The sequence below is a fragment of the Haemaphysalis longicornis genome, unplaced genomic scaffold (assembly GCF_048455015.1).
Source record: "Haemaphysalis longicornis isolate Haplotype H1 unplaced genomic scaffold, Haemaphysalis longicornis Haplotype H1 scaffold_9, whole genome shotgun sequence".
Lineage (NCBI taxonomy): Eukaryota > Metazoa > Arthropoda > Arachnida > Ixodida > Ixodidae > Haemaphysalis > Haemaphysalis longicornis.
Genome location: NW_027526460.1, coordinates 78,942,948 through 79,000,763, shown reverse-complemented (window position 1 = coordinate 79,000,763; position 57,816 = coordinate 78,942,948). Strand labels below are relative to the sequence as shown.

Below are 57,816 nucleotides of genomic sequence, written 5' to 3'. Positions count from 1 at the left end.
GCAAGATTGTGGGAATTTCCGTCAACGGCTTTATCGAGGACGATTTCACTAACCTACATTCTTCTACGACGCCTGCGTTTGCGTTGGTTAAAGCGCGTATACGATGATAAGCTTATTTTGGGCTTGAAGAGCCCCCACCTCCGCTAACAGCCGCTTGCTGATCGGCGTCATGCTCAAAAATGTGAAACGCAGTCCCCTACAGCCACCGGTGATTGGCCAGTCATAAAATTCGTATCTTTCAGCAGGGCTCAATCTGAACATAGTCGTTTGCTAGCTGCGTATACGGAAGTTCCAGCCGTTGCGTAGATTGCGACACATACGCCACTTACGGCGGATGTGACTGTAGTTCGAACGCGACATAACGTGCAAACAAGAACAACGTCTCCGCTCTTTTCTATGCGTTTGCCGGCCGCTTTATTTACTTGTGCTCACATGTTTTTTTATCTGGCAGCAATAAATCATTCGCGCTCCTGCAAAAGACTGTCAGTGAAGGTTTTTTTTTTTTTTTTTTTTGTGATGAGGAAATTTTTGGGAGGCTGAGGAATGGGGGCCACGCGTGCGGCCAGACATAGAACGCCCTTGGGTGCTGCACGACGACAAGGGTTCATGCCGCACGGCAACCCTCAGGAATACCTTTTTTACGACAGTGGAGGGTATATTGAAAAATTCTGCATGCCCCCACCCCCTCCACCCTAACCCGAGCTCATTTCATACTACTGCCTTTTAAGCTCTCAGCTGGAACATGAATTCAAAGAGCGTCATTTTGCAATTTTGGGTGATAGCCAGAACAGTGTAACCCCTGAGCTGAAAATCATTCTGGAAATGCATACCAAACACCAGGTCAATATTATAGAAATGACCCTTTCTCGTCGTAACTGTGGCGACAAGGTTAAAAAAACGGATTTGAATATTTGATTCCGCTGACCGGCTATTAAATGGGCATCAAAAATATAGTGATATTGCTGAGCGCTGTAGGTGCACCTAGTTTTATAGACATATTCATTTTTTTCAAAAAAAGTAATGCTACTTTCATGGTATTTGTTTTTATTTCCGTGTTTATTCATTGGTATTCTAATTAGATTACACTTACTCAGATGTGGTAGTGTTATGACTATTCAGTTCGAGCTTACAACAAAATTAATTCCAAGTTGTACTTGTCTGAAACACTGGGTTTTTCATAATTGTAAACAGGCAGTTCCATCTTCATGCGGTAAGTTTAATCCAAGGACAGAATGTGCTCGCTTTGAAACACGTATTTTAGACGGATGACAGAAAGTATATAGGCCACTGGAGGCATCACTTCGCAGAAGGTGCGCTCCAGTTTGCGGTCACCTTGGTGGACAACTTAAGAAGCAGTCTAACTAGACGTCTAAAGGAATAGAATTGGAACGGCGCCGCGGTCCCATACGCAACACCAACGCAGACGACAGCCTCGTAGCAGACAAGTTAAGGAACGCAAGCCGCATGTTTCGTAAATAATATATCGTTATTAATACAAACATTACGTGATTTAAAAATAAAACAAAGTCACATTTACTACTAGGAAATTATACTAAATATTTCAATAAAAGAACAAGTGCTTCTGTTTCAACATTAAAACGCAGAAAGGTGGCGGTGGCGTCACTTATCAGTTTATACAGGAAGGAAGCCTGCATCGTTGCTGACTTCGATGCCGCCTCCTCGAAACAGTCTTCGTTGACTGCGTCGTTCGAATTGGAACGGGGCTTAACGGGGTGGGCTATCCGCGAATAGGGTAACGAAGCCGTCTAGAAGGGAAATTCGACACACCCAGGGACACAGAGACGCAGTAAGTAATCGCGAATGTCTCGCGCTATGCAGTGAATAGAGTCACAAATTTTATGATGACTTTTTTATTCCACGTTTATTTCGTGCGTGAGTGTGTCGTTCGTTGACATCGCACCCTGACGAGCACAGAGCTCAGCACCACGGAAGAAAACATGCAAGCTACGGTCGATTAGGCATCGCGATACAGCGTAAGCTTCCTGTCTTCGTGATGTAGCTGTGATTTACTTGTAAGTCGTCTAGCCGAGCGTGTCGATTTTTAAAAACTGTTAACACAACTTAAAACGGCAGTGCTATGCCCTATAAAGCATTGTTCCCACGGTTCTACGGCGCGCATTGTAAAATGTTACAACAGAGAAAAGCACTTTGAAGACAGAACGCTGAACAACAGGGTTAGCATGGCTGGGTTTTAGGCACGCTACAGAACGCTTCGGCAAGTTTAAGAAGCAGTCTGGAAAGGTTTCCGAGTCTTCACTCTAACGAGTGTCGTTTATGAGCGTGTATCTGTGTGTGTGCTTGTGTGTGCAAGGGTGCACGGGTGTTACATGTGCCTCGTGTTGCCGAAGTTGATACCGCTAGCGTTGGCGCCCTTGTTGGTGCCGTACTGGAGGTTGATGATGCCTTCTCCCGCCCGAAGCTGCTGCTCTGTGAAGTTGCGCTTGTTCTCCTCCGCGGGCTTGGGTCCGAGGCAGGGTCCCTCGTACTCAGGGTGCAGATAACACTGCGCGCAAAGATTACGGTTGGCATCAGTCACTGCCGCAAAACAACAAGCACAAAAAACGAAGACACTGACTTCTTCGTGCCTGTGGGGGTAACCTTTGAAAAAGAAAACCAGAACTACTAACAAATATATGAACACTAATATTTTTACCAGAAACAAGAATCGAAATAACCTATTTATTGAAGCAAAGTATACCATATGAATAAGTTTCATACAAAATGACCAAACATTCACAAGCATCAACACAAAACGAGCGTTAAAGGGACCCTGCAACACTTTAGATAAGCGCTTTCACTCTTTCCTTCGCGCCTGTAACCATTGCGAAAGCTTTCATTATGGCCAGCGCGGAGCTGCAGTGTGTGATTTGCTCGTCGCACCAGATACGCCTTCCATTTCTGCTTTGTTTTTGCGGCTTTATTTTTAAAGTGTCTATCGAAAAGCGTTCATTGCTGCAACTGAAGGAAAACCGGAAAACAGCCGCTGCATGGCCTCAGTGACGTAATTCGAGCCGTCGAAGAACGTCAAGACCAAGAAAGAGAGGAAAATCTTTTGAGCGAGTTTACTAGTTATCTGATGGGCATATAGCAGTAATTTTTGGCTGAGGTACTTTGCGACCCCCTAATCTAAGTATTGGGTGTGTTGGGTGACTACGTTGAAGATTTCGAAAAAAAGTTGAAAAAAGTGTTGCACGGTCTTTTTAAATAAGCCAAGAATATTTCTTTTTTATTTGCGGAGCCCCTTAGGGGCCCGGCTTGTCGTCGCACCTCTTCCGGGGTCACGGGATCTAGCCACCGCAGTCCCGCACTCGAAGAGAGGCTTCGAGAAGATAACCGATTCCCCTGGTCGGGATCTAACCTGGGTCTCTCGCTTTATGAAGCCGATGTCAACCCCAGAGGCACATGCTGCTTATATGGAAAGGGTTGGGGGATTCTCGCGCTGCGCCCTTGCCATGGAGGCAGCCGATGCTAGGCCGCAAATAAGTACACAATTGTACAAGAAAAGGAGGAATATCCCGAAAGGACGTATTTATTACCCCAAAGAAATGAAATTTCAATCTATTGTCTATTTACAGGTCTTTTTAGGGGCTGCGGCGCCCTCTTGACTACTTTCGGTATCAACGCCAGGATGATACTGAAATTAGTGAGGGCGCCACCTCCACTCTGGCGAATCACTGCTTCGCACTTTGCAGCTTTCAGATTGAGTGAAACTGCTTTAATTTTGATGATAATCTTTGCGGATATTTTACATTTACGTAGACTAACAATAGAAATCTTGAGATTTAATTTCTTTTTACCCATTTGTTCCTTGGTGGAACGGGAAGTACTGCTTTTTCCACAGGCGGGTTTGTTTAAAGACCAATGTGCACAAGCGCAAGTGTTGCCAACCAGCTTATTACTGCATACTAAGGCGCAAGTTGAGATAGACGATGCGAAGAAATTATTTCGAGAATAAAGTCAACATTTTTGTTATTCTTAGCTGCACATTTGAGCCCTCCAACGTTTGAGCTCTGGGAGTGAAATGAATCTTGACTAAGATGGGTTTGCTTTCTCCTTTGAGGACACTTCAGATGGACGGCATAGTATTCTGTCATGAAGCTAGCCTTCAGCTGGGAAATCCTTATTGAAGATTTGCCACTGAAACTACGAAGTTGCGTGTTTCGAAAGAAGTCTGACCCGGATAATGGATTAACACGACTAATCACTCGAGCTGCGGTTTAACAATTATGTACTAAAAATATTTGTGACGGCAAAACACGAGGTGACTTGAAAATATTGCTGCGGTAAATACCCAAATAGTTAAGGGAGCTCCCGCAAAAAGATGGCGGGCCTGAAAATTTCTATTTAAGCGATACACCGTACCCTATTCAATTCAATCTTCACTTTCAACAAAAAGTTGCGGGTCCCGCAGGCGAAAAGTGACCGTAAAGAGCACTTGAAGGAAGGAGTGGGCAGCAGCAGTGTTCTGTTAATATTTTAGGGGCAAAGCCCCTTAGGGGCTGGGGCTGTTGGCGTCTCCTATCGTCGTGATCGCGTCTATGTAGTCACGGAACTAAAACACCTGGAAACTCGTTTACGCCTCGCGCTAGAACGTAACGCGTGCTAAAAACACCAGGACGCTCGTTTTACCAAGTCTCGCGCTAGAGAGCTTCGTGCTTCAAAGATAAGAAAACTTTACAGCAAAGCTGTATACGTCTACCCCAACGGTTTCATCTCCGTAGGCAAAAACGCCAAGGCGCCAAGAATACACTTATGCACTGCATGCTTCGCCCCTCCCCAGGTTTCACGTTAGTCAAGATGGTCCCAGATTTTATTATATAAAGTTGTTTGAATCGAACTGTGGTGGGGGACGAGGAGCACCGTATACGGAAGGGCTGACGATAAGTGAGCACGTACCGCTCTTCCCAGGGCCAGGATGCACTGGGAGACCTGTGGGATGTTCCTCCTCTCCCAGAGGTCGACCGTTTGGAAGACGTCGAGGTCCGGCACACCCCAGGCCTTGGCGGCGTTCTGGAACATGACGATGTTCTCCATCTTCTTGAACTGGCCGCCAGTCGTGTTGATCTTTGGAATGGATCCCGGGCTAAGGGCGTTCATCAACCTGCGAACACATGACCAACGTGCATGTGTAGATTAGGGCTATTGCATAGTTGCGCATTGTATAGTGAGGGTGTATAGTTTCATCCACTGGGGCATAGAAAACAAATAATATTGCCCTCCTGATGGGCTATAGGTTGTATTTACTAGCGAGGCACGCATGCGGGGAACGATGTGAGTGCGCCGTCACTTGTTACGTCGGGCTCCGCAGGATGGCGGCACTTGTCCGTGCTGAACACGTGATGTGTGTTGGACGTTCCAAACTCTACCCCACCGAACGCAAAGAAATGGTTCAACTCCATTGTGAGTAAGATTAATAACATTTCTGCTGACACCACCGTTGAGAATCGTGTTGAAAGGAGCAGACGACGCACGCCGGTGTTTCTTTTTTTGTTTGTGCGGCGTGCGGGCGCAGTGGCACAAGCCGCGCCATGTACGTGGTGCTTCGGCTATTTCGGTGGCCGTTTCCAGTGTGGCCAAGAGAAGAAATTGGCAGCTAAACTTTTCTGTGAATACCATCTACTCCGGGTATTCAAAATTAGGCTTTACGGTTTTTTAAACTTAGGCACTGGGAGGCACGCGAAGACGACCTGTGTAGATAAGTTATTTGACAAGGGGACACAAATAGCGGTGATAATTTTCGCTCTCCGATGCCCAATTAACTAAAACTGAATAAACCAATCCTTTTGTTGACTGCACTAAGTGGGTATGCTTGTATTGAAAAGTTACAGGCAGTTGTGTTTCGACACGGTGTCACTTGGAAAAATTCTTCTAGAATGTCTGTGCTCCGAGATAACCGTCTCCAAGTTTGAATTGTCCTTCCCATGATTGCGCATGCAAGAGAGATAGGATGGGCGAAAAGCTCCTCCCTGGTGTGACGCGGCTGTTGCGGCTGTTGCGCTGTCATATATTCATCTGGCCAGCCGAGAGGGGAAGTTGGACACTTATAATCTTTGCCAATGCCTCCGCTCCGTTGTCAGACCAAACTCTGCGACCAACAGCCGCGTCACATCAGGGAGGGGCTTTGCGCCCATCCTAACTCTCTTGCATGCGTAATCATGCGAATGGCAATTAAAATTTGGAGTCGGTTATCTCGGAACACAGACATTCTAGAAGAATTTTTCCAAGTGACACCGTGTCGAAACACAACTGCCTGTAACTTTTCAATACAAGCATACCCACTTAGTGCAGAAGTTTTTCTGCCAGTACAACCTGTTGCTGGACGCAGCAGAAATTTGGAGTTTTGCTCTGTGTTCCAGATTTGGGTTCTCAACTTCAGTTTTGTTCACGCATTTGTAATGCAGTGTCATTAAATAAAAATGGTTGTTTGACTTGTTCGGGAAGGAAGGAAACCGAACATGCACGTTCCATTAAACTAAACAAAGTACCCTACGTTCAATTTCAAACGGCCATCTGCAGACTCCCTTGGTTGCATTGCATTGCTGTAAATAATTACTAATGACAGTTTTACGACGACGGAGACAATGCCGTAGTCAGCGCAGGTTTTTGGACTCTGGGGTTCAAAAAGCGCGATTTCCCAAGCACGTTGAAACCTTTGTGCCTTTTCGGGGCCATTCTGTCCCCGAGGGAGCGCAGAAGGTTTTTTCACCGCTGCTGTCACCACAAAATTGAGTCTACATTTTCTGAGCCGACTACACTAGTCAAGGTTTAGCTCTAAGCAAAGGGCACAAGACGCACTGCATGATGTCATTCGCAAGCGTGGGTGACCTTAATACATTGCAAACGAAGCATACAGTGATCGACCGTCACGTGTCAGCAAGACGGTGCTAAAGAGAGCGAAGAAGGTGGAGCTGAAGTAATCTCTTTGCCAAAGTGCATTTTAGTTTTTTTTCTGAATGAGTACCATTTGAATGAACAGAGTGCTCTTTGTTCGTATTTTTCCTTCAAGACGATAATCAGCAAAGGGATAAAAAACAATGTTTCAACGTTATCTGGGTGTAAACAGTGCACACTGAAGCGCCACTTAAAAGCTAGCTGAAACATGGTTTCACAAGGGTAGTTATCAGTATTATGACGGCGTGACATGACTAATTCCTGTCATTAATTCAACAGGGCAGCAGGATACGCTGACGGTGAGTTCCTCATGTTCAAATCCAGCCATCCTTGCAAAACACTGCGCTCCGCTTTCCACTCTTAGCATGCCTCAGGGTCTGATCTGTCCGAGAATGCTTAGCTTGCTTCACTGAAAAAAAAAAAAAGGCAGCAAGAAAAAAGAAGGGCCTGGCAGTGGCGGTACTGCTCTTATTATTCATCCTGTCGCGCAGCAGCCAAGGCCTCTCCGCTGGCACAGGCGCCGGAAGGGTCTCAAAATGCGCATGACCCTCTTGGATTCCGACTCGGAGACTCCGAGATCTGTATCGCTCTTATTATTACGACGGCCTCTGGAGGTGCTCTTTCCCACGACGTCCCTCCTGTCCACCCACTTTCCCGCACCTGTTGTGACGAATGCACCCGCACGCCTCGCCCGCCTTCCTTGTCAGGACGCCAACACGGAACACGAAAGTTGGCTGAGAAGCCCGGTGCTGCTCATCCCGCAGATCTGGCCGCACATACGAAAGCCTCTGGGAAGGCCGTACAAAAATACGACACTTATTCTTCCTTGCTTGTGTCCTTCCTTGAGAAAGGAGGAACTGTAACCAAGCGTAGGGTTTATTGTGGCACGAATGAACCTTTAAAGCACGTAATGTTGTCACAGTGAAGCTCACCATCCCTTTACCTGTGGTCTTTTGTGTACGTCGCTCTCGTTGTTAACAACAAAGAAAAAAAATTGAGGAACGATCCTTTCCTGTAGAAGTCGACGGCCACGCAAGTTGTTGACAGTAACACCAGTCACAAAATATGGACTAAGCAAAGCTCAAAAATGTTAAACCACACGCAAACTTTTTTGCAACTAACGCTGTGAGCTCACGTTGAAAAGATCTGGGAAAGTTACCCGGCATGATAGATGACGGCCGTCGCGATATGACTACTCTTGATATGCTGAGGTGCTCTCTCTGAACCCACCGTACCTCGTTTCTTTTCGGGCTAAACTTGCTACGACTTGCTGGCCACCGGTGGCCACGGGATCGACGACTGGCTCTTCACGTGTTCGTCACCAGCCTTGAACGATCTGTGTTTTCAGGTTGTCCCATAGTCTTCTCCCGGCAGGTCAGTACATATGGGTACCATCTTAGGCCTTGAGCGGATGTCTCACGTTCACTCACTAAAATGGCTTTACTTTTTCTTGCACTCCGGCATTCGGCTCGTTTCCACGTATACTTCTTTCTTCCAGATCTTTTCAGCACACGTGCGCCACAAAATATAATGGCCGGAGACAGGTTAGCAGCTTCACTGACAACCTTCTTTGGAACACACCAGTGCGTCGTGTGCACGGTTATTCTGTCTGAAACAGCACAGCAAATGAAATGCCCCTTACCCGAAAATTCTGGCGTCCGGCGAGAAACAGCGATGGTTCTGAGAATGACCGAGGGCGCAAAGTGAGCGAAATTAAAAAGAAAGTGGATGAATTTTGGTCTGGCATTCGAACACCAGAACTACTGATGCGAATGGACCACGCATGCTCTAAAACACGGCCCATTCGCGGATTTTAACTGCAGGTAAATCTAGGGAATGCATTGCGGCCGTCGAGTCAAAAATGTGTCAGAGCCACGCAGTGATGCCTATTTGAACGTTCCAATTACAGAAGTAGCGAAGCATGTTCACGCTAATAGCGTTTATGTAGGGCTCACAAGGGCAATGAAAATGAATCTAGAGGGGAGAAAAAACGACGCAGAGGGAAAATTATAAAATGGTAATGAGACGAAATCAATGAGATCTCTGGAAACTTAACTTGTAATTTGAGCGCCCTTCTGCCAGATGTAGCTAAGACGTTTTCGGTAATAAACTATATGTAGGGCTTATACGGGGGTTGGGCCAAGCTTCTCAGATAGTAACAGGAGAAGAAAATGACGCAGTGCGAAAGTGATGATACCGATATGGTAACTTGGTACCAACCAACCAACCAAAGAGCGGACCAAATTGTCCCACTGGACACGCTTCTGCTGTGGGTGCCGTGTCTACTGGGATGAACGCTGACGGGGCTACCTTAGCGGCAGCTGTGGAGCGATGTTGCAGACGGGAGCACTCCTGAGAGGGAGATGCAAGGGAACGCGACAACGCCGAGAGGTGAGCAAAGAGGCGGGTGTTCGCTTTGGTTGGTACCATGACCAGCATATACACCTCCACCGTTACGACGCGAATACCACACGCAAGACATATATATTGCTGATGGCGAAGATATTCTCGCAACACTAGATGACGTAAACCCCACACATCTGTCATTGCTCACAGAATTTAAATGGTAACTTGAAATAAAATTCCATACTCTCGTATCCCTCACGTAAGTAGACTTAAAAAGGCCATGAAGACAAAACACAAGTTTTCTTACTTAAATAGACCATTTTGTCCCGATAACGACCACACCAATTTTATCGCGAACTTGGAACAAACAATGGATATACTAAGGAAAACATATCAACCAGTTCCTGCTTCCGGAGACTTGCCATGACGCCATAGAATATTGTTTGAACGATTGGCTGCCGCTGGTCTAAGCCACCTCCAAGAAGCATGACTGTGTGATTTTACTAGGGCATGTAGTTCCGTTTGATCGCATCACTTGAATACTAGTGGGCGATTAAGACAATGAAATCGACGTTTTCCGTCCTGACCCATATGACGTCATTACTACTCATAATATGTCACTCCACCGCGAAATGGGAGTTTTAATATTTCCTGCATGTTCTGATAAAAAGACGTTCTTCGAGCATGTAATGATATTGAGTTACTTACCAATGACTAGTACTTTCAAACTGAACAAACTCGCATTTTGTCTTTATGGCCCCTTTAAGTTCTCTGCTCTTTCTTTCGAACTTTTGTCTCTTTTTTCACGTATTGGTGAAAAAAGAGAAAGAAAACGTTTATTGAAACGTATTTGTTAATTTCGAGATTGCCCTCTGAACCGACCCATGATTTTCATTTCGCATATTAGTACTGAACGTAAATTTTGGTTACCAGAACAATATTTTACATCTTCAATGCACATCCCCTCAGTGAACATCTACTGTGTAAATGCCTAAAATTACTGTTCGCTTTTTTTGTAAAGCTGTGTTGTAAAAAGAAAGATGTAGGAATGCGGTTTGTTAGTGCTGCGCCACTAGCCTATGGCTCTATGAAGCCTTTCCTCAGCCAGTGAAAAAAAAAGAAGAAACCGCTGTTTGGGACGGTTGCGAAACCGACTTCTAGCACACAGTTCCACTCTCGTAGGACGTAATCCGTGGGGAACGTTCTGGATGAGATGCCTGCGCAGCGCGTGCTGCCGCGTGCGGTGCATGCTGGGGCGTTAGCGGTAAATTTCAAATCTGTTAAAACGAAAACCTTGACCTTGACTTTGGCAAAAACTTTCCTGCAGTAAAATGTGCTAACGCAGGATATTGTGTGGATGGCGCCACCAAGCCCCATGCCATGTTTTAATATTATTTTACTCCACCGTATAAGCCTGCTCCACATAAAGTGTGATGCATAACACATATGATTGGGTTGTGCAGATCCGTGTTCTCAAGAAAGGTGACCGATGTTTGGAGATATGAACATGCGCTCTTGAATCCATCGTATTGAGAACCAGAACACGTTTACTCTATCAATCCCAAAAATCAGAACAAAACATATAAAATTATTGCCCCAACTCAAGACAGCAACGTGACTGCCTATTTAGAAAGGAAACAAATTCTGTACATTGCTGCGGGCCAGATGCCTTTTATTTGTCGCACCCGATAACAAGCAGTGGTTGTGTTGTTTTTATTTTTACGAGTAGTCTATTATTACTTGTTTTATTTGTTTATCTAGTTTATTCTTTTCATTTCCCTCTTTCCTGCTGTTTTGTTTGTCTACTTTCCGTTTCCACCTCCCCGCCCTTGTCCCCAGGTATAGGGTGGCCAACAGATTGACATTCGTAAACCTTCCTTCCTTCCTTCCTTCCTTCCTTCCTTCCTTCCTTCCTTCCTTCCTTCCTTCCTTCCTTCCTTCCTTCTTCTCGCTTGCTGTACCAACTTAATCAAGGCTCCGAGCACTAAAAGATAACAAGACGATAACATTCTGCGTATACTTGTGGCAGTGGTCAGGAAGTCGATTTTTGGTTGTTTTATCTTCAACAGCAGGGCTGTTTAAGCTCTTCGTTGCGCCAGACGTCAACAGAAAAAATACCTAGAAAACGTTCAGCGCATGTGAGTGTACGTCTCGGGATGTTCCTTGCAACACGACATGCACCCACCTGGGGGATTGGCCAGGAATCGGGCGCAAGGAGGGCTAATGCGCCAGCTACACAAAACTGTCAATCAGAAACATAAGCATTTGAATGAAGAAAGAGTATACATTCATACATTCACAAGAGAGAATTGGTTTCGTCAATGAACAGAGACGTGCGCGCCACCTGTCGTCTGCTCCGGACGTCACATGCCACACTTTAACAACGCCGAGATCTCGCTAGTTCGTGCCACCGCCAAGCGGATCTTTCTTTAAATTGCGAGAGGCTCAGACTGCTTAGCTGTGTGGGCTTCGTCTTCTTCCTTCTGATCCTTCAACGTGCAGCTTCGCGTTTAAAGAAGGTCCTTCAACGCTTCTTGTGAAATTTGGAGGCAGCAGAACTCTCTCCGGTGCTGCGCCACGCACATGTGGAATGGGGCGACCAAAGAAGATCCGGACGCCCAAGGAAGAGGCAGCGTATCAGGAAGCGCACCGCGCTTCGAGGCGTGGATGTAATCGGCCACGAAGAACAGTAAGAAGTAGTGCAGTCTTCAACGGCGAGGGAGCACTCGACGAAGACTTTGAGGCGGCGGACGATGAAGTGTACGAGGACTGAAGAGGTCACTACGCAAATAAAGCTTTAATATACATTACTCCGCGTTTGAATTGGTCTTCTGCTGACGAGTGCCATACATATACACAAATTAAATGGTTCTCAGTGACTTATAAGGCGCTGGTCGAGTTTAGTTCAACTCGGCTGCAACATCAGGCATGCACGGTTGTGCTCGCTGGCTTACATTTTTGCGTACATTTACATCACTTTGGATGGTTTATCTTTTTGTTTGTTTGTTTGTACACGTCAAGAGCCTTTTATGCATTACTTACTTGCATAGAACGACGCCGTCACGAAGTACTTCTTCATACGGTGCCTGTGGTAGCCGTGCCTCGAGTACCTCCTCGATCCAGTCCAAGATCTGTGACTCAAGCTCAGGATCGCGCTTCGATGCGATCTGCGGGGATAAAAAAGCGGGAGTTGTGATGGTGCGTTGCTTCCTCTGCGTGTAATCATTCCGCGCACTTCGCCCCCAGCAAGCAATTTGCAGGCGTTCAGAGAAGAACACCAGCAACACAAACGCCCGGCATTCACGTACAAGTCACTACACGGGCGACATAAACTGTTTATATGATCTAATTCGCCCAGTTGAATTGTCGGGTACGCTTGTTGGCAACCACCTTGGTATCCCCGAACCAACCCCACACAAAGTTAACATAACTTACTTTGCTATGACCTGTCGAAAATGTGGAGCCAATGCCGCATTTCATGTCAGCTGGGTCCCCTATTACAGCAAGCAGTTTTGGTAATCCGTCATGACAGCTAATGGCACTTAGCTTTAAGGATTATAGGCAACGCTCTCCTTGACTACAATCTTCCCTAAAAGACTTTCTGCGAAATGCACGCACATGTCTCAGGTTCAAGATTAATCCGTCTACGTACCCCCAACCGTTCCCCATCCTATGAGCAGTGGGTGGCCTGCCTGAAAAGTCTGAAGACCCAGCGCATACTGCTCCAGAGGGCCTGGACTGCCAGCCAACGCAAGGGTATCTCGGATTAGGGACTCCTCCAGCAAGGCGGATGCCGTAACAGCCGCACCAACGCTCGTCAAATAAAAATTTATTCCTCCTCCTTACGTCATATTTATTCCCTGTAGGGTTGTCCTTGTACCCCACTCACATTGTATCTGGAGTGACCGCGGCTTTTCCACATAGCTTTAACGATAAAGAGGAACTCAATATAACCTTCCGACTCAATGAACGCGAATAGATTTGTTGCTGAGTCCAGGCTTACAAAAACGTCTGTGATAAAGTTGAAATTTGTGTTGACAGTCGACATTTTCTCAACTATATGTTCACCGTAATTTTCGCGCGCAAAAATAAATAGTTCTCATTTTTGTTTTCGGAGCGGCGCCAGGCCGTTTCCCGCAGATACAAAGTAACAGTTTCTTCTCATCCGCAGTCCTCAACCCTTAAATCCTCCTACGACGGTGCGCGACGAAGGAGCATCTTCCTTGACAGTGATGGATGCCCTTGGTCCTCCTAAAAGCCCGCGACGGGGCCTCTACGGAAGCCTGCCCTCCCAACGGAGCCGGAACTGATGCCCCGTGAGCTCTATTCGAGCAAACAGGCAGACGCATTGAACGAGGCCCGCGCTGACTCAGATCGGAGCGGAGGTGTATACAGAGCCACGAATCCCGGGCACAGCAGCAGTCCTTGAGACAAGCCAAGCCAGAGAAAAGAAAAGGGAAGGGGCAAGGCATCGCGCCTTGGCGGGACTCCAGCTCCGGTGCAGAGATGCCTGCGCTGACTCACTCATAAGCACGGAGAAAGAGCGCATGCCTCTTGGCTGCGTCGTCGGCGTATACGGCAACGAGGGACGCTGACAGCCAGGGGGAAGTGAGGAAGGAGAAAGCTCGCTTGGGATGTGTGTGGTCGCGACGTAAGCCAACAAGGCCACAAGGTGAGAACACCTGCCGCTATGGACTGAAATGGCTGTTAACAGGAGTTTCTTTCTGGTTCGCTTTGTCGAGCGCCGACAGTTTCATGTTGTCATCGTGTACAGGCGTTCACAGTCTTTCATCGACTTCTACTGGTCTTTATTTATGTTGCTGCGACACCTGCCAAGGCCTTGGGCTGTTCCCTGAGCAACCACTCGACTGCAACAACTCTCTGTTTTAAGAGTAACATCTAAGTGCTCACAACAGCCTTTGCCACCCATTCATTCCCAACGCTACCTACGAGCAGCGGGTGGACCGGCTAACCAGCTCGGATCTTGCGGAGCAAAAGGGAGTTGTCGCTACACTTCGGGCGGCCAACCAGGACCAGGGGATCCCGGACTAAGGACGCCCTCAACAGGGCTCTTGCCCTGCCATGTTAGACCAAATACTTGTTTTGAAGTTTGTTTACTCGTCCTTTTCGTCTTCGAAATTTTGTAAAAAAAATCTGGTTTCGAACGGTACCTTTACGTAGACGTGTAACCCTCTTATTACGCTGCAGAGCATGAAACATAAAAAGTGGCGAAGCTGATGTACCAAATGATGATTATTAATGGGAGATGAGCAAAGAAAGCTTTCGATGTGTCTGTGTGTTTGCTTATTCGGGAATTATAATAAAATAAAATATGCACAACACCAGCACAAAAAGAGGTGAGAGTCATGCCTTCTCACGTAAACTCATTCCTAAAACAAGGGATATGGCACTAAAACAGTCGCGCGTGGTAGCGTGCCTACATCACACAGAATATTTCAATTTATATCTCCACTGAAAATCTTCCCCAAAGAATTACAATTGTTTTGCGAGAAAATATAATGCGTGGGTAAAAGGCATGAAAAAATTTACCTCCCCTTCCTAAGAGAAGTTGAGAAAAGCGCGAGTGCTAAAAGTGCCTTCAACCTTTGCTGAAGGCGCGTCCAATAGATAGTCAAACCTCCAAAGGCCACAATCGCAAGCGAGGAATGATGCGACGATTTTTGGCGCACTAAGTGAACGCATATACGAACGATCTAAGTGCTTATTGATACGTAGTGTATAAAATAAAGGTATACTATTGTGTCTTTTCTTCATGATCGACGCAGGTATTAGTTGGGTCATTAATGGAACCGTTCCATTTTCGTGATTGTCAAGTAACCATGTTGACACAATGGAGGCCCGGTTTCACGCATGCGCTGTGTGTCCAGAGATCATATCAGAGCTTCTTGGTCGACCAAGATGTCTATAGGGAAATGCATGAGTGTTTCTGACAGGACGCCATCATCCCTCTAAGAAAGCGCCTTAAAAACGCACGAGAAAGGCATGAAGGGAGCTCATAGTAACCGCCAGTGCGAATATGTTCGTGATTGGAGTGTAGAACGGCGGATTCTAGCAGAAATGTGTGCATAAGTTAAGCACCACTGCGGGCAAGTCAAGAAAAAAAAGCCACATTTCGCCGTGGGGAGGAGCAGCAGGGGCTTCAAAATTTCAACAGCTTAAACGGCTGTTTGAGGTAAGTGGCGGATGCCTTTACTAAGTGCCTAGCACACAAATACTCTCAATCTATGACATTTCGGATTCCTATACATGCGTGGAGACTCATGTTGGCCGCAATTTCTGTTTTCCACCACCGAAAATACGGCGGCCGTAACCGGACATCAAACCCGGAACCTTGTAGACAGCACAGACATTCAACGTGGAGGCTTTAGCAACCATTCATACAGGTACGCAACAGCGTTAATAAAGCGTTACGGAAGCAGCCAGTTGCAACGGAAACAGCTGCCTTATTTTCCTCATGACCACTGCCGTTTGCGTGACGTCATTCGGACAATGCCTGTGCCTTACGAATTAACTGTCCACGCTAGCGAGACAAAACACCCCATCAGAACATTCCAAGATATTCACGGACCAAGATATGCACATACGCACATTAAGCAGAGGTTCGACGCACTTTTAGCGAAAGATTTCATGCGCTTTTGCGCAGTTCTGCTGTCAGAAAGCCTCCGCGCTTCTCACAGCTTTATTTAGAAACGGGTGGTAAAGTTTTTGTTCATCTGCCTCTTTAGAACATCGCCTGGCAACTCCACTTTCAGTGTCCCTGCTATAACGACGGAATAGTGTGTTGAGGCCGGCCATTGGACTCGTTTGTATCTCCAGTGTGTAAATCTAAACAAGCCCGGGCTCTGACTTTTTAAGGGTGCGTTCCAGTTTCCCTTTTAGACGGCTTCGTTGCCGTCATCGCGCACAGTCAGCCATGTTAAGCCCCGTTCCACTTAGAACGAAGCAGTCAACGAAAACTGCTTCGAAGAGACAGCATCGAAGCATCGAAGTCAGCAACGACACAGGCTACCTTCCTGTCTAAACTACTAAGTGACGCCAGCGCCACCTTTTTGTGTACTAATGTTGTGATAAATTCACTTATTATTTTTGAAATATTTAGTATAATGTACTAGTGGTGAAGATGTTTTTGTTTAGTTTTTAAATAACATAATGTTTGTAATAATAACGGTAATATTATTTACGAAACCTGGGCTTGCGTTTCTCAACATGTCTGCCACCAAGTTGTCGTCTGCGTTGGTGGCCGCTGCACTGTTCCAATTCTGCTTCCTTTAGACGTCCAATTAAACTGAATCGTAACCTGTCTACCAAGCTATCCGCCAATTAGAACGCAGCCAAGTAAACACACAGGACTGGTCTGAAGTCTTAACGCCACGTCGTGCATGAGAAATTAAACAGTGTCTCCGGCCATACTGTACACCAATTTGCACAGTAGAAAATGAGTCAGCCAGACCTCGTACAGCCATCGTGTAGTGCGCGCCAATTTCTACGCATGCTTACAGGAGGACGGCCTCCGGTAGTGACAGTCAGCTATCCAGCGGGCCTTGTGCCATGGTGGTAAAACAGACGCCAAACATCGACAGAGCAACGGAGCAATAAAGGGGCCCGCAGTGTGCACTAGGTCGCTGCACAGCTCCTGTCCCGCCAACTGGTAGGCAATTACTAGCCGTTCGCGCAGCTGTATTTCTAAAAAAATCCCTGGCCATCTTTACTAATGCGAAATCTGGGGAGAGGCGAAGCGTTCAGTGTATAAGTGTATTCTTGGCGCCTTCACGTTCATGCCAACGGAGACGGAAGCATTGTGGGATAGAGGTATACAGCTTTGCTGTGAAAGACCCTTGTCTTTGAAGCACGAAGCTCTCTAGCGCGAGGAGTAAACGAGTGCCCGGGCGTTTTTTCAGTACGGATTCCGAAGCGCTCCCGCGCGAGGCGTAAACGAGTGTCCCGGTGTTTTTTAGTACGCGTTAAGTTCTAGCGCGAGACGTAAACTAGTTTCCGGTGTTTTAGTGTCATGACTACATGAAATGACGATCATGACGATGACGACAGGAGACGCCAATAGCTCCAGCCCCTGAGGGGCTTCGTCTCTAAAACTCTTTTCTCGCTTGCCCCAGACACAAATCTCTGACGTGTGTGTGAAAAGCTGGGAACCTCGAGAAACAAAGAAACCGCCAAGACAACGCCAATACAGTCTATTTCCTTCCTGTCTGCTGAGGCTCCCAAAATAAAACCTCTTCTCAACGGAGGACTGACACCAGCCCCTGCCTAGTCCGTTGTGTTGGCCAACCGCAAGACGGACTGCCTTCGCAAATGAGTAGTCTGTGTGTGCACCTCTGTGTGTGTGAAAGAATGAAAGAAAGGAGGCGAGGAAAGTGGTGTGGACCACGAGGCGAGCGTTGTTTTTCCCTCGCCTTCTTTTGTGCCGGGGGCAATAAATAACTCCTCACTGACGGCAGCCTCAAAACGAAACCAAGCAATAACAAAAAAACACACACCCGTGCTGTGAACGGGGGGTGGAGTCGTTGACTGATGTGAGAGACTGCTGCGAAACCTGACACCTGAGCCGAGTCTAGACGCGAAGACAGCAAAACTGCAACAGAAGTAGCACTGAAAAAGAGACCAAATACCATATTTTCGAGCGTATAGTGCGCACCTGCATATACTCCGCACCTCGACTTTCAGCCCGCCGGAAAAGAAAATAATCTTGCGTATTGCCCGCACATTTGATACAGGAAAGGCTGCACCAAAGCTACTGCTCAAGCGACACATCACGTACTATGTAGACGGGAAAAGCGTATATTTTCAAGTAGAATACCCGGACTGCAAGGCGAAAGTCACAATTCACTAATAAATTTCAGTTGTTAGGGTGCGCTAGTCCTTGTTTTTTGTTTTTTTTTCCTTGTCCTTGTATGTTTTGCGCAATCGCTGCCGTGGAAGGCTTCGCCACTGTTCTTGCCTAAAGGCTTCACGGCACAAAGGGCATTGCCGTCACGCTGCACTAAAAAAACACCTCGCGTATTACCCGCAACTCACCTTTGCCACTGAAATTTCCTCATTTTTGTTGCGTGTCATTCGCGCTAGAATACGGAACAACAAAGAAAGAGTATTAAGCGTGTTTGATTGCCGACTAAACGAGTTTGTGTGATGAAGCTTTTTTGTCGACTGTCAGCATCAATGATGATAAACCGCGATTATAAGAAAGTAAACAGACGCTCCTTAAATCTATACGCCATCTGTTTGTTTTAATGCCGTGGTCGCGAAGGGGAATCGCATAATACCCTTCGTCAATGTTTCATAGAAACGCCGGACATAGCTGAGAAAAAAACACGTGTTAAAAGCCACCCACCTCAACAAATATTGATCATGTTGAGAACACAGGAACCGAATGAGCTTGATGCCTCTGTCTAGTTAGAGAACATCTTGAGTGTAGCGCCTCGGAATCATTTTTGGCTGTCCTTCGTAGGTGTAGGTAAAATACGGCATTTTTGATGAACAGACCCACAAAACTCGCGATAGTTCCATGAGCTCTTTTTGTATTGCCTTCACGTCCCGGCAATACCAAGTTTGATACCTCTACCTCCTAAACATTCCTGAATACCACCGTACTGTAGAACCCTCCAGAACGAATTAAATAACTTATGCGAGAGTCCCTGAAATGATTCGGATAAGATCATAGTAAAAGTAAAGGTCGTCATCGCAGTTCGTCGCATAGTGAACCTCCTACTCCAGGAGAAAATGCTACTCTTCCGAACCCCTGCGGCAGAGATATGGGTTGAATTTTTTTTTTACTTCTTACAACCTTCAGTTCCGGAATACACAAACCGCTGTGAGTTGTTTGTGCAATACCGCGGCCCTCCGCGTGTTTACACTTGCCCTCTCCTGGATCCGGCTTAAGCGTAAGCAGGCGTATACACCATAACAGCTGGTCTTCCGCATGCTGTGACCATGCCACAAAGGACGCTTTATAGAAACCACACAAAGACGAGATCGGAGACAACATTGCTGTACCGCATCCGAACGGGCTTAGCGAAGACCCCAGCTTGGCGATTCAAGGTGAGCCTCATGCGATCGCCTCTGTGTTCGACATGTGCAGTGACAGGGGATGTACACCATTATGTAATGTGTTGCCCAGAGCATGATGTCGAGCGGACTGCAATGCTGTCAGCAAATCGAAAGTTGGTAGCCCCACACACCACCCTGGACCACATCGTCTTCCCAAGGGGTCATTGGATGCTGCGCAGAGACGTGTCGCGCCTTCTACTAAGCTTTCTTCAGGAGACGGAACTCGCGCACTCGTGGTGAAAGAACCTCAACATAGAGTAATTAGGAGGAGCTTGGGCGGAGCACTTGCCGGCATATCCAGCCAGGCTAACCCCGCCTGATCCGACATAACAACCACCACCACCACCCCTCCGTCGCAACATGATGCGGTAGACATTGTTTCGACACTTAGGTAACAATCGCAAACAATGTGAACAGTGTTCTTCAGTTGTCTTGTATTCCTAAATCCGTAATGAGGTATGCCAGCTTTCTTACGTTGTGAGGTAGTTATTCCATTGGTTTTTTTATACTGACCCTCTAGTAGCTCGGTCGTTTGCCCACGAACACAAATGTTCAAGTGTGGCAAAACAATCGTCAACTACAGTGTTAATTTTCCCGGCCCTTCCTATTTTTCGTTGTATATTAACCCTTTTTAAAATAGTGCACGCGCTTTCATGCATTTGCGTTATTCATAAAACCACTGCCAAGCCCGAAGCTGCAGTCGAAACCACCGCAAACACATTACTCAGTAGTGTGGAGCATTCAGCAAGTATACCGTCGTATTTCAACCACACGCATGGATCTGTGATCACTGTTGAAGTTCAGGTTAAAGCTTTGAGGGAGCTTTCGCGATTCTGCCTGTCGCATCTGCAAAAAAAAAAAAACCCTCCTTTCATCCTCCAGGACTTACTTGAGTCTGTGCCAACACACCTTCGGTGACCCTCTTTGAGACGGGACCCAAAAATTAACATGAATCATTCTACCTCAAAGACAAAACCAATTTGACAGACATTTATGAATGAAACACAGTTGCACCATAACTTTTTAATCAAGAAAGCCAGCAATTCAGAGGGAGAAAAAGAGTGTGGACCTTGGATTAACAAAATAAAATAAAACGCGCCCTTTAATCAGAAATTTTCCTTCTGAATCCGAAGTTTCAAATCTTGAGCGATCTACGCACCTACCAATGCCCATCGTCGGTGGGATGATGATTTTTCTCGTAATTAGTCAACAAAGACCCCCAAGGTTCTTCTTTGATGTTATATATAAGCATACGTATATATACACACAAACCCCCAAGGCAGGCCTATGCTGCCGATGTAGCGCTTAGACCCTGGCAAGAACCTCTGCCAAGACTCCGAGAGGAACAACAGGGGGGACTAGCACGCTCATGAACTCCTGAATAAGCTTACAACAAACGTATTCGCTGAGTTAGCATTCACGATTATTGTTCAGTTGAACCTTCGATGACTCACTAATGCATTCTCACTTTAGGTGCATTTCGACGTCTATAGGTATCCCAGGAGTTGGGGTATGGTCACGTAGTAGGACTCTAGAACCCCAAAGTTTCTTGAACCCACAGGAGATCATAAGTTTTGTAACTGGCCGCTTCAAGCAAACAAGGAATTACGGGAGTAAGTTCTACTTCACGAAGAACTGCGGAAAGAAGTTCGTCGATGCCCTACGAGAAGTTTGCTTCCTTCAGGAGTGGTCACCTCACCTTGCTGGCTATCTGCGCGCTGAGACCGTATGCGGGACCCCTGTAAGCCATGGCGACACTGGACAGCACTGGCCGAAGTGGCGGTGGCGGAAGCAGCGGCGAGAGAGGGGCAGCCGACCAGCAGGGCGAGCGGCGGAACGGCGGGGCAACGGCGAGCCCTGGAAGACCACGACTGAGAGCCGCCGCGAGTCCGGGGCCTGGACCCCTCCTTCCCGCCGGGGCAGGGAGGGGGGCGAGGTGCTAAAGATAGCGCCACGCCGCAGCCGGAGCTGCCTGCAGGCACGGCTGCCTGCCTCTGAGCCACCCCTTCGCGAAAAAAAAGACTACCACAGGGAGGCGAGACCCGTCTCGGGTTCCCATAACGGGCCGCACGTCCTGGGTCCGTCAGGCTTTTCGAGCACCTTTGCTCGAGCCTCCCGCCGGTGCGCCTGCTAAGCAGGTATCCGGTGGGGGCAAAGTTCCCGCAACGGATGTTGACGAACAGCAGTGTGCCTTATCGGCTGCGTGTCTGCAGTTATATTGATACCTCTTATAGCTTCCCCCCTTTATTTTATTTTCACCCTCGGGTAGCCAAAACCTTATTTTCCGTTTGAGCAATTCATTTATATTAAAATGGGTTAAGCATGTGATACTCTGGTTAAATTTGATGCTTGGGCGAGTTGGTGTTCCATAATCTTGAATTCACAGCGCAAGCAAAAAACCAAAACGATAGGGAGAGCACGACACACAGGCGCTGCCTGTGTGTCGTGCTCTCCCTATCGTCTTCGTTTCTTGTTTGCGCTGTGAATTCAAGACTGTGATACTCAGTGGTGCAGGCCGAGGCAATTTCATTTATATGTCTTCAAAGAGCCTCAGACTGACTTCTGCGATGAGTTTGTGATTAGCCTTGATGGGCGGAAACAACATGCTGGTGATTCTGAAAATGGTCGTGGATATAGATGTTTAACTTTGCAAGAAGTCGCCCGCACATTGAAGGTCATCAGAAATAGAAACACCTTCGGGGCTGTCCGTAATGTTCAGGACGCATGCAAAATTTATGCACTGCGGCCATGTCGTGGCTCTTGTGGAGAGTAGGCATGCCTCGTGTAGTGATTTCGAACTTCCTCGCACAGGTTTCAAAACGGATAGAGCATCGTGTTTTTTTTTTTTTTTTTCGCAAAAGTTCCTTATTACGGCAATGGTAGTGTTAACAAAATACTTTACCGTTTTCTCTGAGGATTCAGAAACTTTGTCGGTATACGTAAATCTGTCCGGAGTAAAAAGAATTTAATTTGTCTAAGACATGGTCACGAAGTGTTCAGAACGGTCTGTGTATTGGCGACGCCCCCCCCCCCCCCCCCCCCCCCTCCGAGCTCTCGACGTGCTGGAATGTGTTGAGGATGATTGTCCAAGGGCGGCATTCTGTACGTCACATTTTAAAATTGTAGCTTTAAAACAAACAAACAATGCATGTGTGATGCGTGCATATGTGCGTATACGGACATGGGAAAGATAACCCTAAAAGTGAATATGGAGCTCAATTCCCCGTTTGAAGGCTTTGTCAATTCCTCTGGACAAACGAGTCGCATCTGTGTGGCTATGGTTTTCGAGCCACGGTAGTCTGTTTTTTGGCATGAATATATCAAATTAGGTTGAAATGCACACGCCATGACTGTTTTTTATTCTTCCGCCATACTAATTATAAAGCCAACTATTAAACTTCAAGAGTTAATGCTCAGTTTCCACCAAATATATTATCGTGCTGTGTGTATTTACTGGAAACTCGCACCAAGCGCGTTTTTTTTCGAAAGATAGCGTAACTTCAACGTAAATATTGTTATCATGTGAGTTATGTCAATGTGCATCGTGCATGTCAGTGTGTGTGTACGTGAGTGTGAGTGTGTGTGAGAGTACGTTTGTGTGTAGTCTGTCTGTGTGTCTTTGTGCGTGCGTGCATGAGTGCGTGTGCGGGCCTGCGTAAGTTCTTGAGTGTGCATGCTCCCCCATTAGGCGTACAAAGTCGGGCAACTAGTTTCAAAGACATTGGTAGTTTCTAAATGAGTTATCTATCCATTTGCCTCATCCTTGCAAATTTGGGAGCAACTGTGAGAGTACGTTCTTCAGGAGATATAATTTTATTTCCGCGTTGTACACCTCGCACCTCTTACCCTTCCCAAGCTTCGGGTGAATATTACGACCAGCGCTTGTCTGGACGACCAACAACTACTCATCTACAGGGCAGAGATAGCCCAATTGCCACTAGGGCCCCTGAACTGAGAGACCATACCCATTTCTCTACGAGATAAAGTTTTTTACTACTACAACTCCACAACACCAAAAAAAAAAAAGGCTCGAGAATGTGTGGTGTTTGATTGTTGTTTTTGGAGACAAAAATATAAATAGAACAACTATGCCAAGAAAGAACTGTTCATGTCACGCGAAGTGCATTGACCTTCAGAGGACCGACGTTCCTTGCGAAGCTACGACGAAGCGAAATTCCAGTGAGGACGAGCAGAGCAGTGAAGCTTGCGGGGTTTCGTTCGTACACCGAATTGGAACGTCGTGAGCGGTCGGGGTGACAGCGTCAAGTTGCCGTCTCCGAGGTTGCCAAGCGAGCTCCCGACAGTTGTCACTGTCTCGTTAGCGAGGCTTCTGCTGTGTTCCACCGGTTAGCTGTGATGGTTTCACAGTGGCTAAAGCTATCCGGAAAACAAACCAGCAAAACAAGGGGTAGACGGAGGCATTTTAACTAGGCTTTTGTATAGCGGAAGGAAAAAGACACAATCACAAGCTCGTTCTAAAGACAAACACTTGCACTTTTTCTGGGCTTTGTTTGGGCGCTCCACGCCAGCGGGTATTTCTAGGCGCCAGCTCTTCTTGACTGAAGAGCAAACGGTGGGCGCCAGCTTTTTTCTCCTTATGCTTCACAGTGAAGGAGAAGAGAAGATGGCGCGATTTCTTCACATCCGTAACAGAGCTCATCCGAGTTTGCGCCAGCGGTGACACAGATGAACTCAAGCGGCTGTCCTACTTTCCGAAGGCTGCTTGAAGCTTAAAGACGCCATGCAGACAAAATACAGGCTGGGTTCGTTAAGAAGACTGCAATAACACTAACACGCGGGCCAGTTGGTGTACAGTCATGGACAATTGAAATAGGAACAGCGAAATGCACGCCCGCAGATACCGGTGCCGTCACCTGGCAGCGGCCGGGGAAAAGACACGGACATGCGCGGTTAAGATGTCGGGAGCGAGGATGCCTGTCTCACTGCGATATGCTGCGCTCTCCTCGCAGATACAGTTATAACAGATTCGCAACAGGCATGCCGAAATTACCTCCATGGAAGAATATCCAAAAATGCCTTAAACATTCTTCTTCAACGTCCCCTTCACGAAAGAGTCAACATACTCTGGACTCCAGCCCACTCGATTCTCCAGGGCAATAACACCGCCCATAATACTACCCGAAAGCCAACCCACCGGGCACCACGAGGGATAGAGGCTGCGAGCCCACTGCTCACCTACCACGAGATCAGTCAGCATTACAAGCTCGAGCGCAGGGTTTGCCCCCCGGCCCACGAATCATTAACCAAAGCACAGGAGAGATTAGTTAGAGTGGTTCAAACGAATACATTTCCCCACATGACGAAATTGCGCTTAGTGTATCCGACACAGTACTCCGTTCTCTGTCAGTTTTGTAGCGAACCTGGCACGCTCTATACCACATGGTGTGGAGATGTCAGAAAAACCCCAAGTTGGCCAGAATTCCTTGTCCGTCCTATGAGCTGTATGAGAGCGTGCTGTCCAGTTGCAGTCAGGAAGTCCAGCTTCGGTTGGTTGAAAGGGCCATCGCAGCTGGCACCACGAATAGGGTCCTGAAATGAGGACACGACTCCACAATTTCTTTTTCTTGCTTTTGCTAATAAAGAGGTTAGTTTATTCTCTCTCTCTCTCTCTCCTCGTTCACATGCTTGCCTTGTCGCCATGCCGCAAGAGCGCTGCAAGCACTGTAAGTACTACCGCCGGCGCAGCTGGGGTTGCTTGTCATGCTGAGAGCAATGTGGCGCGTAATTGCTTGCAGATGCGGCCAGGGCATGCGCGGGAAGGGCTAGCGCACGCTCTCGGAAGGCATGCTGTTGAGTTCATCATACGTTCTTGAAGACAGCCCAGCGCCCAGAAATGGAGACAAAAAAGCATGCCGGCTAACTTTTGATGGCACTGAAATAATTTTCGTTCATGTTGCAGTGGCTCGGGAATTGAACAATGAACAAGCTGCCAAGGACATGCCTTTGTTTGAGGCAGTCACGGCTGAGTCACTCCACGCATTCGGTGCTTGTAGAAAACAATAAATATACCATCAGAATTTGTCAACAATTATATATATTTACTGTAAGCCCTGTGTGCGTTGCGACAGTTACTAACAGAATACTAATATTCGTAAAAATTTAAAAGTTTGGCCGCTCCAACTAAAAAATCGGGCCGCCAACATTCTTGGGCAAGGGCAGCTGGCCTTTATAATAAGGATAGGTAATGGGGGAGGACATAGGAAAAAGAAGTGAAAGTATTGGATAAATGAATAGATTCGGCTGGAGTTGATTCTTGTTCAAGTCAGGAGAAGTAGGCCGGGTGTGAATTTTTGAGAACCGTCGGCAGGTGTGCTATCTGGGTAGCAACGACGGGACTGGGCGTATCCAAGATAATAATTAAATCGAGGATAAAATGAAAAACCTTCGTTGCAAAATGAGGTCGCACGACACAGGTGATGAAAGGTTGAGCTGTACTGCTAATGGAGCGCTGCAGTAGAGCTCAAACTGAGCGGTATGGTACGTCAACACGGTAGACTACTCTGGTGAACGTACGGTAGTGACCGTGGAGGTAGATGAGCGGGGAAATGCAACCTCATCCGGCTCAATCTAGAAGTCCAACCCAGAAACGGGGAAGAGGTGGCCATTGCGATTATGGACACGTAGGCTACTACCATCATCCCGGACTCCAAGGCCTCCCTGCGCCACTATACGCGCTAAAATCCTTACGAACAGCGCAAAGCTTCGACGCACATCCGCCTGGTATGGACGCCAGCTCACTCGTTTCTTCCTATAGGGTGAGCCGAATGAAATATCCTGCTGCCAAACTGGACTAAACAAATGGCGAACAGCTGCGTGGCGCCGATTGCAATCAAATACGTTCCATTACCCCGCCCTGTGTCAGCGCAGATATCCTGATGAATACACAGACAGATAGATGCAACTGGTGCAACATTGCAGCGGCCACACTGTAACCCACTTTGTGGCAATGCTCTAATAACCCGCAGGCCTTTGTACAGGGAATACATATAAGAAGTAATGAGCAGTTGGAGGCCAAGTTGTTCAGCTGTCTTCCACAGATACAAGATACTTACGCCCAACTGGCAGGGGACGCCGCCATGGACCCCGCGTTCCTGACCGCCTTATGATGGGATGAAAACCCCGGAGCTTTCGGCGTGGTGGATTCGTCTGTAAAAGGGATGACAATAAAGTCTGCTCTCTCTCTCTCTCTCTCTCTCTCTCTCTCTCTCTCTCTCTCTCTCTCTCTCTCTCGGGAGGAGATTAGTTATCTAGTATCTTCGCAGATGAAAGTGCACCTTGAAACATAAGACTTTTGATAATCTTCAGCAGGCCTAGGGGTTCTCCAATGGGGGTCTGCGGACCTCGAGAGGTCCGTCAAAACTCTTCAGGGCATCCACGAGTCCCTCCAAGACATTATACGTTTCCTCCTTTTATTTTGCCAAAAATTACCACAAAAGTAAGATAATGGCTCTGCTGATTTGCATGTACAGGGCCGTCTACTTTAGGTGCATAGGGGCTTGGAGGCGGGGCTTCGTGTCGTCTACTAGCGCGGGAGCACGCCGTGCTTGCTGTGCTTTCAAGCACGACTAACTTTCGGTATGCTTGTGGCGCGTCATCGCGCCGCGGCCGCGTTGCGGGAAAGCCCACGTCTCTCACTGCGCCACGTAGTGTAGTTTCTGAGTACAACTGAGCGCTTCCTCTTTTCAGGTCCACGGTTCCAGTTAAATGTATCAATTGTTGCAAACATTTCAGAACGGGCTTGGTTTGGTCTAATTAGGGACTCTGTGGAGGAGGGCTACGTGCAATTTCGGACACCAGGATTTATTTAATATGCACTGGTGTTACACGGCACATGGGTGTCTGCATTTTGCCTCCGCGGAATTTTGGTCACAGCGGCGAGGTTGCGATCGCGCATTTCGCTCTGGATGTGTATCAGCCTTTTTCATATATATGTATATCGCGCATCGTCGACATGGTTCAAGCAGTCGCCCAGCCAGCGGTTCACGCAGCCAACACAATCGTCCTACTCTCGGGCCGAGTCCTGGACTGGTCCCCCTCTAGTCTGCTGCATTATAATGCATATGCCGTTGGCTGCGGTGCCTACCTGGCTAGTTATTGGGAGAGAGCGGCCCTTCCCTTTGTTGCCAACTGCTACGTATCCTCCTTTCTGGTACGACCCGCACTTCCTCGCAATGGGTCTACGTGAATAATGAAGGTATGGTCGCCAGTTCCATGCTACACAATTGTGGAACAGCTTCTCCGTTCGTGAGGTCTACAACTTCTCCATTCTCTTCTTTACCATCCCCACACATATGGCCTAGCCAAACACCACGAACTGAAAAATCACCGTTACGCTGAGTACGTTTTCAATGTGCCGTTATTAATAATACAAGCAATGCTTTGCATTGCGTACTGAACATATTCTGGTTTCTTTTCATGTATACGGTATTTGTTGTCGATTTCGATGAGCTCTATGATCACATTCGAAGTCGCATTGAGCGTTCCGCGAGCGTCTTCGAGCTAGGCTTAGCATGTGACACCCCGATCAAAAATATTTTTGGAAGCTTGCACTTACGCACAAGACTTGAATGGCGAAGCTTTTTTGTAGATGAGCATTGCCAGACGCAGTTACGTTTGAATACATTTGCTTATTTGCATAGTTGCGATGCTAGTAATCGTCATATGCATCAAAGAGGTCGTCGTCTTCTTCGCGGCGGGCGCTGGATGCAAAGTCATCTTCAGCATTGTATCCTTCCACCATCTCTTCGTCACCGACTCGGGGCAGCGATGGCGGGATCTGCAAGTCGTCTCGGGAAGGATTGGCACATTCGTAGCCATGCCTCCAAGTATCCATAATGGCTTCCAGAGAATGTGGCGGTCGCGGTGACCTCTCCCAAACAGGGTTTCTTTTCATCTTTAGCGATAGATCTTTAGCATTAGCGCTGGAGTTTTTTTACATGCGCGGTAGCGGTTGACGACAGCACTGGATGTTATTTTGTTCTTTTTTTGTTAAAGCCACTGCACCAGCCTGGAACTCGGTGGTCTCCGCGAGGGACACGCTCATGAGCGCTCGGCATTTTTTTTGCTCCTTGAGGTTTTTGCCAGTTTTTATTTTTACTAAATCTACTGCGCGTGCCGGGGACGCTTGGCAGTCACCGCGAGGTGCGCGCAAACGAGCGCTCGGAATTATATTGGCATGTTTTCCTGCAACGGCGAACTTTTTGCCAATAACAACAGCGCCGTTGTTAAAAAAGCGGGCCGGATGGTGTATCCGGTCACATGGTCATCTACTTTAGAAAGCACGCGCCGAAAATAAAGATTTGTTCCTTGACTTTTTTTGCTTCTAGGGTGCAGTGAAGTCCTGAGAAACTCGCCAGGAATTGACATGGCCCGCCACGGTGGCTCAGTGTTTAGGGTGCTTGGGTATACTGAGCCGGGAGACCCATTTTTGATCCCAGTAGTGGGCGCCGCTTTTCAAGAGAGTTGATATGGAAGAACGCGTGTTTGCTATGCGATATTAGTGCACGGAAAAGAGCCTCAGGTGGTTATCCGGAGCTCTTCTCTACGGAGTCTTCGTGGCAAGAGTCGTTTTGCGGCGTTAAACCCTAGGGAGAGAGAGAGAGAGAGAGAGAGAGAGAGAGAGAGAGAGAGAGAGAGAGAGAGAGAGAGAGAGAGAGAGAGAGAGAGAGAGAGAGAGAGAGAGAGAGAGAGAGAGAGAGAGAGAGAGAGAGAGAGAGAGAGAGAGAGAGAGAGAGAGAGAAAGACTTTATTTATGGCCAGCAGGGAGTGGGAGGTCGGGATGCGAAGAGCCTCCACATCCCACCCACGTTCACGACGTCTTCGGGACTAGGCCCCGCCGGCGTCGGCGTGAGCGGTGCGCGAAAGGTACTCGGGAGTTCGTCCCTTTCCCCCCCGTCTGCGACTCGCTCCGCTTCTGCCTGGCGAGAGCAGCCTCGAGCTGCTGGACGGCTAGAGTTTGTGCGGCCAGGTCCGTCGAATATACGGCACTCGTTATGGTGTCCGGCAGCCGGCCGTAGAGGTCGGCAGCTTCCACGGGGTGCACTGCACAGTCCCACAGGATGTGGGCCAGAGTTGCGCGATGTTGCCCGCACACACTACACACGTCACTGGCGTACACGTCCGGGCACACGTGACACGCGAAACCCTATAACCACTGCCAAACCAGTTCTGAAATGCCATCAACAATACATGCATTTAACTAGGAACGTGGACTTGAAAAGAGGAAGCGCTCAGTTGTACGCAGAAACTGCACAACGTGGCGCAGTGAGAAAAGGGGTCTTTCCCGCAACGCGGTCGCGGTGCGCTAGGGCGCTACAAACATGCCGAGTTAGGCATGCTTCACAGCAAAGGAAGCACAGCACGCTCCCGCGCTAGCAGATGACACGAAGCCCCGCCTCCAAGCTCCTATGCTCCTGCTCCGCTTAGCTTGGATGCGCGGCCGCGGCTTGTGCGCTGGCGCTCCGCGGAGCACGGCCACGCTGCGCCGTGTTCTCACCTAAAGTGGATGGCCCTGTACGTTTGACTTGTACGCGTAGCTGATATTTCGAAGTTCACTTATTGCGCAACATTGTTACGCGAGCGAGGCGGACAGAATGAGTGGGTCTACAAAAGGATTTATAGCGATTACACCTGCAAAAGTAAACCACATTTCGTCGACGGGACTCCATGAATTTTCGCAAGACTAAAAGGAATCCCTGGCATGCTCACAGTTCAGAACTATTGATCAATCGAACGAGATTATTGTCTTCTTCTGATAATCCAAAATTCTTTACGTCTTCGAGACCATGTCTTGAAAGGCCTACATTTATATGCATTCCTGAATGTAGGTTGAAAAAAAAATCAATCGGCAATGAATTTAAACTCAACTTTAGGAGTGTTCATCCCAGACATAAGTCTGAAGACTGACTACCCAAGGCGCTTAGCCATAGTAACCCAGGGAAGTACAGGACAATGATCATGACGCTTTCCCGCCCTCTGAAACTCCACAGCTGTGCATCTACTCCCTTCAGTTCTTCGTGAAGTCGCACAACGTATCCGCGCTTTTCCGAAGGGTCCGCCAGAACCACGTCTTGGGCATACTTTTTTTGCGAGAGATAATCCTACGGCATCAGAAAAAATTAAAGCCGTTCCACTCAATGAGAAGGCTGTCGGAAGTGCAGAGCAATGAATCTCCATAATGGGCTGTAGCGCCATTATCCGCTCACCACTACCACACAACGTATGTCAAATTGCCCGCCTTCGCAGTGCTCGTGCGCCCCCTGCCTGAAACTGCGCCAGCGGGAGTTCTATTCTTTGTCGTAAAATCCAACGCTACGAGTGTTCCGAGCAAAATTAACGTGGGCGCTTCCGGTTAATTGCGTATATTTTGCCTCCAATGTACCTATATTTTTCTTCGCGCAAAACAACGGGGAGATGTATGACAAGCGCCAGCGCTTTGCGAGTTTCGAACGCTTATGACTATATAAACCGCTTTGCGTTCAAAGCCACTGGGTTACTCCACGATGACGGAACGCTGTGTGGCTCTACTTGGGTCCAGCGAGCCAGCTACGACTACAAGGCGAGCCCCTAACGTTCTCTGCACGTAAACGTTTTCGTAGGTGTAGCACTGCACCCATCCATGCGGAAATCAACGAACTCGAAGTTGCCACAGACCACGAACACCCTTTACCCCTCCTCCCCAACAGTCTTCTCGCTGCAATACTAAAAGCTTCCTCTCCAGCTAACCGAGAGTGACATACGACCGCCGAGGTGTATCGGACAACACTTCGTAAAACGGCTGAACAATTCACACATATCAGCCAGTCTAAATGTTCGGTGACTATTTATGGTCAATCAGAAGGAATTCGAAACCATACTCTGAAGCCCAGCAAAGTGTAGACTCCCACAAGGTAGCACATGCGCGAGATAGGGTCGTGGATAACGATTGGTAAGCACGCTACCTCAGTGCAGTGTGTGGATGGCGCAGCCAGACCGTCCTTTTTACCATGCCACGTACGCAGCTCCCTCTTCGTCAATTTAGCCACCGCGTTGGTGCACTTCGTGCGTGGGGCAAAGCTGTGAACTGATGTACCGTTCTTATCTCGAGCAGCGCTAACGAAGCTGAGACCAGTGCACCAGAAAGGGTGGTGCCACTTCGGTAAGCTATGTATTTAATAATCACCCTGGAGCTCGCCTGGGAAGCCGGCAGTTATTCCTGCAGCTTTAATCTAGGCGTCCATGCGCTGTTCACGACGACGTTGGGGTGGGGAGATTTCTCAGTAGACGAAAGAATAGGGCACGATGTCATAAACAAAATGCTAATGAGCAGCAAAACGTTGAGAGTGAGAGGGCCAAGTATTTATGTTCAAGCCGGACAATCAAAAATACGCATGAGTCTAACTATCACCGTACAGATGCAGTTCCCGCAGAATCATCGTAGCCTTCATTCCACTGGACACAAAGAAACAAGTGATTCATAAAGCACATTTGTTCTCGTACACCATCGTCCGATGCAGTATTCGCCTCAGATTGTAGCTTAACGAATCTGCTTCCCGTCTTATTCCCATGAAAGCCCTTTAAACAATACCACTATAGTAGGCCACCAACTGAATTACACCTTCAATAAAATAGACACGCAAAAATTAGTCGCCAGAAAAAGTTTCGAGTAGCCCCAACAAGCCTAGAAGTGAGCATGCCGAGTTGCGCATTTGAAGGCTCCGTTATTCCCATGAAAGCCCTTTAAACAATACCACTATAGTAGGCCACCAACTGAATTACACCTTCAATAAAATAGACACGCAAAAATTAGTCGCCAGAAAAAGTTTCGAGTAGCCCCAACAAGCCTAGAAGTGAGCATGCCGAGTTGCGCATTTGAAGGCTCCGCCAAATTCGGGCAGCCTGTTCACAGGGGTGTTGCATCGGCTGCTTGCGTCTCCGTACAACGGGTCCACAAAATGCTGGCTCGAGCACAGCGCGTAGCATGAGGCCACGAAAAACAGCCTCTCCTGTGCTGGGGTCGGCAGCGTAGAGTTACTGGAAGTACGCAGCAAGCTCATTCGGTAAGCAGCCAGAGCGGCCAGAAGAGCATTCGTGTCTACGCTCTGTGGGTGGAAGTCCTCAGACGAGTCCGCCGCGGAGCTGTCATTGACGTTTGCATTGAATTCGTTATGTCCTGCGTGGTTGCGGTGGTACCTGCAGGCGGGCTCGAGGGAAAGTACCCGAAGGACTTCGTCGGCGATAAGGCGCCCGGCACCTCCATAGTTGACGGCTGGTGGCAAGTCAGGGTGGTAAAAGGGGAAGACGAAGTATTCTTCCGTGACCGTCAAGGTGCTGTGCAAGTTCACACGGTGGTTCAGCGAGGATCCAGGCTTGAGTACATTCGATAGGTCCTGCTCTTGCAGCCGCCAGCGCGCGTTCATATGTCCATCCAGTCGATGAAGAAGTGCGCTTCGGGCGTCGGCTCCGGCAGTGCGTTCGCGAGCAAACTCTCGCTGTCCCACTCGGCTGGCGTCTTGCGCACCTGTAGCCTCAGCGGAGGCTTGCCGCAACGCAGCACGGAGTCTTCCAGAATGTCTTGGACCTCCTGAACTAAAGCCTCTGCGGCTGGCTGCTCTGGGAAAAGGCTTAGCCAACCGACCCCTACTGCGCTCTCGATTACGGTCAAGCAGCGGCGGTAGTATGCCGACGGAGGTAGACCCATTATTTCCAGCGTGACGTCCGCGATTCCTCTGTGGGCCATCCAGCCTAGCTCGTGGGCGACGCGAAGACCCAGGCTGAGGGTGAGCGCCTCCCTCGTCTCGGACTTGAGACCTAGTAAGTAGACGACGGATCGCAGCAAGTCCGGATTCACCACTTCCACGATGTCCCCGGCCGAGAAGCGGTGAGCCATATGAAGTACTCGTTGAAAAGGAGGAGCAGACGACCCGCAGCAATGCCGGGGGTCACGCTCTCTGTGAGGTTGCGGATCGGCATCCGCAGAGTCCTCAGATTGGGCTCTGCCATGGCGGGACCTAGCGCTTCAAGCGTGAGCCGGTTCGCATCCTCGATCTTGGTAACGATTTCGTCAGAGCTTGACCCATGAACGCCAAAAAACCTCAACATATCCTTGACATAACGACGGTACCGGAGAGCCGACGTAGATGCCACCGGCTGGCCAGCAAAGGAACGCATGAAAGCAATCCAGGTGCCAAAGGCGGTGCTCTGGGTGATCCTGAGCACGGGCTCTCCGGTACCGCCATGGAAGGGAGTCATTTCAAATGCCAGCTGGAATCACAAGTGCAAGTTCCAGTTCCCGGTCAAGTGGAGGAGGATTTCGAGCAGGTCCCAGCGCGATGCCTTGGGCCAGGGCAGATGGTGCTCGGCCATGAACTTTTTGATGTCTCCCAGGCTGCTCTCGAAGTGCATGCATGATCTGGCAAACCGGGCCACTTTCTGTTCGACGCTCGATGCCACCGACGCAGTAAACTCCTTGCTGTTGGAGTCGAGGGACATCCAATGGATGCTGTTGAGTACACGGCTGTACATCAGCTGTTCGGCGGCATCCACGACGGAAAGCGAATGGTGCTGACCCATCCAACCATCACACACAAATCGATAGAAGTCTTTGCATGGGTCCTGAGAACGGTTGAGGGTAGACTCAAGTGCAGCTACGTACACCTGGCAGGCCTTTTCTTCACAGCCGGGTAAAAATGGTAGCGCTGCGTGGTCCGCGGGTGAGCTCTCGGTGTTGGAGCGAAGAAGATGGACGCGGATCCAGAGAGATGACCCCAAGTAGAGGAGCAGGGCGATGGAGCAGAGAATGGCAAACATGAGTAGCACGGCCTTGAAGTTTTGATTCATGTGCCAGTTAGCCTGCAGGACCACTACATCCACTCTGTTGGTGGGCTGCACCTGCAAAATAACGAACACTGCTGTCTAAGGTGGTTCATTATTGCGTTTCACGTAATACATTCCAATTTAATAACTTTCCTCGAGGACAACAAATTCTTTGATAACCGCCAGCATGGTTTTAGAAAGTATTTTTTATGTGAAACGCAACTTTTAGTTTTCAGTAATGATTTATTTTCCATACAGACCGGGGTGCCATTGTCGATTACATTTTTCTAGATTTTCAAAAAGCGTTTGATTCAGTTTCCCATCAACTTCTTTTGTTAAAACTTAGTGCTCTTAACATAGAAAGCAGCTTACTCAAGTGGATAGAGTGTTTTTTGTCTAACCGAACACAATATGTAAGTGCTAACAATTGTAACTCACCGTTGCAACACGTAACATCTGGGGTGCCGCGATGTTCTGTGTTTGGTCCCTTACTCTTCCTAATTTATATTAATTACCTTCTTAACATTATTTCTTCTACAATTAGACTTTTTGCTGATGATTGTGTGATTTATCGTGAACTAACTAACCCGGAAGATTCCGTCTTTATCCAACGTGACATTAATACCGTGTCTTCTTGGTGCAATAATTGGCTGATGCAGCTTAACGTTAACAAATGTAAAATAATGAGAATTTCTTATGGCGTTAAGCAGTATAACCCGTCTGAGCTATTTCCGTACGAACTTAACAATGTACATACATCTTCTGTCTCTTCTTATAAGTACCTTGGCGTCCACATTAGCACTAATCTGCAATGGCATTAACATATTAATTATGTTACCAATAATGCAAACCGCATGCTTGGCTTCTTGCGCCGTAACTTTGCTCTTGCTAGAGTGTCTTTAAAACTCTTACTATATACAACACTTGTTAGATCTAAATTAGAGTATGCATCATCGATTTGGGACCCTCATATGGTGGTGTTGTCTTCATCCTTGGAAGCCATTCAGAACCAGGCTGTTCGATTCATTGTCACAAAGTACTCACGAACCGCTAGCATCACGTCAATTAAATCTTCTCCTAAACTCAGTGATCTTGCTTCTAGAAGGAAAATTGCGCGCTTGTGCCTCTTTCATAGATTTACTTTACTAACCCCATTCTAAAACAGGCTCTCATTTCTGCTCCATCCTACAACTCCGCACGAAACGATCACATGTTCAAGGTAGGGGTTGCTAAGTGTCGCGCAAACCCCTACTTTCACTCGTTCATTCCCAAGACCTGCGACGACTGGAACCACCTTCCCGCCTCCATCGCCAGCATTCCGGATCCTACATCATTCAAAACGGCTGTAACTTATATTGTATGAAATGTAACCTCTCCTCTCTGTAACGCCTTTGGGCTTTGAGAGTATTTTAATAAATAAATTATAACGAATTATGAATTGGTATCTACTCCCCAGCAATAGACTGCTCAGTATTCATAATTGCAACTGGCCATACGTGCGTACGTGCGCCTTGTCTTCACAATTCCATCACCACGTGCGCACATGTTACAGCGATAGCGCGCGGCAAAGGCATGATGCCGATTAATATTGACCTTTGAGTCTGCGTTTGTTTAGAATATACTTATCCAATGCAGAAAAAAAATTTCTTGACTCATCCCCTACTGTTATGGTTGAAGTCTAAGCCACGGCTCTACCGTAGCGTAGACTAGAGCGCACTGCGTGTTCTTTAAATTTTACACGTATTTAGATAAATTTCCTGATTTAGCTGTTTCAAGAGGTTCGCTGTCACAATATCATTCTTCCTGATGAAATATGTCTCAGCCGAACATAAATGTGCCCCAGATTGTATCCAAGCATTAGACCTTAGCGTAACTTGTATGGATAGGGGTATCGAACTGTAAAGAAAATACTGCTCCAGCTATACTAGGGACGGGCGGACTTCTTTCACATGTTATGGTCGTGCCCCTCCAGACAGAATCAAAACGGCACAGTAATTGTTATGAGCAACTCTAGTGGTATAATGAATGCCGAAATTTTCTCGACACTGAAGTACAATTTTGGGTCGCCCAGATGGCTGAGGCTGCCGCCTAAATACCGCTGAGGCTGCCGCTGAGGCTGCCGCCTAAGAGGGGAAGATAAGTGGATGACACCACCTTCTCTGTCTCTTCCCTTTTTAAACCCAGCATGGGCACATTAAAGGTTACCGCTTCCACTAGGTTGGGATCCGGTCAGACAAAATCGAGCAGAGTGCAGGACTGCGCGAGTTGTCATTCCGTCTTAATATTATAGCGCAGCAAGAAACAAGGACTAAACATGAATCACACAGGACCAGCGCTCATCTGATGTGCCTCAAGGTATCTTCAGTCATTATTTCCTGTTTTTTTTTTTTTTGCTGCACTGTAGTATTAAACCAAACAAAATATTTTTCTCGGTAGCGGTTGGGGATAAAATACGACTGTTCGAGGCAATTCGCGGATGAGATCAAGCTTTCTTTCATCCCTTTTCTTTTGTTTTTGATGGTTGGTTGAATTGAAAGAAAATGTGGTTGATCCCTCTTTCATAGGAATCGCGAAAACACGAAAGTGAAAGGGGCCTTCACAGGAGCAGTTGAATGTTGAAGGAATTTCCTTAATGCGCGAAGGGTTCGCGAGCCTGACCCCGCCAGATGAAGTGACACCGACACGCAAGAAACAAAAAATTGGCCGCGTATCTGCTCCTTTCGTTGCAAATGTCGACAAAAGACGATAGTCTTCGTCGACATTTGCGTTCCCCTCCCTTTGCTTTCTCGCTCACCTCATGCTGTTCCACTTACGTCTCGCTTCTCCTAAGGTAAACACGTATACAAAACGTTTGCTCAAGTCAATTCAAATTTACCAAGTTCCACTGCTCCAGGCCGGGTGCCTCGATGCCAGCGCTTCCGTACGGCGGAGACGCACGTGAATTGAGTCGCCTTATTACAACACTTATAGAACCACGTTGCCTTCCTCCACGTGCGTTCCAAGCGGTACATAAAACACTTTCGTGTTAAAATTGGGGACATTGGGACAAACCAAAATTCTTGCGTTTTCAAAAGGTTGCCGCGGTAAAGATACCCCTGTTATTACCATGCTGTTACGTTTAAAAGTTGTAAGATCATGCTCGAAACATGAAACGCTGCAGTCTTCAGGAGATTTGATACTACCTATGGGGCGATTCTGTCTTGCACAAAGCGAAGCTTCCATCGCCAACAAATTTGGATTTCAACGGAGTGGAAGCTTCGTTCCCCCCAACATGGCAGAACAATCTGTGCAGCTTAGATGACACGTACGACAAAACGTACCGTGCAGCATAAATAAGTCAGGTTATGCTAGTCAAACCTAGTAAAATGTAGTAAAAGGTTGCGTAGGAAAGGTATTTTGCTTTGCCTGTCTGGAGGCGAAGCAGCGGCTTTACTTCTTGCATCCCATTAGGGTTCGGCCAAAATTCTGCAACTTCTCCCGAACTGAAACCCGAACGTAGTGACAAAAGGGGGCACGTTCTTCAGGGATACATGATACCGCTTTATTAAAACTATTTCACAGTTTGTCGCTGTCTTAAAAATGCCGCACGTTCATGGGCGTCATCAAATAACATATTTTTGTGTAACCGTGCAATTGTGAGGCCATTTTTTCTCAAAGGCTTATTATTATCAGAAAAGGGACTTTATAGTTACAGCCACAATGGTTTTAATTACAAATATGCAGTTCCTCACTTATCGTTAGTCTCACTGCCAGTGTTATTCCAACCGGTGATATCGAAAATGTAATTACACGTGTAATTGCATGAGAATGTCAAAAGGGGTCACGCTGAACGGCTGCACTCCACCCCTGAAAACATCCGGCAAGCCGAAAACGTATGGACGCGTAAATAAATGCGCGCTTTGAGATAACTCCGGTTTTTCGTAATTACACCCACTTGACGTGTTTCCTCGCCACTTCTTTAAAAACACCCGACACAAGTATCGAAGGAAAGCCCTTAATCTTCTTTTTGTGGATGAATACTCTACCACGGCTGTCAGATCCTGCTCTCGTGAGAAACGTTTGCTACACAAGTTTACAAACACTTTTTGGCTTAACTAGGGCGCAGCTGTTTCGGCCACCATGCATGTGTAGGGTATGGGGTTGAAAGCGCCGAAGCTACACCTGCAGGCTTTTCTACGCGTTGTAGTGCAGGGCTCCTAATTTTGATTGCCTGGGGATCTTTGACGTACGCCGTAATAAAGCGCAGGGGCGGCAAGGGATGATCAACAACCCGCCTTGAGCTTTCTGCCTCTGAATCAGCACAAAAATTGCCATGGCAATAACCTGATGCCTGGTCTGACTTACCCGCACAAGGCCAGATCCTCGGCTGTACCCACCTCCGCATCAATTCCCTACTCCCTCTCCTTGCGCTCCAAGACAGCCGGTTTCAGAAGAGGAGTAGACGCCCTCGGAGGCCAGAAGTCAATGTCGCCCTCGTCCGCTGACGTCATTAGCCGCGGTTCAGGCCCAAAGTCGTGCAACTGAATGACTTCCGGGAAGACGGGGGGTGTCGGCTGAATTCCTCCGCGGGACTTCAAGTTGACATGGGGGTCGGAAGGTCTCCGGCTCGAAGCGCTGGGCGAAGGGCTCAGCACGACGCCGCTGCTCATCGCGATGTCGGCAGTGATGACGGCCTCGCCGGCGTCGCCTAGCATCGCTTCAGGCTATGCGCTTGCTTGCTTCCCTGAAAACAAGACTCGGCCGGAAATGTGCTGCGGCTGGCGGTCTGTGACTTGACGTTCGGCCCTTGATCTGCTGCTGCTTCTTGCTGCTACGGGTCGTTCCTTGTGGTGCTGTTGCTGTTGTTGTTGTTGTTTCACGTCTTATGTCGCATACCCACGCGAGGGATTGGCCAGGAACCGAGCAATAAGGGGGCTAATTCGCCCGCTCACAACTTAAAAGTAGATGCCTATCCATTGGCATCCAGTAACAGCGCGAGATTAGGAAGAAGAATTGGCCAAAAATTGAAAGTTGCGGTTGAATTTGAGAAAACATACCCATAATAATAAAGGTCAACAGGGCACACACCTGGTCTCGGACAAATATGCATGAATGAATGGCTGCAGCCACCCCTCTGTGACAATATCTCAGTGATGTGGCCCCCATAGCGACAGTAGTACGGGCATGGAGATGGGAAGTCCAATTCCTTGTAATGGCCTGATAAGGTGACGTTGTCTGAGCATTGAAAAATCATGGCAATGTAATAAGAAGTGATCTATTGTCTCATGTTCACCGCAAATAGCACATGGGGCGCAGGAGGCGAAACCAGAACTGCTGGGATTGAGTGAGCACGCCCATCCGCACGGCACGTTCGCCGATCGTCGCATTGGCCCACTGGTTGATTTGTTGGCGCATACGAGCCCTCAAGAGGCGGCTGAATCCTAAGATCCCCAATCTGAATTTAGCCAATTTTACCCTTCTCACGCGGCAAATCGAATGTCATTTGATAGTGATAGCGATGAGGATTATCAAGCTCGCAAACTAGCAAAATTATCATTTGAGTCTAAAATATTGTCATGCGTAACAGTTTTTTTAAAACAGGTCATAAAATTTTTAATTGAAAAGAAGAAAGTCGCCATTTTAGCTGAAACAACCGCGCGTCGCAGGCCGATACAAATTCGCAAATAAGCTGTAGCATGATAGCGCGCACATTGGGGAGGAAATCTTTTCTTTTTAAGTACTTCTTTGTCCATCTTTATTTAAAAAAAAACATTATGAACGGTAATAATATGTTTACAGCCAGTTTTTAAAAGCAGTGTGATTCGGTTTTTTATTACTCAACTTTCTTTTCTAGTGACACGCCACTGCCATCGGGGCTACTTTTTTGGGTGATAAATGAGCTCCCGAACCTCAGTTAGCCTATAAATTTCATTCGCCTAAAATGTAATTTGGTATTTACGTGTAGACGTGAACTAATGACATTTAGGGCAAACGACATTTTCCCTAATTGTCATTCGATTTGCCAGATGACAGAGATATACTTTGCCGGCGTTACACTTCGACGTAAATGTGGGGCTCAGATACTGCAAAGGTTTAAAAATTAACGACCAATCACTGGATCTTCTGAAATGCATGAGCTCCTCGCTCCTTTCGTTGTTCAACAGTTCCGACATACTGTCGCCGTCGAATACACTCTGTATTCTCTTGATGTTTACTCAGCCCTGTAGTAGCCCCGCACTTCATGTCACACTGTGCACGAACGGTGCCAAGCGGTAACAGTAGGGACGATAACTCGGCTGCTTAGACGCGGTGTGGATTGCGATGACGGAAATTAAAGGGACCCTAAATATGTCGTGATTTCAAGCGCGCTATCACTAGATAAGCGCTCTTTTCTTTCCTCGTTTATATGTGAAGTCTTGCCAACATTCAACACAGCTTTGGCGTAACTTTTTTGCCTCTGGCGTAGCCTCAATGACGCCGCTAGCGCAGAAGACAATGGCGGCACTATTGACGGGTTCGATCAAGTGCTGCAGCCAGTCAGCTTTTCCGGGCTTTGAGGGGAGCCACAGGTGGTTTTGGCGGCTCGTGCGGCGTCTACGAGGGCGACACTCTGGCAAGGCGGACGAATGTCGGTCGTCGCCATCCGCCACTCGAGCTTAGCTGAGCTTGTAGATATAGCGCTTCGTTTACAAGATATCAATAACCTTGACAAGCACGGAGCGTCTTCGGCAGGCTGAAACGCCACCACGTGACCGCGGAAACCATCCACCTTCAAAAGTAGACATACACCACGCACGCATCGGCAGACACCGCAGCAGCTAGAAGTTAAAACTCGTCGCCACCTGCCAGATCCGGACCACAAAGTAATATTTTTTTGCTGAAGATCCCTTTCAAAGTGATCACCCTTTCAAAGTGAACATCCCTCATTGTCGTACGAATCTGCGTTTCCATTCCATCATACCTAAAACATCAGACGATTGGAACCGCCTGCCAAGTGCGATAGCTACAGTCACCGATGCGTGCGCATTTCGCTCCGCAATTGAACGACATTTATCTGTACTATCGGTGTACATCGGTGTACATGTGTTTTATCCCTTGTGTATTTGTACAGCTCATCTTCTTTTGGCATTGAAAAGTTGTTTTGCCATTTTGCACTAGTGTAAATTGTGTGTGTTCACCTAGCTTATGGCACTCTGGCCCTTACTTTACAGTATTATTTTTTATGTGCCCTGTAATATTGCATACAATTACATACATTTTCAGTGAGTCGCTCTTGTTTTTGTATTTATGGCTTCGCATTTTCTCTGCTGTAAACTTCCCTTTTATGTAGTTATTTTTCCTACTATTTGTACAAACCCCACTCCCTTCTGTAACGCCCCAGGGGCATTGAAAATACCGAAATAAATAAATAAAAATAAATAAAAGTCGCTTTACAAATGCGTGAAATGGGATGATAGTGCGGTGGAATTGTGCTGGGGATCGTCGTTGTCGCGGCTTCATAAAGCGTTGACGGAATAACTGCGGCGATACTAAGCCTTTTGCGCGAACCGGCCTTGTTCGCCGCGACAGCGCCGCAAGCCACATAAGCAAGCGGGCCACGACTCTTACGTGGAAATGACGCTAAAACCAGTGCCACGCAGCCATTAGTACGTGAAGTATGCGCGCCAGCTGCTAAAAATTAAAAAAAAAAAATGGCTCCAATCCACGCTTTGATGGTGGTTGAAAGCAAAGCTTTAAGAGACACCCACAACAATTGCCAATGCGACGTCATTTGAATTCACGCACGTGGCTCTACAAAGAGTGAAATCAGATATTCTGCCAGCCGTTACCTGGAATTCGCGGGGCGGCATCCCGAAAGCTGCAGCGTAGGCCGCGGTAGGGCTAGAGTGGCGGACGCCGCCGCTTTAGCTCAGGGCTGCAGCACCGCGCGACCCAAGCGCAGGCAGCGGAACAATTCGGCATGTTAACTTAGTGATTCCCGTTTATACCGATTTAAAATAGTTAGTTTAGTGAGTTTGAGAATGGGAAGGAAACTGAGGGAACTTTTGTAATCTCTATTTATACGCCTGAATGCGACCGCTAGGCATTTCCTTGCTTTTGTTGTCTGCAGTGCGGTCGCCGCGGGGCCCGCGTTCACGGGCACGCTCGGCCATTTCTCGGTATTTTTAACTTCGGACACGAAAAATTCAGATTTGCTAAACAGCTTCGCTGTTAGAAACAATCAACGTTTTCTGAGGAGTGAATATTCAGAACATGAAGAAAACACGCGCAAAGGCCGGTGTATTGGTCCGTCGGCCCGTGGACTGGTCGTCGTGGCGAAATGGATGCTACAAAGGCGTCGGGACAATCACAGCGGGCTTGCTGAAAGCGAAAAAATTGTGTTTGATCCCTCTTTCGTAGGAATCGGCAAAACACAGAAGTTAAAGGTGCCTTCACAGGAGCAGTTGAATGTTAAAGGAACTTCCCTCGTGTAGCCACCCGCCGCGGTGGCTCAGTGGCTAAGGCGTTGCGCTGCTGAGCACGAGGTCGCGGGTTCGATTCTCGGCCACGGCGGCCGCTTTTCTGATGGAGGCGAAAAGCAAAAACGCCCGTGTGTACGAGATTTCGGCGCACGATAAAGATCCCCAGGTGGTCAAAATTAATCCGGAGCCCTCCACACGGCGCGCCTCATCGCCTGCGTTGCGTCGGCGCGTTAAACCCCACAATCAATCAATCATGTGCGAAGGGTTCGCAAGCCTGACCCCTCCAGTGAAAGGGACGCCGACCCGCAAGAAGCAAAAAAAAATAATAACGGGTCTATCCCGGGACAAAAAAAAACAGAAATGACATGCACAGAAACAGCAACTTGAAACGCAACGGTCACGGGAACAACGCCACAGCGGAGTGTGCCTCAATTCACGCGCGTCCCCCGTACACGAATGCGCTGGCGTCGAGACGCCAACTGTCGGCGCTCATTAGCCTCATGATGCGCTACTTCGCTTCGTCTCTCCTAGACGGCAGCACCATCTGAATGAGTCATAGCGAAGGACGTAAGGCGCGTTCGTAGAGCTGCTCACGCCTCTGTTCATAGCGCAGTCGGTAGAGTGCCACGAACTATCGGCGTCAATGAAACGCGAACACGAAAATGTGAACCTGAACGCACAAATAGCGCGATTTATTTCCATGCAAGCCAGAATGGCGCGTGGCTATAGTTACAAAAACAAAGTTGGGAAAACTGGATTTCCAAATATACCAATAGCGTGCCATTACATGATCTCTACGAACTGTATTGTTCAATTTTGTACGTTCTGGTTCATATTTTCGTGTTCGAGTTTCATTTGACGCCGATAGTAGTACCTCCCGTTGCGGCGAGAGGGCTGGAGAGAGCATGGGCTCGAATCTGGGCGCCGCAGCGTCAATGGCACATTTTCTGGAGACGTCCCTTCCGTGATTCTGTGACAGATATGACGTGAGTGAGATCTTCGTGTACCCGGGAATAAACCACTTTCGTGCTATGAACTGGCGATTTGTGAATAAGCAAGGACGCACGTGCCTGCCAGGTCGGTCTCGACAGCAGCCGCCTTGCCTCCACAATGCGGAGCGACGATTTTCGCCACGTGCTCGCGCGGTCCGGAATATTGTATTCCCGCCAGTACGTGCGAATTTAATCAGCTGCGACTCTCCCCGTATGCAGGGCAGCCAAACCGAGAATTGCACACTTTATAAACAGCGAAGTCGCATCCCGCGTGCATGTTTGGACAAGTACCCGCTGGAGGGAGTGAGCAGCCAGACATCACAGACGCGGGACGTTAGCTGACATCCATGCATCGACATGTCTACTACCAGCGGAGCCGGTGGAGCACATACTATGCGTGCGCCCCCGCCGCCGGCTTGAGGAAAATCCTGTATTCTTCGCAGCCAGTGAGGCTTTGGACATTTCTACTTGATTCCAGATTGAAAACTTTCTTGTCGTATGCAACGTTTGACGGCTGGATTTGCAGGCATCATTCCTGTTTTCTTGGGGCGGTTCCAGTGCGTTACGGAACCGTTTGGGAAGTGTTACTTTGCCTTTTGAGTTCATGTGTTATCGCGCCCCACTGTGCTGATTCTCCCTTTTTTGCCTTCCTATTTTTCAGAGGAATGCCCCATGAAATTGTCGCAGCCGCCAAGCCAATGACAGACCGATGCAAAACAGGCCGGAATCTTCTGAAAAAAATGTATAGTCACGCCACAATAACCACTTCGAATCACAATCAAACCGTAAATCGTACATTGCAGTGTCTGCAAGTGTGTTGCACTGAAATAAATAAATGTTTCTAGTGATTCCGTTTATTCCCAAGATTGTGTAACGCACGCATGGCGTGCGGTGCGCTCTACTTTATCGCACACTGCAGTGTTTCCGTTGTTTTATTCGACGATGGCGTGTAGAGCGAGAACAAGAGGCACGCAATGGTCGTCTATCAGGCTGCCTAAATGCAACTGTAGTAAGCCAACAAAAAGATATTAATAGCATCCCAACGACCAGATTTAAACCGGAAGTTTGCAGGCGTATATGCACGTTGCACCAGACAGGGGCCGCAGTGAGCGCTGAGCACGAGGTCGCGGCTTCGATTTCGGGCCGTGGCGGCCGCTTTTCTGATGGAGGCGAAAAGCAAAAACGCCCGTGTGTACGAGATTTCGGCGCACGTTAGAGATCCCCAGGTGGTCAAAATAATCCGGAGCTCTCCACTACGGCGCGCCTCATCGCCTGCGCTGCGTCGGCGCGTTAAACCCTGCAATCAGTCTATATCACACGCTGTGGCATCGACAAAGAAGTGGCGATTTCTCGACCAGTTACCACCCACTGCCTACAGCTATCTGTACCAACGGTCTATGGGGTTGACACTGAAACACAGTGTAAAGAAAAACGTCCGTGATGCATGGATCTGTTCTTCCCTGCCATTTGTATTATCTGCAATCTGACTGGTCGGCTACAATATCAACAACTAACGTAATTTCGTCTGCGCCATATAAACTGTTCGTTCTTCTCGACCTTGTTATCATGACGTTACACTAGATACCTTCTTTGTGTGGGTGCCCGTGCTTGACTCGTGATAATCCCGGCTGTTGGTGTCACGGACAGGGTGCCGACACCTACGTAATATGAATGCTACGAACCGAGCCCGCGATATGCGTGGCATCTTTCCTACAAGAAATGACCCCAGGAACCACCAGGGTATAGAAAACGGCTCTGCTGCTTGCGAGGCAAGCATCAGCGCAGCGTGCCCATACAAGATGTCTGATACGCCGATTCAGCAATACATCCAAAACAAATTTTACAGGTCCTTTATTTTCCCTATTCTAAAGCGGATTTTTCTCAACGTTTGCAAAACCTGATTTAGATCGCCTAGAAAAGGTTGAGCCAGCCGGACATTGGTAGAGATATCACCACCACCACCACTATCATCATCATCATCACCATCCGATCTACGCCCACTGCAGGGCAAAGGCCTCTCCCGTTATTCTCCAATTACCCCGGTCCTGTGCCAAGTGTGACCAATTTATCCCCGCAGACTTCTTGATCTCATCTGCCCATCTAACTTTCTGCCGCACCCTGCAGCGTTTGCCTTCGCTAGGGACCCACTCTGTTACCCTTAATGACCAACGGTTATCTTGCCTTCGCATAACAAGCCCTGCCCACGTCCATGTCTTCTTCTTAATTTCTACTAATATGTCCTTATGTAGAGATATAAGACGTCGTCAAAATGGTGGGCGCCTTTTCCGAGTCGTTTGGTCGCCATTTTTTTCGCCTCGGATATACGCAGAATATACGTTTGTAACCTTTTTGTGCTAGCTGGGGAAATGCAAAGTCGGTCATTGACAGTGGGTTCTTACATAACGTGGGGACAAATTGGGGCCTCTGGGCCTCTAATAACGTCAAGACACCAGATTTAGTCCAGAGAACCACCCAAAATTGGGCATTTTGAAGTAGAGGTTGGTCTTAAGCGCATGGCGTGGGAACCACGCGTGCTAACATTTTCTTTATACGCGACAGCTTGTTCCGGCAACTCAGTTTTTTAGCGCGCAAGCACTTTGGCGGCCGCTACTGGAGTTTTGCGGCGGCGGCGATGGCGACGGCGTTGACGTCGTAACTGAGCGAGATAAGCCAGGAAGAAAACCGCGGTGGAGAATGGAGCGAAAGCGTGCGGGGGAGGGCATTATGCTGAGCCTACACGGGACGCCGCTGGTCGGAGCGTCTGGCGAAATTGTGCAGGGGTGGGCGGCTCGCGCTGCTTGGCGCCATCTCTCTCATTGCCTCCCCATCACACTTTCAGCCGACGCTGCTACTTGCTACTGCATTCATGGCTCATTCGTACGAAGTGACATTTGCGCGGGAGGTTCAAACACGATTTGCAACAACATGGTCGCTGGCGGCGGCGACGTGCTGCGAGATAACATCACAGTAGCGCGCGCCGCCGTGCCTTCGCTGATCCCGTGATCACTTCATGACGCACAGAAGATATGCGCCGCGACCAAGAAGACTGCAGCTCGCGCTGCGCACAAATTTCGCATTCGGGAGTACAGTAATCATCAGTGCATTTAATTTCTAGAACATGTTTTTCTAAGGTTTACGTAGAAAATATATATTCCATTTTTTTTCAGCTATCGGCAGTTTGCGATGCATAACTTCTTTTTATGAAATTTTTTCGGCGTTTAGACAAAAATGTGGATGTTGGTAATTTTTTTCTCGCTATCATAATTCATAAAAACATGTTCATTTATGCTTTTGCTAGATAGGGCATTGAATCATCTACATTTTGTGCCGCTGCAGTATGGGCCTAATCAATATGTGTAGCGCAAGAAATGTTTTCAAAGTACCCTCCACCAATTCGAGTGATTGAACCTTGAACTGCGACATCGTTTCTATTATTCCCTCCCTCCGTGGGCCTCTCCTTCCCCACCAAGGCATTTATGCCCCCTCAGACGATAAAGCTGTTCCTTCCGTAGTTCTTAGGCCACAAAATACTGCTCAATATTTGGCGGTAACGAATGAGTTAATCAGAGATTAAAAGCTTGCAGAACGAGCCATTTGCGCCTACATTTAGTGCACATTCTTTTTATATTAGCAAGAATGGTTGCAGAAACAATGAAAGTCACAAACGCACACGTAAACTTAGAAGCGCCAGTGCGTACGGTGCGTGCTATCCTGGCCCAATTCTTAAGCTGCACAGCCGTTGGGCGCGTTGGGGTCGTCTCTCACAACACTGGCCAACTGGCATCAGCGACATCGCCGCTTAGGTAACGCTGCTTGTCGAGCATACCCATTTTTTTTTTCTCTAATTATTACTATCAGCCGTAACAAACGTATGTCAGGTATAAACCCTCCCAGAAACACAGGAACAGCTCAGTTGTGGTATTATGCATTTCTTTTCACTTTTAGGCGATTTTTCTCAGTATCTTCTTTTCTTGGGCCCAAGGTCATTGGCTGGCATGTCTTAAAAGGTGAGAAGAGCAAGACGAGCTTCATAATTTCTTGACGTTTTATTTCGTCCATTGACGTCACTTGTTGAGTACAAAAATACACAGAGTAGGGGCACGACGCGATATCTCCCTTGCTTGTCTTTGCGAACTGTGAACGGGAAATAATATCGGAGAGTTTCGAGCCGTGCTCACATCTCAGGCATTTTGCGTTTTTTGTTTTTTGTATAACATTTTTTTTGGTGTTTCAACAATAAAGAATCTTCAGCGGGAGAAAGCCTAAGTGTGGCGCAAGGAGCTGAAAGTCGGTTGCAACTGTTTAATACTGGACAATTCCATAAATTTTTGGAGGACTTCAAGCGTCATGAAGTGAGTGTTCTAGCAACTATATCGTATCAAATAGGGGAATGATAAAATCATAGAGAGAGATTGAGAAAGAGAAAATTCAGTTTATATATCTTTTTTGTTGGCTTAGAGCCGGAAAATTATGAAATGTCTTATAAGAAGCCGTAGAACACGTACCCGTTCGCTGCCACTTTAACATTTACGTTGTCGCCGTGTGCTAGAATGAAAGTTGTTCAAATAATCACACGGGGGCAGCCGAAAGGTGCAGCGAGAGAGAAAAGAAGGTAAACGAACACAAGAAACCGACGTCTAGTTAAAAAGCATTTCTTAGCAATAACTTAAGATGTATACATGGCCTCCTTGCATTTCGCACGAAATCAGGCCAACGATGTTTCTTCGTTGACTTGGGGCACAATTCGCAGCAGCGGCGTTGGGTGCGTTGCGGCGGCCGTCGTGGTACAGCAGCCCCGCATGTGTGATTGCAAGAGGAGCTTTGGGCGCGCGCAAAGGGGGAGCGGGGAAGTGGTGGCAGGCGCTTCACATGTGCCTGGTGTTGCCGAAGTTCTGGCCGCTCTGAGTGGCGCCCTTGTTGGAGCCCATCTGAAGGTTGATGATGCCCTCGCCAGCGCGCAGCTGCTCCTGCGTCCATTCGCGCTTCTGTTCCTCGGAGGGCTTGGGTCCCAGGCAGGGTCCGTTGTACTCGGGGTGAGTGTAGCACTGCGCAACAAAAGACAGGGCACGGTGAGGAGAGACCCACACCGGGGATACAAGGGCAAAACAATGCATGCATGCACGCGTGTGTAGTAAGAAAACGAAACTCTGCGCAACGAAGGGATTATCCTTTAGTATGGCCACATCATGCGTATGTGCCCTAAACGTGTTCTTGCTAGCAGGGTGCTAAATGGCGTTTTGTTTGTTTCGGGCTCTAAAGGGGCAGGTAACCTTTAAAAGGCCTTCCTCTTCCACTATCATGGAACAAATTTAATGTGTCTGATATTTTCTGCAAAGTGATAAGTGAGCTCGCTGCCAGCGCACAGGAACCTTGTTATGCAGGCAAAACAGCGCAAGAAAGAACAAAGACAGAGAAAGACCCACGACAAGGACTGCGTTGAGATTATCTACCGACACATCCAGTTTTCCACGATAACCTTTTTATGTATTATTTAGGGACGTCGAATAACGTGTCGCAATATCTTTAAATTCATCGAACAGAACAACGGCGTCTTTGTCTTCTGGCAATATTTACGGCCGGGGAATGGACAAGAGCTTTTGGCAGTAAAACGCTGTAGTTTGCACAGGAAGTGCATTTGGACACAGACTGAACCTGTCGCTGTCACCTTCATACATGCCTTTGTAGAGGTTTACTGCTGGCCGGAAGGACATAAATAATGTAGAGTATACTCACGGCACGGCCGACGGCCATCAGGCACTGGGCGACCTGGGGAATGTTCCTCTTCTCCCACAGGTCGACGGTCTGGAAGACGTCAATCTCGGGCACGCCCCAGGCCTTGGCAGCGTTCTGGAAGTGCGTGATGTTCTCCATGAGCTTGAACTGGCCGCCGCTGGTGTTGATCTTGGGGATGCAACCGGGCATCAGCTTGTTCATCAGGCTGCGAGAATATATGGGCCCCATCATCGCTCCCTCCTAGACTTCATAAGCCAAGAGAACATTTTCATGTTCATCTAATCACCTTTCCTCATCATCAACTCATAACCCTTATCTATGCGCTGTGGCAAAATAAACGCTCTAAAACAAGACACGCAAGCAAGGCGTGCGCCACATGCACATTAACGACTCCGGCCTGATGAGATGTGAAACACCTGAACAGCCTTTGAAAAAATCTGTATTATTTTTATAAAAAGTGCCGTTTGCTACCAAGTACAAGTACTAAAAATCAAGCGCAGGCAAACGCTGGTGTGAAACTATCAAAAGTGTTACTTGGCAAGGAAAGCCATACGTTGTGACACGAACCGGTTGATGACTACAGGGGTTTCATGCATTGAATTTACCTTTCAAAATAATTTTTAGACACGTGGGTTGGCAATACCTTCCGGATAAACTTCCACCCTCATACACGTTTTTTTTTTTGTTTTACTCCTGGGTATCACTTTTTCAAGAAGTCCTAAATCATCAGAGCAAGCCACTGTTGTAATTGCCGTTGTTGTTGTTGCTGTTGTCACCGATTTGTTTGTCTTTCTTTCTCAAAAAGGCCTGTTCAGTTGTCTGCGAATGCATAGTTAGCCGTAAACCGGTTGTATACGCAAGGTAGCTTCGGTATAATAGTTACGCTTAATTTACTCGTTATCGTTGCTGGAATCATGTTGCGAGTTTTGCCCATCACCGTTTATATTTATTTATTTGTGGTGTTGTAATAGCTGCATGACGTTTGAGAGCAGCTCAAAGTATGACTGCAGTGGTTCAGGCTTCAGTGACGTCACGTGCACTCACTGGCAGAGGATGGTGCCGTCGCGGAGAATGTCTCCGAAGTCACCGTTGGGGAGGGGCTGTCCAAGAATGGCGCCCATCCATTGCTTGATGCTCTCCTCCAGGGCAGGGTCGCGCTTGCCGGCAATCTGCGGCAAACAATAACAGGTCAGTGGTCGCTCGCAGACCCGAGCTCATAAATGTTCGCTTCAGCTATAGCCCTAGCTGGAGGTCTATAGAGGACAATGTAGTTGAGTCCCATCGCTGTGTTGCTTACATAAAAAACAACACATCAATAGCTCTAGACACCTCTTACACTTTTGTCGTTGCATAGATACAGCCACTTCATACCGTACTGGTGTGGCCAAGTCAGTATCGGTGCTGGCCACCGGGGGAGATACCTGTACATGTCACCCCCTATCCAGACCGTGCCGTTGTGTTATGAGCCTTGAAGAAACAGAGATTTACATTCTTATACTAAACGGGTTCTGTTGAACGAAAAAAATGAGAGGCACATAAGCTAGGCGGACAAGACGGGTACTGTCATTCTGATATGTGCGGGGACATGTTGGGGCACTAATCGCGATTTCCTGTTTATAATTCCTCGTTTTCACAGGGCAGCACTTACAAGGAGGGTGTAAGCCCAACGATGTTGCCTGTTTCAGATATGTTACATGATGTTCCTTTAGCAACATCTTTTCGCGATATATGTGAAACAGGACCCGCGTTTTAGCGAGACGACTCTGATTCTACAATTGCGCATGAGGCCATCACACAGGTGATATGTTAATAAATTCCTCACGACCAGTGCGCCTCCTTGCTCGTCCTTTCAACATGCCCCTACGTGGTGAATAAAATTTTGTAATGTATAATCTAGAAATTTAAAATACAAGTATTGCGATTTCTGTTCTACCACTGAGAGCTTGTTGGAGTTTACTAAACTGCGCAAGCTTAGGCCCGGGTTTTATTCACTGTCCGGATATTTTTCGGGGCTCCGAAAGCAAAAAAATTCAGTTTACTGGCAATCAAACTCATATAAAGCTTCCAGACTACTTATGTAAGCACTGCAAATGTTTAAGGCTTAACACTTGACTATAGAAAATAAAACACGCCTGTGTTGTCACTTCATAACCGTTGGTTGAAAGATGATTTTCACGATAAATCTTGCGGGATTTTTATCTGTTTAACGGTTGACTCCAGAAAATAAAACACGCCTGTGTTGTTACTTAATGACCGTTGGTTGAAAGATGATTTTCGCGATAAATCTTGCGGGATTTTTATCTGCTTTATTCAACGCTGCAACAACGACCGACTCACTTAAGAGAACACAAGTGACATGCTCAATCTTTTCGTTCTCCGTCTTGTACCTGCTTTGCATGACATATACACTGGAGACCATAAATTAAAACAGCAAACTGCGGTTGCTGAAACAAGGCCTCCAGTCGCACCTTGTTCCAGACCCATGCCGGCTCCAGCTTGGTCAATGCAAAAATGTCCGCCGGCTGGGTCTCGCAGACAGCTGCTATTTCTGGCAGCCCTAGGGTGTGCGTCGGCGGGACTGCGACGTCCGCTGCCAATTTTGGTTGCCAGCAATTGCGGCTTCTAAATTTAAACGCTCTGAAAAGTGACGACGTTTGTCGTTTTTGTCTGTCAGCTTGCGAAGCACTCCTGGCATCCGCACGGAGCACATTCATCACCTGAAATGCGTTACAGCACCATAGCGGTGATCCGTTCGCCTTGCGCAACTGATTTCGTGGGGGAAAAAAATCTTTGCCTGGTTTTCGAATGCACTGAAGCTAAGTGTGTCGCAGAAGAGCGTAGGAAGGATTACAGTTGCAATTTTAGTTATCACGATTTTTAAAAAACACCATCCAAGACCAGCGCACATCAAGTGTAACCTAGTTTCACAGATTGTAACAACTGTGTTTTTGTTCTGCTGGATGCCTCAAAATTCAAATGTTGAAGAAAAAAAAAACATATTTGTAACTCAGTTTCCTGGGGTCTCAGCCAATCAAACGCATCAACCGTCAGTCAAAGCGATGAAATTATTTCACACACCCTCAACACCGAGCTCCGTATTGATGACAGCTCGCTCGGCGATTTAACTTTGATAAGCTGCCTTGCCGAACGGCAGACGTCTAAGCTCGTAGTTGTGCACCATATTTGAACTGATTTAAGATACTACGATTAAGCTGTTGAAGCTAAGTTGTTTAAACAACTCTTAACTTGTGGGCACTTGGCTTGCTGTCATCGTATTAGTTGATTTTAAAGCGGTCCGCTTGCCCATGTGGCATGTTACCCCTATTCAGCACACATTGCCTGCGGTTCGATCGATTCCTTTGACTTCGAAGGCTTCGCCAATTCGGTGTCTTCAGTGTTTTCACCAATGTTCGCCGGAAATCTTCGATAATCCCAAGGTCTTAAGCGACTCTTCGAGCCGCCGGCCCCCGACGAAGTCCAACGGCACAAAACCATCGCCACACGACGCGTACTCTGCAACACTCACCTTGTTCTGGACTTGGGCGCTAAGTCCGTAGGCGGGTCCGCGGTTAGCCATGGCTTGTGTGTGTGTGCGAAGAAGCGAGGTTCCTTCGAAGCGTTCGGGACGGGCACTGGACACCGAGTGGGCACAGTGAAGGGATGCGCTGCGGCAAGATGCCGGCCGGGGCTCCTAAAAATACCCTGGCGTCAGCCGCGCTGTCAGCGCCGTTGGCCCGCGCCGAGCGCCGCGATTGGTCGCCGGTGATGTCACAGGCTCCCCATAACGGGCCGCGATAGGAACTGGCCAATGGCGGCCCACCTCGGCGTACCCCAGGGTTCGGCTTTCCACGAGAGCACGCCGCGGCTGGTTGGGGCTTACCTATTGAGAGCCTCGTGCGCCGCACCTCGAAAACGACCGAGACGAACGACGAGACGGCCCGTGGACGCGTAATCATTCGGAAAAGCAGAAACACAGAAACAAAACCAAGGGTAGAACCCCGAAGGCAATCCCTCACTCTTCCGACTTCCCTTTGTTGATGACCCCGAGCTGAGTGAGACGTCGTCTTCGGTTTGACGTCACCTGCCGAGTTTCGAGGATGAGTCACTGTAGGGTTTCCCGTCTGAACGAAATCAGGTCGCCCCTTTGGCACCTGATTCGGAGGCGTTTTCTCGAACTCTAACTAACGAAAGATATGCAAAAATGAGACAGTTTCGTTTAGACTTAACACGCTCTGAACATACACTCTATTCCTCGCACTCAACGCCCAAAGATGACCTCCTTAGCTGCGGTTGTGAAAGGAAGGAGCATCTTTCTCTGTCTGCACTGAAAGCTCCTTCCAGAACTTGTCGTTCTGGCAGATCTGATAGACAATGATGAGGCTGTGTATTGTCCGCTTGCAAGCGACTTTCCACATTTATGGTTCCCTCACCCGCTGGGATTCTTGTTTTAGTGATCAGTCTTTTCTCCTAGCGTTTAAGTTGATTGCAAACACCGTGCTATTTCCCGCTCACTCTGCATGAGGTGCTGACAGACCTTTACAATTTCACTGAACAATTGCATAGCTACCACCCAGTATTAATGGTGGCATAAGACGCGGATCAATCATGGACCTTTAATAGCATTGAGAGCGGGGCTATAGGAAGAATTGCTTGATAGTTTACAGCCATTTTAATTTTGAACTATCACTACCAATGTAAACCATACCAGGAAAGCAATATTAGGTATGCATCCTCAGGGGAGTTGCAGCACTTTAGCTTTAGTAGCAACGCTAATACAAACCTTGGGACCCACGTTTTGGTTGTGGCTTGAACTAGAAGTTTGTTGGCGTTCAAGTGGGCTTGCGAAAAAAACTTTGTGCAATATTCTACGCACATAGCAATCTATATTTTGCAAAGTCATAACTTCTACGTTTCGATAGATGGGCTGAACTAATCACGTTGTCTTATATAACCATCTCACTTTCATGCAGTGTAAACCACCCGAATGTCTCTTGGCCCGCAACACTGCCCGTTGGGTCAGTAGCTCAGGCGTGTAACTACTGATCCCAATATTGCGGGTTCGATTCCGGGCCGCTTCCTCTACAACGCTCCTCATTGATACCCTATGACGCACTTCAGAGACCAGGTGTACCTTCGTGGCATTAAACCCCTTTTTTTCTCTTGGCTTGCAACCGTGTGAGGCCAGAAAATTTAGTTTGTGCTGCTTATTATGTTGTTCTTTCAGCTTAATAAATTCCCATCTCAGTGTAGTTCGTCATTGGTTAAATAAACAGCGTGTCAGTGCTTCCTTGTAACAGCCCTTAGTGATGATGTATACTAGAAGACAACCCTGAAGCAAATGTGGGTACTCACTATTTACGTCGAATTCATACAGACAAAGACTTTATGTCCGGAATAAAATAACCATCTAGCTTGCAGTAGAGCTATCTCCCACCCGTTTTCAACGTGCTACCATACTCTAGCAAATCTTGTCGGGGCAAGAACACTTTAGCTTGTACTGTTGTGTATTAAAACCTGCAGGCCAAATGCTTGTTTCAGAAGCAAAGATGCCTACGAGAGCGGCTCCCACAAGCTTGTCACCTGGCCAGCTAAGTACAAGAATGACAAGAAATGACAAGAATGACAAGAACGGGTGCGGGAATCGAACCCGCGATGCGGATTCGATTCCCGGCCGCGGCGGTCGTTTTTCTGATGGAGACGAAAAGCAAAAAACACCCTTGTGTTCGAGTTTTCGGCGCACACTAAAAATCCCCAGGTGGTCGAAGATTAATTCGGAGCCCTCCACTACGGCTCGCCTCATCGCGTGCATTGCGTCGGCGCGTTAAACCCCACAATCAATCAACCCCTACACCACAAGACAACCTATTCTTCTCTAATTGACTTAAGTGTCTTATCTTAACGTTTCCCGAGAAAAGTGTTGGGCCTGTTAACTAAAATGCCCCCCCAGATAATCTTCGCTGTGTTACATCATCAGAACTGATTCCTCTTGTTTTTAAGGGCGGCAGATGCATGAATTTAGCATTGATGGTTGTGCGAGCTGACTAAGTAAATATTTTTATTTTCCGTCCCCCAAGACATCGTGGAACTTCACAATCGATGAGGAGAAGGGACCAGAAGTAGAGGCGAAGGTTTAAACTGTAGCAATCACGGTCTCCAGCTAAAGGGGCCAAAGGCCATGAGATGTATTCTGAAACCAGAAGTCCCTGGGCGGTCGCACCAACGGTCACCCAGGTCGCCCCTCTGACCAGCTGAAACTGTTCGCGGGGATCTGAGCCAACCAGCATGCCCCCCAATCGTTCAGAAAGTTTGGTGGGAATGCGAGTAAGAGAATGGGTAGGGAAGCGTTTCCAAGTCATGTCGTAGAGCGTGCAGGTTTAGGAGAAGAATTTTCAGGTTGCAGAATATGATGTGGAGTAGCAATAGCTTAATGTGGCCCAGTTGGTTCGACATGATCCCAGCGTTTAAAGGCGCTTCGTTTGTCTTGGTTGTTTTTTCTCTTCTAGTGTCCGTGTTTTTCTTGCGCCTTTAAACCCTGTGATTATGATGTGGAAGAGGCTGTCGTGGGTGTACGCCTCAATTTGAATGAGGCGATACTTTATAGCCTATTCCTTGATACATTTGCCGGGAGGTGGTGGTAGGGTACGCCGAGTAAGACGACAGTGCTCTAGATCAGTGATTCTCAAATGGGAGTCCGCGGACCCCTGGGGGTCTGCGAGAGCATTTGAGGGGTCAGCGAAGCCTACCTCAAAGCTTTTACTCCCGCCATTCTTTTCTCGATTTTGCCAGCACTTTCTTGCAAAGCAAAAAATGTAGCTTTGTCGCATTACATGTACGTTTAGTTTCTCCGCGTAGCACCTATTTTAACAACTGCTTTTTGCACGACAAGCTAGCTATGAGAAGGAAAAAAGCATACACAGAAGAGGCAATATATAGGTGTTTAGAAGAATTTTAGATTCAAGACCAGATTGTTTAACATGGTGCGCATCATCATTAGCGTCAACCATAAAAGGCGGGCATCGAATAAGTGTGTAGGCTACGTAAGCTGCAAGTAGAAATTGTTTGACGTTACGACACCAAACAACATATGCTCCGTCGTGGGGTCCCCCATAACTTTAGCAAGCCCAAAAGGGGTCCCCGGGGCAGTCATGGCTGAGAATCACTGCTCTAGATAATCAAAAATTACGAGGGGAACCCCACTCGGTAATGAATCAACTCCTGGGAATACAAAAAATGATCGCCATCCCGCCCTGCGAAAGTGGATGTTCAGTGAAGCTGGTGTCAACCACTATAAGTGCTGATGGGGGAGGGTATGAAATGTTTCTCGTCGTCTTGGTGGGCTTGGCGGGGTTGTTGCTTACGCTCGGCTTGTATGGCGGCAAAGGCTGGTTCCTGCCTAGCCTGAACCATGCGCTCGGTGTCTTGAGCAAGAACTCCTCTATTAGTGCCACTAGTCTTGCCTAACCTTCAAACATAATCTGCAAACATAATATTTCCTCGGAACACCAGGGCAGGGGTTCCCTCGTTCGCAGGCGCCTTATCATTCATGATGCTGTTTAGATGCTGAGTGAGACATTTTATTAAAACGAGAAGCCATGAGGCCCTGGGGGAAGCATGGATGATGTCTGTGGTTTTTAAAACAAATATTGAGCTCTATTCTGTATGCCTGGTTAGCCAGAAACATGCGCTCGGCGTCTTAGGCGAGAACTGCTGGATCCTGCATGGGTTCTTTGTTTACGACACGAAATTTTCCGACCTACGAGAGGCTAACAGCTTCGCTGTGAAACAACTTCAGAGGGTATATCATCTCTCTCAAAATGTTTTTAGAGATATACTAATGCTTGTGTTTGTATGGCATGCAAAGTCTTAGGTTTAGGTGGTTTATTTCTCTGGACTCGTAATGTTTACTATCGCGCCAAGATATGTTTATCCTAATGTAAGTTTATTTTGTTAATTAAAGCGACCCTTTGCGAAACACGTATTGTCTTTGCTTCAAGTTCAGACTGACTCTGGTTCCTTCAGAGCCAGATCCTCTGACATGTTCCTTCAGGTGTTCATTTTCACTATATATCTTCCTGTATACATGTTCCTTCACACATTTTCATTGAGATGTTCATTCGCAAATAGTGTAATACATGTAGAAGGTTGCGAATAATCACAGGAATTATTGTTCGTGTTATCATAAATATTTAGCCTTCAAAAGTGAAAAAACAAAAAAACGGGAGAAAGAAATATCCTCGGCTGGCTCCAAACTGAAGCATGTAACAATTTTACAGAGCCTATCGAGAATTTTATGAACGCTTTTTTTATTTAGTGATTGGTGTTCCCGTTATTTCCACCTTATTGTCATAAAGTATTATTTCCTTCTGGGCACTTATCAAGATTTTATTAGTATGTGCACTAAAAACTGTCTGTATATCTTCCGTCGTGTTTGGAATAATCTGCGGTTTTATAACCACATGATTTGCAATTTATTACCCTGCACTAAAATTTAATCCTTT

General features: G+C 47.6%; 2 protein-coding genes across 2 annotated transcripts; both read right to left on the bottom strand.

Annotated features, from left to right (window-relative positions):
- Positions 1 to 2,195: 2,195 nt before the first annotated feature.
- On the bottom strand, positions 2,196 to 21,228 carry LOC144151389 (muscle-specific protein 20-like). Its single transcript, XM_077682427.1, has 4 exons — positions 21,038 to 21,228; positions 12,301 to 12,425; positions 4,918 to 5,122; positions 2,196 to 2,524 (listed from the first exon to the last, which is right to left on the bottom strand). Exons 1-4 carry the CDS (start codon positions 21,086 to 21,088, stop codon positions 2,345 to 2,347), a joined length of 561 nt encoding a protein of 186 aa, XP_077538553.1. The 5' UTR covers positions 21,089 to 21,228; the 3' UTR covers positions 2,196 to 2,344.
- Positions 21,229 to 47,612: 26,384 nt separating this feature from the next.
- Positions 47,613 to 53,003, bottom strand: LOC144152808 (myophilin-like). The gene is made up of 4 exons (XM_077684272.1): positions 52,845 to 53,003; positions 50,363 to 50,487; positions 49,319 to 49,523; positions 47,613 to 48,630 (listed from the first exon to the last, which is right to left on the bottom strand). Exons 1-4 carry the CDS (start codon positions 52,893 to 52,895, stop codon positions 48,451 to 48,453), a joined length of 561 nt encoding a protein of 186 aa, XP_077540398.1. The 5' UTR covers positions 52,896 to 53,003; the 3' UTR covers positions 47,613 to 48,450.
- Positions 53,004 to 57,816: the final 4,813 nt, after the last annotated feature.

What these genes read in the sequence shown, in the direction of transcription:
- LOC144151389 (XM_077682427.1), bottom strand. Translation starts at nt 21,088, where the DNA reads ATGGCTTACAGGGGTCCCGCATACGGTCTCAGCGCGCAGATAGCCAGC. An exon ending in GACGGCGTCGTTCTATGCAA is followed by an intron (nt 5,123 to 12,300) that starts GTAAGTAATGCA and finishes ATGTGTTCGCAG; the next exon opens with GTTGATGAACGCCCTTAGCC. An exon ending in TCCTGGCCCTGGGAAGAGCG is followed by an intron (nt 2,525 to 4,917) that starts GTACGTGCTCAC and finishes CTTTGCGCGCAG; the next exon opens with TGTTATCTGCACCCTGAGTA.
- LOC144152808 (XM_077684272.1), bottom strand. Translation starts at nt 52,895, where the DNA reads ATGGCTAACCGCGGACCCGCCTACGGACTTAGCGCCCAAGTCCAGAAC. An exon ending in GCGCCCAAGTCCAGAACAAG is followed by an intron (nt 50,488 to 52,844) that starts GTGAGTGTTGCA and finishes TGTTTGCCGCAG; the next exon opens with ATTGCCGGCAAGCGCGACCC. An exon ending in TGATGGCCGTCGGCCGTGCC is followed by an intron (nt 48,631 to 49,318) that starts GTGAGTATACTC and finishes TTTGTTGCGCAG; the next exon opens with TGCTACACTCACCCCGAGTA.